Source organism: Pipra filicauda, unplaced genomic scaffold, assembly GCF_003945595.2.
Source record: "Pipra filicauda isolate LSUMZ 115617 unplaced genomic scaffold, ASM394559v2 scaffold200_size1382263_pilon, whole genome shotgun sequence".
In the NCBI taxonomy this organism is placed as follows: Eukaryota; Metazoa; Chordata; class Aves; order Passeriformes; family Pipridae; genus Pipra; species Pipra filicauda.
In genome coordinates this window covers 299,038-370,805 of record NW_024104311.1, presented here as the reverse complement: position 1 = coordinate 370,805, position 71,768 = coordinate 299,038, and the positions used below count along the sequence as shown (strand labels likewise).

General features: G+C 40.9%; 2 protein-coding genes across 6 annotated transcripts; one reads left to right on the top strand and one right to left on the bottom strand.

The window, feature by feature from the left end:
* Positions 1-18,898: 18,898 nt before the first annotated feature.
* Positions 18,899-36,139, bottom strand: KLHL31 (kelch like family member 31). Of its 5 annotated transcripts, none has more exons than XM_027724935.2 (3): positions 30,213-30,749; positions 26,717-27,920; positions 18,899-24,848 (listed from the first exon to the last, which is right to left on the bottom strand). In XM_027724935.2, exons 2-3 carry the CDS (start codon positions 27,886-27,888, stop codon positions 24,116-24,118), a joined length of 1,905 nt encoding a protein of 634 aa, XP_027580736.1. In that variant the 5' UTR covers positions 27,889-27,920; positions 30,213-30,749; the 3' UTR covers positions 18,899-24,115. The 5 variants fall into 5 exon arrangements, 2 of the variants coding, with proteins under 2 accessions (XP_027580736.1, XP_039236714.1); XM_039380780.1 differs by having other exon boundaries at positions 26,717-27,890; positions 30,213-30,424; XR_005563355.1 differs by lacking the exons at positions 18,899-24,848; positions 26,717-27,920; positions 30,213-30,749 and adding exons at positions 33,050-33,938; positions 34,229-35,530; positions 35,939-36,139.
* Positions 36,053-53,175, top strand: LOC113990102 (elongin-A-like). Its single transcript, XM_027725221.2, has 11 exons — positions 36,053-36,290; positions 42,690-42,746; positions 44,445-44,557; positions 45,652-46,354; positions 47,785-47,884; positions 48,694-48,867; positions 49,491-49,588; positions 50,361-50,541; positions 50,859-50,976; positions 52,732-52,850; positions 52,989-53,175. The coding sequence occupies exons 1-11, from the start codon at positions 36,120-36,122 to the stop codon at positions 53,048-53,050; spliced, it is 1,896 nt and encodes a 631-aa protein (XP_027581022.1). The 5' UTR covers positions 36,053-36,119; the 3' UTR covers positions 53,051-53,175.
* The last annotated feature ends 18,593 nt before the right edge of the window (positions 53,176-71,768 follow it).

Genomic DNA, 71,768 nt, shown 5'->3' with positions numbered 1-71,768 from the left:
AGCTTCCCTCCATGCTGTGGCCTGTTGCTGTGCCCCTCTTCCAGCAGGGACCCCCAGGAAGTGAACTGGGCAGTGGTTCAGCAGACACATATTCTTGTCCTGGTCTCTCTCATCCCTCCGCATGCATCTGTGTAGCTAACAAGAGCCAGGAACTGATTAGTGGCATCCCTGTCCTATGCCAGCCTTTAAGCACTTATGAAACTCTGTGCTTGGTGGGCTGTAACTCAGAAAGGTGTTTAATACAGAAGCAGTGACTCAGAAGTGCAGGGGAGAGCACTGGGTCAAAGAGGACTGTTGTGAAAAGGTCAGACCTACTGAGGGACACATTGGTCCAAGCAGTATCTTCCCTGGCAAAGTCATGATGTCGGACTCAGAGAGGTATGGTGACATACTTATCTCCCTGTACAGAACGTCAGAGGAGAGGTAGATAAAGTGTGTATTGTGTCCTCACCTCTTGTTAAACTTGCTCCCTGCGGAGGGTTGACAAACCATATTCTTCTGGCCATGCAACAGCTGATACTAAAACTATGATGATGAAACAAGAAATATATGCAAAAATCTTTTAAAATAGTGATACACCTTCATATAATTGAGTATGTATTTATAACCTTTCTTTGCATAAGGTTCATGTTTCAGTTGTTTATATTCCCTATTTCTGCTTGGGCTCTGTAATATATATATATATGCCTTTCAGATGACATTCGGGAGGACTTTTACGTCAAGTATGAAGAAATAGTTAAACCTGAGCAGGTGAGGTAAGAGTTGGAACCCAAACCCCGCTTTGCCTCACCAAATCCCCCAAGGCTCCATTGTTCTAGTATTTGAGGTTTATAGAAAATAACTGCCTGGTTTCTCTCCCATGCCTGTAAATGATTATATGCCTCACATTTCTAACCTCTCACAGTACTGCCACTAATAGCAATACAGTCTCCATGTGGTAACCCAGTTGTTCACATCCGTAATTTCTTTAATCTTTGTCCAAATTCCCATTTCTGCCAACGAATGTATCAGGCATGAAGATAAGAACCAAGGAAATGTAACCCTTGCCTCATATAACCTGTAATGTTTTATCACAAGAACTGTACTTTGCACAGTTGTGTAAAAGAGCAACCATCTGCCTGCCAAACCCGCAGCGCTCCCACTCTCCATGGCGCTGACACCAGGATTCCTGTGTTTTGCATGTAGGATTAGCTAGTGCCTGCTGGTTCATTCCAAAGCTACGGCCATTGAGTAGCAGTGCCAAGGCAGCATTGCTGGGTTTGTGCCCTGCATGGATCCATGCATGGTGCAAAGGGGCAGGGAAGGCTGCAAGGTTCCCTTAGTGCAGGCTGTTCTTGACATAAAGCAGCAGAGCTAGAAGGAAGAACAGCAAACACAGCCAGAAGACTCCATGCTTAAAATAATTCAGTCTAATGCTAGCTATTTTTTTCTTGAGCTTTGATACAAGAATTATGGCAGCTTATAACCTCCCTTTTAGTGTATGTATGTGTGCAGGTTTTGGTCATATGAATCACCCCCTAAGAAATCTTTGTTATTCTCAAAGGTCTTATGACTCCAGTTTCACCAGTGTGCTCTAATCTTCCTTTTCATAAGAGCTGTATAATTCTGTGGAACTCCACCAAGGAAAAGGCTTAAACTATATCCTGAAATAGTTGTTCAAAATCCCAAGTAGAAACCTGTTTATTACTATATGTAACAGAAGATTAAATTTATTAATAAGCCTAAACATGCTCCAGGCATCTCAATTGAAACACACTGTTAGCTAGCTCAGCAAATACTAGTGAAGCTGAAATGCCAATTTGCAAGTAGACCAACTATATCAAAAAGGAAAACATTGACTTTCCATTGAGTAGTTCAGGTATTCGAATAATTTTACATCCCACTTGTATCTTTCTTTCTTATCCAGACTGTATTTCTGGATAGACCTTCAGGTCCTGAGAAGTGGGTGGAATATGAGCTCAGTAGCTCTGCTTTCTCCCCATGAGGAACCACGTTATGTGAGGGAACAGCTCCCAGCTGCTGTCTCACTGCCCCAGCTGCTGTCTCACTGCTGCTCCCCCACGCTGTATAAACGCCGCTGTTGGTGGATCATGGGCTGCAGGGTCTTTGGTGGTGTTACCATCCTTGTTTCTCAGTCTGTGCTGTATGAAGCAAAACACAATTCTCAATGACCATGGAGGTCGTCGAGAGGTGAGGGACAGGTTCGCAAAGACACTACAACTAAAGAGACGTGCAGCTCTCAAGGGAGCAGTTTCCAAATGCTTTGGAAACACCTCGGTAGATGCTACTCAACACTTCAGGCCTCTAAACACATTCAATATCTGGTCTCTCAGAGAGTTTCCTCTTGGAGTTCTTTATGTTCACCTTATCACATTATTGCTCAATCCTCTGAGCCAGACTATACAATTACTGAGAGGTTGCAGATGGCTACTAGGACAAGCCTTCAGGACACAAAACAAGAATTAAAATGTCTGCGGCAAAGCTGTACAGGTGAAGTTGCATGTTTGGGCTTGAGACTGTCTAACAGCTCATTTCCACATAAGAGAGGTTCTGTACTCTTCCCCCTGTCCTGGTTCTGCCTTGGCCCTCCTCCACTTAAGTGCACTGGCTTGTGTTTTCTGACCCTGCACCAAGCCAATTCAATTTACTGGAACTGAGAAGAATATTAAACTGGAAAAAAGGTGAATCGTTTGTGATGGCATATGGAGTTGACTCAAAGCATGAATGTATTGAAGACCACCAAAGCTCATGCAAAAGATGGGACAGGATTGTGTGATTGGGTCTGGGAAAGGAAGAGGAGAAGGAAACGAGAAATTTATAGCAGTGTCAAGCTGGTTACTGTGCTTTGTGGTAAAGTGCCACCACCCCTAAATAACAACTGGCCAAATTCTGTTCATGAACAGTTCACCTCCAGCATCATCCTGCATATACATGTTATCTTTGTTTGTCATTATGGATTTGTCTTTCACAGAGTGGGTATAAGTGTATAAAGCTGGGATTGCAATATGACAGATCAGCCAGTGAGACATCAGAGGGCAGATGGTCAATAATATTGGCTTATTTTGTAAGCTTGTCTCTCAACTTCCTCCAGGAGATAACAACAATCTCTCTTGCCATCTCCATGGGACCTAGGTAGGCTTTCTTTCTCCTTTTTTTTTTTTCCCCCAATTTGTTTGTTTAGCGGGTTTTTTTACCTATCATAAATTCTGGAAACAGATCAGCTTTTCATCTTCTTCTCAAAAATCTGTAGAGAAGCAAGATAGCAAATAAATAAATAGCAATGAAATGTACTGCCCTTGAAAGATTTAACATCATTCAGCTGGAGGAAAAGGAGGGAAACTAATGAGTGGCAGCAACTAGTTATCACTCCAGCATTTCAAAGTTTTTGCAGATCAAATGAAGACATCTTCTATTTCTATTGAGGTCAAAGACAATATTTCCATTGGCTGCAGCCAATGGCTTGTTCAAACAAGTTTTGAACAGTCCTGTCTTTCAACCTAAAATAAAAAAGTACGACATTCTTTCAAAATTGGGTCAGTTGTCTGATGTGTGGATTCATCATTCATTTTGACATTTATCTGATTGTATTCTCATTCTTCTGTTGAGGTTAGCTTAAAAGAGAAGGCACCTCCCAAGCTATCCTCCCTTGAAATGTCATCTGAGGCTTTCTTTTCTACTTTTTAAGCTCTGTGGGAAGTACAGATTCATCTCCATTAAAAACAAAACAGAGCAAGAACAACTCATGTTCCTCATACAACAGTGTCTTGGGGTGAACATGGCAATGACTCACTGTTGCCTTTGGCACCCTGCTTTGGCCAGGCAGGTGCAGCAGGCAGCTATGTGGGAGCTTCGGATGTATGACAGCAAAAGGACAATACATGCCAAAACACTGACAGCCCCAGCTGTTGGAGAGCAAGGCAGATTCCTTGGACATAAACTACAGAGGGTAGCCAAGACATCCACACAGGGCTGAAGATACAACACAGGACCTATTGGATTCTCATGCCCTCTGTGTTGGTGGCTAGGGGCTGGTGGGATATGCTAGAGTACTCAAGAGGGCACCTACACATGAAAATCTGTGTCTTGGTTGAAGATCCCTGGAGCTGGTGTGTTAAGAAGTCATGGGTGAAGGAGCTAACCCACACAGAGAGCATACTTGCTGCTTTTCCTGAACAGATTCTCCTCTGAAACCTTTAAATGGATTATGGTTTACACTTAAACTTCTTTTTTTTTTCTTTTTTTAAGAAACAAGCTATTTGTGCTGCTTTTTTTCTTTGGAATAGCATATTGGACCTCTTAGCAGCCTGAAGGTCGATGTTCCCATGTTGTAGTTGCCACTGCCTTACAGGCAGCTCTCAGCCCAGTGCTTCTGGTCTTACAAACGCATCACTCATGTTGCCTCCTGGGAAACTGGAGGAATGGTTTCCACCTTCAAGAGGACAGATTAACCAAAACTCAAGGACAAATCTGTCCTTCAGGTGGACAAATGTCCTTTGAAGAGAGGAGTCCATTCTTCTTTGTGTGTGCATGTGGGCATTGGATACAGTGGTCAATCCTGGGATAGATAGGGAATTTCAGGCTTTCAGCTTCATATTTCCTATCATACCTTCAGGTATTCTCTACATTGTAGTACTCTGTACTGTGCAAACATATCCTACACTCAGTCAGCCTGAGGACATCTGTGTAACTGTGCCCAGCGAGAGTAAAAAGTGTATATTTTCTGTGGTTGACCTGAAACATATTGCTCTATGAAAGGCTCGCTTTTAGGGTTGAGTGAGGAACTTTCAAGGAGGGTAGGAGTACTGCCACAGTAAATGCAGCTGCGCATGGCTCTGTCACACAGCCTGGGGACAAAAGATCAGAAAACTAGATTTTCACAGGTTACTTAGTCTGCAATTTTTAGTTTACTATCTTGGGTTACTGAGTCATGAAACTCAGCTGCAGTTGTGTTGAACTTTAAGAATAATTACATAAAATATTACATTTTTAATTTCCTATTCAGACCTGTACTGGAAATGAGTTCAGTAAACAAAAGAGGGTGCAGAAGATCAGTACTAATAAAAATCCTGCCTACATTCTCATTAAGAAATCTCTCCTGTGTAGTGAACGAAGTAGGGATCTCTTGAAAGGAGCATGATGCAGTTGTATCATTAAAAAAGTGTATCATAGTACGTGCACAACAGGATATCACATTAAAGGCAAGCTTAATTCTGGCATTTCATGGCATTAAAGGGAATTACTTTGCTATAATAATTTTCTTTCAGTGCAGGGCCATTTTTGCCTGGGTGGTGTGTGTGAATAACCTAGCTATACAAAAAAGGGAAGGTGAAAATGTACACACCACGCATGTTGGCATTTTTGCATTCATTAGCAAGTTAAGCTGTTCTTGATTCATAGCACTGTCCTCTGCCCTTTGAACTTCTGCACTCAGAGACAGGCTACCTTCCCCAGGGAATCAGTCCCAAAAGGATGCTAAGACACCTGTGGTCCCACTGCTTTTCACACTTTTTATGCTGATAAAAGACACTTGTTTATTCCCAGCTCCAGAAGAATTTGAGATGAACACAGTACAGAACTGTCTGGCCATTTGCTCTTCATCAGTTTTTTTTGCTAAGTGTGTATCTAGTGCTGATCCATTGGCTCTGTGCTGATCTTTGCCTTGGAGTCTTCATAAGAGCATGAGGCTGGCCCAGCTGCACCACTGCAGTGTGGGGATGGCACATCTGTCAGACCCTGCTTGGTTCAGAAACCTCCACAGACTGGAGGAGGAGGGCCTCCTGAGAACTTCCATCCCATATTTGTTGTCCTTGGAATTTGAGGAGTTTGTTGTTTAGTCCTTCTTTTGCCTCTCCAAATGGGAAATTTTTCATCAAATTCATAGCTGCTGAAGAGCTTCCCGAAGAACCAACTGTATTGTTGCTAACCTAGGAAACATGGCACATTACCCATCCGCTCACGTTCTTGACAGCGACTGAAGCCCCCACATCTCCCCCCCAAAAAGAAGGCGTATTTCCTGTCTTTTCTTATTCTCATCAATGACAACCATTTTTGTCAATATTTTCTAGTGGTGGGCACTCTTAGTGATATCACTGCTGAAAAATTTCAGCTGTATGTCTTGCAAAGCCATATAAGCACTTTAGGTGAGAGCTGCTGGATGCTCTTTCCTGTAGATGCTGCTGCCAGTTATGTATACGGTACCAATCAGAAAACACTAAACAGAACTCAGTCAGAAATTATTTTTTTTCTGTCCTGATTTTATCATTGAAATGCTCTTTTTCCCTACAGAATATAATTTCATTTTCCCCACTATAAAATGAAGACAATAGTGGCTATTCAGTAGCATATTACACTTGTATTTGTGAAGGAAGCAAGTTTCTGCATCTCAGATTTCTGCATTTAATAAGTTGTCCCACTTGCACACCAACTTCTTCAAGACCTACAGAGCCACTCAGTAGCAGAATCCAAAATAGAATTAAACTTGAGAGAGGAATCAGAAGATAGAAATTGTCCTAGTTGATGGGGAAATGTTTGATTGACTGCACTAAGGGTGCATTTTATTTTAAATATTCTAATGCTTTTGAAATACTAAAGGATCTAAAAATATAAACTGCAACTTTGAAAGGGAACATTGTCATTTGTGGAGATGATACCAAAAGTAACTAATTGCCAAAAATCCAGAGAAATATTTCGTTGCTTTTGGTCAGCAAGCACTGAACAAATAGAAGAACTCTCCTGGATCAGGCTGTACATTAATTACTGACCCATCAGTAGGGTCTGTGCTTCTGAAAGTTTAACACCCCTATTTTATAACAAACCCATAAGCTTCTGTATTTTAGCAATTACTGACCACATTCCCTGTTCCTTCTGTCAACCTGACCAATTCCATCTGAACTAAGTAGCTGTTCTCATGCTCCCCTAAAATCTCTGCCTTCTGCCTCAATCTCAGACTACTTGGAGTTGAAAATGGTTGCAATTTGTGGATGTGTTTCTTTGTAGTTGTTGTTTGGCCACACTATGGTTATATATAATCAATATAGTATGTTTATCATGATAAGCTGCATCAATACGTGGCAACAGTGCTATGAAAATCAGGTCTCCAATTCCTTGGTAGTCAGAGGCCCAATGTGATGCTATTTGGAATCATCTAAAAGGATCAAATATTCTTTAAGAAAATAAATAAGCAGATCTTTTTTATCAGTTCATTTTAGTTTTCTGTTGATGTATCACCAAATGAAGCCAGAAAGATAAGGAATTCTTTTTTCAGAGAAAATTCATCCATATCTTATCTTTATAAGACTTTGGCTGGTCTCCATCCTTGAGCAATGCCATGTTATTTCTCTGAGCTAATAAAAAGATCAGTGACTCAGCATCTGTAGCTTGCAATTCAAAATCAGGGGAAAAGTTTGGACAGCATGTCAGCATTTCATCCTAATGTTAATGTGTTATCTTTATGAGAGACCAAAGGGCGGCCTTCTGGAATGCAAATAAATGAATACATTTAGACTTAATTGTTTTTAGGTTCTCTGCTTATTTTCGAGATGGCACCTGTTCTTCCTAAATGACTTTAATTCCTCATTTGGATTGTCAGATCAAATTTGCCACAAACTTTACCACTTTCCAACCAAAACTGGTAGGAAACATTCTAAAACAGAAAAGGGATAATTGTGACAAGCAATATTTTTTCTTTTGGCTGGTGATTTGGTTTATTGTAATCCTCTGCACTATAAATTATTTCCAAAAGCTTCAAGTGGAAGATGCGGATGTAAACAAAACTTTGGTACTCCAGAGAGCACAGCTTGCACGGGAGTTTTATGAAAGTGAAATAGTTTCAGGAGTTAAACTCAGGTGACTTTCTTTTAAGGGCACTTATGTTTGTGGAGAGAAGAGATACATAGCCAGAGGAGGCAGCCTCAAAGTATTTGTGTGGACGAATGCTTTGCATTGTTCCATGTGTTCACTGCACAGGGCCAGACTGGCCCAGGAACCTTCTTGGGGGAAGAGCACCGTGTCTGGGTCTCTCTTGACCATGTCAATGAACAGCACACATGAAGGTGCCTCTTACATTTGTCATGGTCTGATACGACTCAAATCTACTAATTTGTCAAGTTGCTTAGTCACTACCAAGCCAAAGCATAATTGAAATAATGACACAAAAAACTTGACGCATATCTAAAATAATGACACAAAATGCTCTATATACTCTATACACGTTTATCTATGTCACATAATGAAAACAAAAGTTGTTAGTAACCTGTTTCTAGATTTGCTGAATGTCCCTAGTCTCAGCCTTTGCCATGTCTCATGTGTCATGTGTGCTTCTATGATCTGAAAGGTCCCAGTACTTTCTGTCCAGGCATAGAATCATAAAATTCTGGAATATGCTGCGTTGGAAGGCACCCATCAGGATCAGCGAGTCCAACTTGATGCACAGGCCCTGTGCAGGACACTCCAAGAGTCACCCCATGTACCTGAGAGTGTTGTCCAAACACTTCTTGAACTCAGACAGGCTTGGTGCTGTAACCAGCTCCTTGGAGAGTCTGTTCTAGTGCTTGATCACCCTCTGGGTGAAAAACCTTTTCTTGATACCTAACCTAAACCTCCTCTAACTCAGCTTCACTGTCACTGGTCACAAGAGTGAAGAGATCAGTACTTTCCCCTTTGCTTCCCCTCATGAGGATGATCTGTTGGCCCCATTTCACATAAGTAAACTTGCTAGCAAACCAATAACTTTATATTAGCATGATATATTAAGCATGAAACACCTACAGCCACGTGGCACTAGGACAGACTGTCATTGCACAGCTCTTCTATGCTGTCAGCAGAAGAAAGCCAATGCTTCTTGACCAGGCTAACAAGAAACACTATCAAAGACACTGAAGATAGTCTTCATTTTATTAAACTGAATGTCTTACTAACACATTATAAGGAATATATTATTTTTTCTATTTTTTCTTGTGTTTGTAATCTTAATTGCCACAAAATAGTGGTTTTCTGTGACTCTCAGTGGACTCAGCAACTTGGACCTGTGGGCCAGTTCCCTGAGATTTAGAAGATGCTCCTTTGCCCATGTGACTCTCTCATGCCTCTGATCCTGTCCCATTCATCCCTCCCTGTCCCATTCATCCCTCCCGGGCCACTGGGCTGGGGCTCCAAGGAAATTTGCTGAAAGATTGATCTTTCATGAGGAACTGCCAGATTCATTGGAAATGTTTTGTAGGCACACACTGGTTTTGCTCAGTGTGACAAACCAGAGGGGTCTCCCTGGAACTTGTCAGGTCACAGCTGATGGGCTGGGGTGGTGAGCAGGACACAGCCTTGCTGAGCTCTCTGCCCATAAGCTGGCAGCTTGGGCTTTCTGCAGCAGAGCTGGAAGAGTGGTAAGTGTGAGATTCTCAGCTTTGTGTGAAAATTTGGCAGGTCTGTGCTTGGATCCAGAGGGGTGAGACCACGAACCTGGCTGCTCCAGCTCACCCTGCCAGTCCCACCAAAGAACAGGCAGTGTGCCCTGAGGGCTGCCACAAGGCTCCCATGCAATGTGGGCAGCTGACTGCTTAGTTTAGCTTTTCAAAAACCTGGTGACTTTTCTGAAGCAAATACTTTCAGGGCCTCCTCTCCTGGCATTTTCAGTTTACAATCCAGTTCAAAACAATGGCTGCTCTTTGCAGACTCTATGACTTATGCTGCCCAGTTGCAGAAGCGGTCATGTGCTCTCTGCATTCATGGCAAAAAGGCTCAAAAGGATTGCTCTGCTAGGGCTGAGAAGTTGATTCAGGGATAGGAATTGTATTTTTAAGCTGACATTAGTCAGCATTGGTGCTAAAAGATGTAGCACTGCATCCCTCACCCGCACATACTTACCCTCTCCCTTGAGTTTGCACAAGCCTGATCTGAACAACAGATGAATTAATCCAGGTGAAATCTCAGCCAGTGGGAACAAAAACACAAGCTGTAATCTAGCTTGCAGTCATGGTGTGGTCTTCCGTCCAGCCACATGGACATGTGTGCCGACAGGAGGCTGGAGGGGAGGGAGACGACTGTCTCTGCAGGAGACTAGGGAGGAGGATGCAAGGCGGTCTCTGGGAGCTTGTGCTTTCTCACAGGATGAGGTTACATGGGATGGCTGAGCCTGGGGGTAGCTGTTACATGGGGACAATGACACCTACCTCCAGCAGAGCTTTGTGAGCCTTGTGATCCTTACTTCCCCGTGCTGGGATGGTGCACACATGAGCACCAAGCCCCACACCACAGCAGGATGGAAGTGCTGGAGCAGCAATCATGCCACTTCTGAGCAGGAGCCCTAAGATAGGATTCTCTGTGCAGTCACCAAAATTGCAGTAATGAGCATGTGGCAGCCTGGGCTGAGTATGTGAAATGGTGTGTAGGAGATGCTGGAAGGTGCCCCCCTCCCAGCTGTCCCGGGATTTCACTCATGAGGTAAGTCACGAGCATTTATTTTACAACTATATGTTCAGGGCACTTTTTCACAATGAAGTTACATAAAATAGACTTTTTTTGTGTGTTGAGAAATCAATTCTGAGTTATGGACCACGTCTGCATCTGCACAGGAGCCCTTAGTAGGCATTTTGCAGGCTAGCTCCAGGCTTGAGGATACAGAGGCATGTTTCTCAGACTGTCCTCAAAAGAGGGCATGTGAGAAAAAGTTTCAAGGTCCTTTACTAGTTAATGGTTGTTTTCTCTGTTTTGCAATACAGAACAACTAAATATTCTCATCTTGTTGAAACCAATATATCTTGTGTGATTTTCTTTCATCTTCTTTCTTTCATCACCTTCTTTCTTTATCTGTGACTGAAAAAATATACATTAATTCCTGGAAAAGCTTGCAAAACTCAGAAAGGTAAGTGAACTAATTTCACCTTTGTGGAACAGGTCAACTTGTTGGTGCTTGTTCTCAGTGTGCAGTGGTTTTATCCGCTGAGAAGACTGTGGTGAAACCAGCACTGAGGTGCTTTGCTCTAACCACTCACATATGTACAGGGGCTGTTGAGCAGATGGAGAGAGCTCATAAAGTGGCAGAGAATGGCTTGGAGACTAAAAAACCTGCTGTATAGAACCTCAAAATTTTTTAAAGCTATTATGGGAATAAGTGGAATTTTCTGAATTTATTTTTCAAAGAAAAAACGTTGTCTCAATTTGAGACTTGCTGTCTTTTTCCATATATTCTCTACTTTAACGAGCAGCTGTGAATTTTATGTAGGAACTATTCGGTGCAGCTTTATGCAGTTTATTAGGTGGGAGATCAGACTTTAAATATTTAAACCAGATTTACAGGCATGGAAACTAGTGACACAACAAATAATTTATTCTCTGAATGTAGCATCTTCCTTTGTGGAAATATGCACAAATGTATTTTTGTTTTCTCACTCTTCCCATTGGGAAGATTTTTTTGATTTTTCAGCCTAGCATCCAGATGAAGGAGGACTTCAGTGATCACAATGTCCATCGATCTGTCCCACTCTGGAAACTTTTAAACCAACTGCCACACTTTAATATCATGCAGTAGTGTGACACACAGCTCAAAAGCATTAGGATAGGATTCATTAAGTTAAATTTAGACTTGTACAGTATCAATGTCTTCATCTCAGATAGTCACCTTAGGTTGTCCTTACAGTTAGTGTAGACCAGCTGGTATATTTAACCATGATTCAAGTGACCTGATTTAGATGTCTATTTTGGGATGGGATGAATCATGGACTAAGAGCGACTTTCTCTCTTTTCTGCTTAGTTAAGATCGGCTGAGATGAAGAACAGTGTAATAGTGGAATTTTCTGCACAATTTTTGAAGACCGACTCTATTTAAGAAAGGAAATTTAATGAGGAAAAGCTGGAGTGTGTGTTCACCAGCAGTGGTGGGGCCAGTCACTGCGGGTATCAGCTGCCAGCCAGCACACACCCCTTGTCAGGGAGTGGAGGGAGATCATGCTGCCCTTCACCTAGGTGGTATTTAGAGATCATGAGAAGAAAATGAGTGTGCAACCAAGGTGAAGAGAAAGTCATAAAGAGCTTTAGGGTCAGGAGAGGTTATTGTGTTGGGCAGGTAAGAAAATAAGACACTAGTTCAAATAAACAAGGCTTCATCAGGTTTATTGCTCACAGAAGTAAATGCTTATTCCAGAACTCATCACAACTTTGCATGTTGTGACTGCTCAGATAAAACAACTCTTAAATAATCCTTTCAGAATTTAGAGGTCAAGCCCAACCTCTGATCAGCTTATGATGCAACTTAGTAATTTTCCATTTCCAACATGAAACAAATTTTTAAACATGCACTTTTGGTGCTTTTTTTTCCCCAGAAGCACTCTTCTCTGAAAAAGTCATTATAAACACCTCAAAGTTACCTAATTATTTTCTTTGAAAGTCCTCAGGCTGGCTGAAGTCTTAATGATGGTTGAGTGGTTGCTATACTGAAACTGCTGCCTAAGATCAATTTTTTCTGTTTCCTGTTACTTTCTACCTCATGGCTCTCAGTCCAAGTTCCTCGGTTCAGAGCAATTCTTTGCTGTGCACAATAGAATCTTGGTCAACATGAGTCAGTAAAATTTATGGCAATGCAAGTAAATAAATGAGAATACATTAATGTACTGCTTCTGTCCTGAATGTGTGAATGTTAGTGGTGTTCCTTCTTAACTGAAGGGTCTGGGAGTTGTTATGAGCTTAGTCACTCATTTGTGGAAGGAGATTGAGAAGTAGGATGGAGCCATCCCTGCAGAAGGGGCAGTTACGGACAACAAAAGGAGGAAACAAAACTCCAGAAAGGGCCACATCTGCTGACACCATGAAATGAAAAGTGTCACCATCACCTAAGTAACCATGGTAACAATTTGTGCTTTCTCACGGTGACTCTCAGTATTTCATAAGGCAGGGTGTTATTCAAGACCGGCCTCAGTGAAAATGCAGTTGCTCCCACAAGCACATTCTTAGGATCTTAGGATCACTTGTTAATGCATATTTATTTAGTAATTTACTTTCTGGGAACAATTCCATTCACATTCACTTTTTTATTATCAGTAAAGCATAACTTATTACCCTGCTTTTCAGAAGGCATAACTAAGATAGCAAGTGAGCTTGTTGCTTGCTTAAAGACATGGAGTGGGTCAGTGAGTCATCAGCAGAGCAGTTCAAATGGCAGGCAGGTTTTGTTTGTGTTTCATTCCAGGAAAACCAAAACAAGAATGTGGGCTGGGAGAAAAGACTTCAAAACAAATGAACTGGAATAATCATTCCCAAGCTGATGTTGTCCAGAATGTGGTTCAGAGTCCTACATTGAATGATGAACAGTGAATGCCAGATCATCATTTCATCCTCAAAAGCTTCATTCTCCATAATCTCCAGAAAGGTTACTGTCTGTTGTCTATGATACTTCTTTTTGGGTATCATCATCTTCCTCATGAAACAGCAGAAGGAAGCACGACACATGTGACATCCTTGCTGCCATCCTCTTGGTGAGGGAGCACAGGCCTTCTGGTAATGATGAACAACTCACTCCTCAGCATTTTTCAATCTGACTGCTTCCATTGATGCCCTTGGTTAGAAATACTGACCATTTTTTTTGTCCTCACTTTACTGCTTTTGCTGATGCTGTCACATACTTTCATTCCTGTGTCACCCATAACTACCCTTAACTACAGTTTTTTATCCCTGTACTCTGAAGGAGGGTCATAGGGCTGCCTTCCAGGGACTTCCTTGCAAAACACGAGTAATCCAGAGTTAGGAAGGTTCAAATGCGGTCTCTAAATGCTGAGCTACCTGCGTACACATGTATTTGTTCTGCACGAGCCTGTTAAGGCTTAAGAATGCGAACTGTTGATGGACAGTATTTCAGGTGAGTGAAACAAAGTGTGAGAGCGGCTAAAATAAAAAGACATGACAGCCTCAAAATGAAGCTTCAAGACAACAAAATTTTCAAGTGCAGAGAAAAACAGGTAATATCTAGGTGGGATTCAGTTCAAGGTGGAGGCCCTACATGTGCCTACATGTAGGTATGGATAAAAATATGCTTGCTATTTTTTTGACTATGGAGGCTGGTGCCTTGATTCAGTTGCCTAAATATTGGTGCCTTTGTAAGTATTTCAGAAGTCTGAGACACGCCTGACACTTACAACGTAAGGGAAATCCATGTCCTTTTGGGATGGCTGGATGCCAGACAGGACACTTTCCCAGCGCTCAAGCAGTGCTGGACATTTATGTATTAAGCTTGTCTCTAGCCAATACAGTCAACAAAGCCTCGAGGGCAACTCATGTCATTCCAAAGTAGGACTTGTGGGTGACCAAATAAATCACTTCATGTGCCTGAATTGGCTGATTTTGTACTTTCGGCTGTATTGCCTGCAACTGGAGGTTTAACATCTAGTGCATATATAGATGCCTAAATCTCTGCTTTCCGACCTTGGGTTGCCCTGTGTTTTTCAAAGGAGCAGTGGCAGATATGAAAGCATTTAGGTTACACAGAAGGTAATGCCTGCAACTCCTCAGCTGCATGACTTGCATGATTGATCTGGCCTTTTTTTAAGTGGTCTGCCCTTCCAAAGAGATATCATATGGGAATTCTTTGAACACTTACTTCTCATATGAACAGACTCTGCTTCTGGTAGCATGACCCAAAGTGACCTATCCTCCTGCTCTGCTTCCGCTGGGTGAACCAAACTCTTTTCTGTGACTCACTGCAACAATTTTGATCCAGGAGATAGACATATTTTTTGTTTCAAAGGGAGTTTTGAAAAAGAAGAATTCAAGCTGCCGCTAACAGCTTAGGGTGTTATTTAGTACTCATATAACACCATAAGAGAGCTCTGCATTGAGTTTTTATACATGATTTATGATCTTCACTTTCATTTTTTTCAGCTTTGTTAAGATTCCTTTGGAGTCTAAGTGCTTTGCAGTTCACCTGGCCAGCAGTTCATCTGTTTATCCTTCAGAAGAGCTGATCTGTTACTTCTGGCAATGTGGCCCAAGGTATCCTTTTACCAGAACTTGTTTGACATCAGCAATGAAGCAAAGAGACCCTGAAATGTCACTGATGGCCACTTTTGCTGCTTCGGTGCATTTGCTATTGTTCCTCTGAGTGTGATCTAATGGAAAGCAAAATATTCTTATTATAGCAAACCATAATTCACTGGCTGAACTCTCAAGTACATGCAATGACCGGCATAACAGCTTCAGAGCAGCAGCTGGGCCAGGAATCTGTTGGCTGCACCATTCTCGCAGCAACATAGGAAATAACTGTTTTTCCCATCTGCTAAATGTCAGTAATTTAAAAAATGTGTTCGTACTGCACTGGGATGAAAGCAAAATATGTTCTTGCAAGAAGTTTTCCTGAGCTGAGATATCAACATTTAGGGCACCGGTTTGGGAAGCTGAAAAGAAATGTATTCACATACACATCCCTGCAACGGCAGTAAATATTAAATTATGTATTCAAACTGGAACAGCTCTGACAGAGGAGACTGAAAAACTTGATGGAGAGATCATGTATCTGAAACATGCAGACCAAGTTCCTGGTGTGAGCCAAAAAGATGAAAGACATATATGTTCCCCAGTCAAGGCTGTATCCTTTTCCCTGTGAAAGAGGGATGGTACTCTTGAGATAACCAAAAATTCATTCTGAAGCCGAGAAGCCTTTTCCTGGTGCTGTCAAACCTCATGCACCATTGTGCACTTTGATTTTAGCGAATGTGAATTTTTCATCTCATCCTCATTGAATTACGCTGCATTTTTCGAATTCTGGCACCAGCCTGTTGGGATCCACCAGAGGTGCGAATCTTTTCTCCGCATGTTTGCGGAAAATGGATGGACATGCCGCAGCACGGCATCACGCCCACGCCGGCAGGGACGCTTCGGCTCCAGCTGCTGCCGCAGGGGACCGTCTTCGGCTGCCCCAACCCCGACCGCCCCGGGGGCCGCCAGCTCCGGCCCTCTGGTGCCCTCCAGTGTCTCCTTCCCGAAACAACTTAGGGGAACAAAGCCCTTAAGGGGACATCCCGCGTAGAGTGATGCTCCATCGGGATGCTTGAGGATCTGGCGCCGAATTGAAGATGGAATTTAATTTACTGGGCAAGCCGTGTGTCCTTGACTAAAGGCAAGAAGCTGACATTAAGGTAGGCTGAGGAAGGCAAGCTTTGCTACCTTCAGGAAAGCAACAAGGTACGCCTGGTTATCTGAGCAGCTCTTCAGTGTGCTGCTTTATCACAGACATTCCCTGAATAACCATTTGCACCGTGGCATTACTCAGCATAGAATGAGAAGTCATGATTTGTTCTGTGGCCGGTTTCAGTGATAAGAACACAAGCTACAGGCTGCAAGACCTTTAATCTCAATTTATTCTCTTCCTTTAGATAAGTAACTTCAACAAATTTACTGTTTGGCTCAGAATAATCCCATATATAAATAACACCAAAAAAAGCAGTCTGTTCGATTTGTCTGTTTGTAATTAAATTCAGCAGAATTCTGACCCTACTCAGCTATTCTCACATGACTACAGAGTCACAGAGTCACAGAATGGATCAGGTTGGAAGGGACCACAGTGGATCCTCTCGTCCAACCTCCCTGCTTAACCAAGGGCATCCTACAGCATATGGCACAGGATTACATCCAGGCAATTCTGGAATATCTCCAGTGAGGGAGACTCCACAGCTTCTCTGGGCAGTCTGTTCCACTGCGTGGTCACATGTGGAAATAAAGTTCTTTTTCATATTTAGGTGGAACTTCCTGTGCTATATAGGGATTCTACTTAAAGAATGCACGGTGTCCTTCAAATGAAAAAATAACATGTTGCCGTAGGCTTGGGTAACATTTACCTTATAAACATTTCACAGAAAGAAGCAGCATTACCAATTTATACCCTCTACATATTGGGGTTTAGTTGTTACAATGGACACCATAAATCTATGCAAGACCTATAGCTAAATTATGGATAATTTACAGAAAACCAGCTTTTGCTAAGTAAATATTTCACTCATATTATTTCAGTGTTTTTGGAAGGAAAATGATGACATAGTAAGCTCTGAAATATATCTGCAATAAAGATTTCTCAGACCCTTAAGAAACAAGGCAAATATTTTAAGAAAAAAAGGATCCAGGTAGTTTCTACTTTAATCTATGTTTGCATTAGCATTGTCAAGACTTGCTTAAAATATTTTTGCTTTTATATCTTAGTCTAATTTTAAGTTCTGTCTTTCTAGCAGTTTTTACAATACAGACTCATGGCTTGACTGCTCAAAATCACCCCTGAATTTTGAAGCAAAATCATCCCTCTTATTTCCTCAAAATCATCATCACTGAAGGTACCCAAGGCAGCCAGGACCAGTGGACATATTAGCATACACACAGGACAGCCATGCACTTCTGGACTGCTGTGCAGAGACTAAAGGGGCAAATAAATCCCCTTCTCCAGACTTGACTTAACTGCCCACAAGTTGACACCTAGTGCCATTTGAGATGCTCTGCAGCACCTGGGGCATCTGCACAAGGTACATTCAGACAACTGAGTCCTGACCCCCTGACTTGATGCACAGGTGAGCACAGCCACAGGCATGTAGCAGCTTTTCAGGTGCCCTAAGGAGCCCAGCTGCTGCTCCAGATGTGCATGGGTCCTGGTTCATAGCCATCAGGCTCACCCTGCTGCCTTGGCTCACCTGCTGTTAGAAGGTTAGAAGAGGAAAATTGCTGCACAGAAGAAATTGTCTGTTGAAATTCCTGACAGAGAAAGGTCAGCCAGCATGGGACTGTGAGGCTGAAGACTAGGCCTAGGAATCACAAGCATCCTTGAAAAGTGCAGCTGGGGACTTAGAAACCAGAGACATCCCAAGGTAGCACCACTAAACAAAAGACCAAGAGACTGCAAGGACAACTTAACATCTGAGAAAATGGAAAGCAACATAGAAATATAAAATTGCTCTGGAAAAGCAGAAAACAGAATCATCTATTGGCTGTTAGAGATGAAAATCAGAAATTATCATCTATTAACCACTCAAAGTAGGATCTCCTACACATGCTTAAGTCTCTTTGTTATAAAAAGGACTTAATTTTTATCCAAAATGGAGTCTCTTTCTGAGAACTTTCCAGCTGAATCCCACATGAAGTGTCCACAAGCACTTGGACTCTCACTGGGGATGCTGGCTGATTCCAGACTCTGTGTCAGGGATCTGTCTGGAAGGGAGACTCTGTCTTTTCTCTTGCTGCTTGCATCTGTGCTCCCCTCTTTTGGGGTTGGTTGGATGTCCCCTCCAGAATCAGTTTGTTCCTCTCTTTTGAGATGGTTTGGCTTCTTCTTAAGTCTGTCTAATTTTCTTCATGTAAATGTAATATATATGAAGTATATATGCTATTATTGTTGATAAATTTTCTTCACTGGTGATAAGTTATGGTAATTGTAATAGTATATACCTACTTGGTTGTTGTTATCATTGGTTGTACTACACTGCTTGAAGCTAGTATTGTTTGACACCACACTATTAATTGATACTGTATTATTGATAATAATTTTTAGTAGCTTGACATATATTCATTCATATTGACTTTACTAATCATCATATTAACTTTATTAACTACCAGTATATTTGCTAGCAGTGATTTTTGTGGTAATCTGTAATAAAGCAGAATATTTTAGAGGACAAAGCCTCTGCGTCCTTGTGTATTACAGAATCCTAGGAACGCACAGTCATGATCTCTGCACAGCTGCAGGCTGGGTAACAGTCATGATCTCTGCACAACCTGCAGGCAGGTTGTGACATCTGCCAAATCTACAGAATCACACTTTGAACCAAGCCCTTGGTGTTAAAACATGTGGAATGATTTTTGGCATCTCAGATCCTCTCATCTGTGGCTCAACTTATTTGCTCTTCAGAATCTGGACTATTTTTTTCCTTGAAATTTAGATGTTTTTATTTTTTATACTGTTACTCATACAATCCAAATGAAAACATGTTCAGTTACTAATCAGACATCTGATTTATCATCACTTCTTGTTAGGCATTTTGATTACAACAAAAGACTGTGAAATTTATTGTTAAAAAGCAAGTTGTTGTCCTTGTAATGAAATAGAAAAGATAAAAATGGCTCCAGTGTCACACTATACAGCTTATTGTGAAGGTGGTTTGACAGTCCGGGTGTAACAAACATTCCAGTTGGCTGATATGAAAGCAAGGATCAGCCCGGGGCTCAGAAAACAAAGCATATTTCAACTGCAACCAGGCGTTCGTTAGAAATACAGTCTCGCGGTTTCCAACTGATTTTACAATATGAATAATTTGTTTGCACCATGCGTCGCCAGCTTTATTTAAAGCACACAATGAAAAATACCAACATGCTGTTTTCCTCTTAACAACTGCTGCACTACAAATTTTAATTTTTAAGTAGTAACATTCTCACATTACACTTACAGATTTTTTTTCTGTTGAAATATGTTCCCTTGTGTTATCACAGTCCATCTTTAAAGTGTACAGTTAGAAAACCCTTCTGTATAAGCAATATGTCTAGCACTTAACAAACTAGGAAAATGCTTTATACAAATAAGTTAATATTTTTTCTTGTTGACAAAAAAACTGCCAAGGCTGCAACTAGCATAACATCCAGTTTATATAAGTGTGTGTGTTCCCATTCTACCAACAGAAACTGACTATATATTCCTTATAAGTTTATCGATTGCCTATATTGTTATTGAAAACTTTCATTGAGACAAGTATGTCTTTTGCATGGCAAGACTCATCTGGCATTAACCAAATCTCTCATACCAGCTATACAGAATTGCATCTATTTTCCTTTATTCTTTAGGAAATTCCTGGGAACAGAGTTCTGAGCAGTGTCACACTTGCAAATGAGCACCAGTAACTAATTTTTCACCCTTTTCTTTTCAGCAGGCATTTCAGAATGTGTCCTTTTCTTTATTGTGGCCACCAGCAATGAGATTTTTAAAATCAGAGCTTTTATGTGCTGTTGACATCTGTGCATCTCCTTTGGTGCCCTGTTAGTCACTCAGTTATGGATAAGAAAAGAGAAACTAATAGAGACAACAGATCTTCCTCTTGCAAGGAGGAATCAAAGTATAAATCTGTGCATTACAATGTTTTTGAGTACTTATGCAAAAAGATGAGAAGATTAATTGCAAAAAGTCCAAGGAACTATACGAGGACTAACTATGGGCTTTAATCGCATTCTCTGAGTGAATCCAGACTTGGAACAAGATCTCCCAGCTTGGGTAAATGGGTTAAAATGGATTGAAAATTGAGTTCAAATGAGAACTGAAGTTACAGGCAATTGAAAATTGAGCCTTGCTTTTCATTAGAAAAATCTCAGTTATGGAGCCCATCTCAGTCATGCAACATAAGCAAAGCTGCTTATAGAAAGCTATGTGTTGAAGTAGGTGCTTATTTCCAGCACATTTTTCTCAAACATTCTTGAGAATTGCTAACAAAATCTCAGTCTACTGATTGTTATAAGTGGCTCGATCTTCCCGTTTCTACTGACTGGAGCCTCAAGCATCTCCCATCCTGTGTGTTGCAAAAAAATCCTTGGAGCATACATAGGATTTCATTGAGCAACAATTCCCCAGGAAATAATATCCTTATGGGGTAATTGAGTCTCAAAAAAATGTCATGAGCCAGCATGGTAAGTGAATGGTCATGTTGAGGATCAGTCTAATACATTCATGTTGGCTGTCACTAACATTGATGTTTGTCTACTCATGGATTTAGTTCTTGTATTTTAATTTTCCAAATATAAATCCATGAGAATAACTGTATATAGCAGAAGCCCCACTGAATTCAAGAAGGTACGCATGCTCATAAAACTATTTGTGTGACTGTTGGGTTTGCAACTAGAATTACCAAACCCAGCTGCTACTAAGGAAAAACTCCCTCTAAAACCACTATGGTTTGGGAAGAGTTACAATCAAGAGATAAACTAATCTAGGTTTCAGGATAATATAAAGCATGGTCTTACTCAATCATTTCATTTATCACATACTTTTTCCTGCAAAAACTGCCATTTAAAAAATCTCAACACAAAGCACTTTTGAACACCTCATTTGTTTTTGTTGATGTTAATTTTATCTGCTTCCCTCTTTGACCAGCTAGAAGTCGGCATTTAAGTTTACTGGACTCTTGACTGATCCACATATGATCTTGAAGGTTAACTTTAAGAAGAGATTAAACAATCATGATCTCATCTCAATTAAGAACTAAGCGCAACATCTTCCTTTCAGCACAACTTTACAGCAGTAAGTTCCTCCCTCACAACCTTGTAACACACTCTCCCATGCGCCTAAACAATCATGAATAAACAAGAAAACAAACCTTAGCAAACTGCTTCACTCACAGACTGAAGAAAGCTTATTTTTCAGATTTGAATTTGAAGCACAGATGCTGACTATAAAATGCATGGGCATTTTATAAGGAATTCTGAGGATAACGGCTTATATTTTTTTTCCTACTACTACGAGTATATCATTAAAGAAGACCCTTGTAGTGCTTTAACAGTCTACATCTCATACAGTTAGAAGTCCTCTGCTCTACTTAATATTAATGTATACAGTACTTCCGAAACTGTATTTTAAAACTTCTTTTTGGGATATACAATATTTCGAGTTCAACTGACATGTTGCTATTAAACATCAGAAGATTGAAAATGCAGCACTGGACAATGAAAGAACACTGTCCCATAAAACACACCATACAAATAATTTTCACAGTTCTAACAATACAAGATCATACATAAAAATATCACAAATAGCTCAGTACATGGCATGATCAACATAATATTAAGTCCAGCTAATAGTGTCACATATTAAGGGCCAAATTCTGGCTCAATGTGCAGTTGAAGCCTAAACAGATGTTTAGAGAAAATAATATAAAGCCACCCTGAAGTGTTATACTGATAACAATAACATTTCTTAATCTGTGTAAGATTTTTGTCCTAAAGTACATACCTAACTTATGCTACAGAAGGAACACGTGGCCATTGGTATTTGGCTCCTAGGACATGCCTTCGTGGATTTGTTGTGGTGAAGGGCAGTGGAGGCAGAGGACAGTCTTCCTTCTGGGTATGACAGTTTTAGCAAGCATCTTTATCTACTGTTCTGCCAGAATTTGGCCAAGAGTTCAAAATCCTGTACATCTTATTCAGTAGTCCCACTGAAATCAATGGAACCATTTTTGTGAGTAAGATGAAAAGGATTTGGCCCCCAAAGTTTTTAACCCTTTAAGTAGTAGAAATTAGTTTCATTGCACTTAGCCCATCATTCACAAATAACTTTCTACTCAAAATGTTGACAATGGTTGTCAACATACAGGAAGTGTTTGCTCACAAATAGGAAAGCATGGAGCAACATCTGACTATTCATAGCACTTTGAGACTGAGTTCCTAAAAAAAAAAAGAGCCACTTGCATATGACAATTTCATGACAATTTCATCCAACGTGCGTCTGAGGCCAGAATAGTTGTTTTTTAAATTTCTAAATACCATCTCTGGATACCTTAGAAAAAGGTGAGTGACTTGCTGCCCTTTTGGTTATATTAAATCATTTTAATTCCTTGTATTCCCTATTTCTTCCCCAAACAAAAGGACATAGAAATTTTGTGCTGACAGCAGTCTTTTGGTATCAAATCCTCAGGGGACATGATAGACTTTTGGCTATGGGAATAGGATTAGATTTCCTGCTTAACTCTCCCAGTTCACGCTGAAGTCAGGAAGAAAAGTTCTTGGAAGGTAATCCAAGAATCTGGGAAAAATTCACAGACTTCAACACACAGAGCTTTAGTCTAGCCTTTGGAATAACGTGAATAAAATCTCCATAAAAAGGGCTGTAATGAAGGCTTCAGAAGGACATACATAATGGTATGTCCAGGAGAAAGTTACTTTGGGTGTTGTGCCCACACCTGGTAAGAAAGGTGTTAAGGTATCTCTTTGTTCCTATTAAGGAAAGTTTTCCCATGATTCAGTTTTCCACACACATCCTATTCTTAAAGGCAGATCCTGAAGTCTTTATTGTATCCTCCAGTTATTTGCCAGAATAATACTAAGAGAGTTTGCTCTGTGCATCTTCTCCATATTCTGATGCCATGAGCCACCGATGTCTCCTGGTATGAACTCAAATTCCATGTTTTGCCCTTGCAGCAGCTCCCAGCTCCTTGCATTGGTGAGGACCTTCTCAGATGAGAAGATAACCCAGACATACATTTCTACACAGATGGGAAGAGCAGGAACAGGAGCCGTCATACGGACTGGCCTTTGTGCCTCCCACCTGGAATGACAGGGGTGTCTCCCTGGCATGAGGAGGAAGATGGGGTGGTGGTCTGCTCCTTGGTATAAACAGAGGTTGGGAGAGCCATCCGGCACCCAAGGTAGCTCTTGGGGCTGGCCCAAAGTGCTTACAGCAGTTAAGGTATTTTGTGGATTCAGGTCTTGAAAGCCATGTCACAGCATTTGACATAAGAATTAAAGGGTTTCATGGCAGAAGATGAAGTTCTCTTCCTAAATTCTGAAGGAGAAAATGCTTTGAGAATTTTTTTGTGAATACCGCTGCCCCAAAAGGAAAGTATGCACATGCTATATGCTATATTTTTGGTTTCCCTTTTTTCCCTTCTGTTTGTCAAAAAAAAAAAAGCTTAGAAAATAAAAAACTGATGAATTTTATGGCAATTTTATGATGAATTGCCCATTTCTGATCTATGTTGAGATTTATTACTAGCCATATTTGACTTTCCTTTTGGGTTCTGAAAGCGTTTAAAGCTTAGTATTAAAAAGCCTCATAACAATCTTCTACAGCAAGTGTATCTCAATTTTACAGGTAAGCAAACCAAGGCATAAAAAAATGAAATGATATGCCACAGATAGCATAGTAAGTCAATGGCAAAGTCAAGAAGAGAATGAAATCCTGCAGCTATGGGTTAACTCTCTCTTCAGGCTAAGAAAACTGATCTTATCCTTAATGTGCTGTTTCACACCACCTGTACTAAAGTTCATGAAAACCAGCCAGTTTGCACTGTAAAATGTTTGCAAAGCCAATTATTTTTTTTTCCATGTAAGCACAAAAATTCTACTTAAAGGGTTAATTATACTGCTGTGCTGGTAAACATTTTTAACTTATTGCTGGTTAGACCTGTCTTTAAATACTAACTGGGACAGAAGAGACTGAGCTGGCCCTGGACTCTCTTGTCTTCGTGTTGGGCATGGATATTGTACAACAGGATACACCCACAGTGGCCTCAGGCAGCTCATCTTCCTCTGTCCATTCATTGAGATCTGGGTTATAGCACTGAATGCATTTCTTGTACTTTTTCTCTATTTCATTCCAGCCACCCACTAAGTAAATTTTCCCATTAAGGGTGGAGGCACCAGCCGTACTAACTCCGGTTTGAAGTGGTGCCACGTAATTCCATTGCCCTGTGTAAGGACTGTAACACTCCACAGGGAGAACATCAACCCTCTCGGCTCGCCCCCCCAGCTGAGACCCACCCATGACATAGACCCTCTCCAGAAGGGACACTGCACAGTGCCAGCCTCTTGGGGTGCTGAGGCTGGCCTTGTCCTGCCAGCTGTCTTTGCTGGGGTCGTACATGCACACTGAGCGAGAGTAAGCGTTATTGATGTAGCCTCCTGTGACCAGGATCTGACCATCCACCACGGCACTGGCATGGCAGCACCTGGGCACCTCCAGCGGTGCCTTCATCTGCCACTGGTTAGTTGCGGGCACGTAGCATTCGACAGAGGAGAGGCATCCCTCAGAATTGCGACCGCCCACAGCAAAAAGGAGGCCATTGAACACATTCAGGCTAAAATGGGTGCGCCGCTGATTCATGTTTGCCAAGTGAATCCAGCTGTTGAAACGAGGATCATATCTGAAAGCATTAAAAAGAGGGTAACAGTCTCACATAGTGCTCTGCTAAACTGTACAGGATTTCCATGTCACTGCTGCAAGAGCAAAATTGCTAAAATTTTAGTTAGTTATTTAGCCTAGGAAAAGTCAGTGTAATGAAACTGGTATTCTTGGTTAAATTTCCAAATAAATTCAGGTTTTGATTGGAGAAAAATCTGTTTGTGTCATTAAAACCTATTGTTTCAATGAAGCAAATCTAATTCTTATGTAACTTGATTTTGTAAAATAATCTCATTAGAATACTGGGAAGAGATACTTTCAAGATACAATAGAAATTTAAATTTTTTTTTTGCAATTTACACCTACAGCAAAGATGTCTAAATTTACTCAAAGAGTATTAAAAAATGTTAGTTGGTGATTTATACTTGCATCTTCTTAGTACTTTCTAAAGGGTGAGTATGCTTTCCCTGCCACTCATATGGAGTAAAGTTTATGTGAAAAGAGCATCTTTGCTTTCTAATACCATTCCTATCTAAAATAACGTTCCTCGTCCTTGATATTTAAGCAATTTTGAAATAGGAAATGTCAAATTATGACTCTTGAAGATGTTGAGTAAGGTACATTAGTAGACCCACACACTTCTCCTGTTGCATGCTAAGGGGATCAGAAAATCACATGAGAAAAAGACTAAGGGAAAGTAAGCACTGATTTTTAGCTGTTGTTCAGCATTGTCATCTGCAAGTCCACAGACATACTGATGTGACTTGACATGCTCAAGGTTAATGGCACAACAAGGAGCAGAATCCATTCAGCCATGGATAATGAGGATTCCCCCACCTCCTCCTCACAACCTAGGTGTGCACTGGGCACAGCTCCTTTGAGAATGTGAGGCATAGCTTAAAGGCAGCAGGTCAAGAGAGCAACAGCATAATCTCTTTTATGTGATATATTTTTCTGACTAAGTAGATTACACAATAAAATTGATCTAGAGAAGGTTCCTCATTCATTAACTTTGTATGTTGGTTGATGTCCTCAGGAGATGTTGCCTGTTCCTTCTGGGAGCAGAAAAGGAACCATTGGTAGGACTGTGGCTGTGTATTGCCATTGTATATCCATAGTCTGTTAGTAGACAAAAAGCTGAGTTTTTTTACCTCCAGCCTTTCCTTCGAGCTGCTGCGTGCTGTCAGCTTTCAGGTTGAACTATTTAAAAACTAGTACCACCCATCTGACTATTGCATTTTAGCCTATGCACTCTTCTGACCTTGCTACCACCAGTGCAGTCCTACGATGGCTGTAGATCGGGACTGCAATATTTCAGAAGTGAGGTGTTATTTGGAGTACATTGTAGAAGAGAAATACAGCCCTCAAGCAATGGTGCTGTTTCTAAACTCTTGATACTAATAAAAAGCTAAGGGGTATGAAATACAGTGTAAAAGCTGTTGAAAATACAGTAGATGGTGCATAGAAAGTTAAGACTAGAAGTTAACACCTAAAAGGTGTTTTTCAGAACTTTCTGTGAGACATCTAAGGCTTTAAAAATTTGAAAACTCTCATCTTGTCTGATTTGGTGCATTTTAATGGTACCTTAGAACATCCCAGGACTTCCTATTTCTGTTCCTATTTACTTCCTCTACTTGGAGTAAGTTTTCTCAGGTTTTCCTCACTTCTGATTGTGCATGTGCAATCATGGTGAAGTTTTTTGCCATAACTCCAGCTGCATATTTCTGTTCATTCAGACTTTAATTTAGAATAGCATCTATACCTCCCCCACACTGTCCCCTTTCTCTTTATCCGAGTGGTTCATGATACATGACACAAACCAGCGTAGTCTATCTGCCTACCTTCTGTGGAATAGATACCTCCATCTCTTTTAAATAAATAACCAGTTACCTGCAGAAATTGCTGACTGCATGCTTGGCTTGGTTCCTGGCATCATTCTGGTCTTCCCCACCAGCCACATAAAGAAATCCATCCATCACTGTGACGCACTGATTAAAACTTTTAGCAGGCATTTCACTTAGCTTCTTCCATCCGTTTTCAGGATCTCTGTATAAGATGTCTCTGCTGAGAGACTTCTCTGTTAGAGCAGGGCGTCCCCCAACAGTAACTAAGACTCTGAAACCTCCACGGATCCTTGTTCTTCTGGACTGAAGTGTATTCTGGTGATAGGGAAGCAAGTGATAGTTCATGGCATCCACTAGGAGCTTATGGCAGTCTGCATCTTGCATCATTCTTGGCACAGTTTGTACATAATTGACAAGGTCTTGGGCTGAGATGGTACCAAAACGGATGTTACTTAAGAGATTGGCAGCAAACTTTACTCTTTTTTGGTCAAATTCCAGCCATTTTATTGCAATCTGGAATGCAACAATTTCAGAAGGCAACTGCAAGTCATCATCTGCAAGAAGTTCATTAATCTGATCAAAAGTAAGTTTTAGGAACTGATCAGTTTCTGAAAATTCAATGAAGTTGTCTCTAATAAATTTGTGCGCTGCTTCCTTGGTTGTTTTTAGTCCGTACGTTTCTGCAATATTAGCAATGTACATGCAGTTCTCAACACTGATTTCTTGGACTAGAAAATCACAGCACATCTTTACAAGGGTGTGAATCTGTAGATAAATTGCTGTGGAAATAATACTACCTATTGTATAAAGTGAGAGAGTAAGTTTTCCAGAGTAAGCATAGGTGATAACAGTAGCTAGACCCAATGGGGACACATCATTGAGGTCCACTCTTTGAGTGGATGGATCTTTCTTTAAGATGTTGTGGAAGTATTCACTGCTTGAAGCCATCACCACCTTATGAACACTAAAGGATTTGGTTTTGGTACTGATAGTCAAGTCACACAGAAAATTTTCTTGTCTCATTCTACTTAGACCTTCCAAGAGATTTGGGCAATATGATGGGTCTGAAACTTCAGATGAGATGCAGCTGAAACCATTTCCTCCTTCCAAGAGTCCATTCAAGCCATTTAGTTTACTGAGGGGGCCATCTTCCACGATGATAGTAGTTTCATTGACATCTGCTTTGTTCTTTTTCACATTCTTCTTCTTAGGAGCCATGACTGCAATGAAATATCACAGCCAAGAGCTTGCTAAAATTAAATTAAAATGTTTAGAGCTACACCACAGTTGTGAAATTTAATAGCTATGTGATTGTGCAACACATCTAACCTTTGTCAATACATACTAATGCCACAAAACCAAACACACAGGATAATCTATCTTCCTAAGAACTATTATTCTGTTCTAGATTGCAGTGTGGCTGTTTATTATTAACAATCAATACTTACATTGTGAAGAATGCATCTACAAGTAATTCATTAATTTTTTTTTTTTTTAAGTAACAGGGCCACAAATTAACATTCACCTGTTATCGTCATGTTCAAAGAGTTACATTCTCCAAATGAGTTTGCCAGCATGTAAAATTTTGTAAATATGTATTTAAATTAGCCAGGTTCTAGACCTGAATTCATTAGCCAGAAGCACTGGAAAAATATGGGCCCCCAACTTCGTTCATCCTTACTCCAGGGATAGTACAGACTTATAGGTGAGTTCAGAACTGGACTGGGAAATATTAAGACTGGGAGAAATTCTTAAAGACAAAAAAAAAGCAAGATGAGACATAAAGAGAAAGTGGATTTTAGTATGATGTCATATTGATTTTAGATTTAGGATCTGCTCCAAACTGATTCCAGGTTTTTGTAATTTTTGATTTTATAAACTGATATATTCTATTTTCCATGTCAGACATGCAAATACTTTCTAGACATAGCACACTTTGCTTGCTTTTCAGCATCAGTAATTCAAAATCTATAATCCTACTTTTCGGATTTTGTGGAGATTTATGGAGAAGATGTCTAACTTCTATCTGAAAAAAATGTCATGCAAACTCAGTTGGGATGTGTCACTTTAAACAAGTTCTGTATGTGTCAAGGTAAGAATCAGTCCCATACAGTGATATTAGAACACATTTATTTAAATAATATGCATCAACTCTAGGCAAGTTCCAGCTCTTACTGAAATGAAGAGCCACATTTTTGTCAGACAGCCCCAAAGCAGTCTTCAAAGGATTTGCTTCAAACGAATATATGTATGTGCAAATATACTCGAAGGAAAGCACTGATCTTCAGTAACACAGTTTAAACAGAACTGCGGAGATCAGCATTCAAATAGATGCAAATATAGCATTTATCTCTAATATATTCACTGATTTTAAAACAATTTACATGTTAATTTTCTTTGCGATCCTTGCAGTCATAAAACCCAGAACATGAAGAAATGCTAATTAATGATAATTGATTACAGTTTTATTGTAGATAATAAACAGACTTCAGTAATATTTCAGTCTAGAATCTCAGCGCATCAATTCTTCCTTAAGCATGTAACAAAATGATAATTTAATTATAGAAAGGAATGGTTGCTGCCTGTGAGCACCAGGAGTTTTTTGCTGCTGCTGCTGGGTGATGACCATGTGCAGAGCAGGCAAGGGAGAAAGCCATGTGTGCCCAAAGTATCAGTGTCAGCCTGTGCTGACGTGAGCTGCGATCCCTGATATGTCAGTGTGCCAGCGCAGGGGTCAGCTGCTGCCCGGCTCCCCCTGCTCCGGCTGCATTCCAGGAGCTGCATCTGTTGAGACCTATCAGAGTCATGTCCCAGAATAGCAACCTCCCAGCAGCTTGCCATTTTAAGACAGGTTCAGTTGAAGGTATAGCTAGTGTTTTAGAATACTTGGTTGTTTAACACAGCTTTTGTTGCAAAAAACCTGCGATGTTGCAAGTGTCGTGTATATTTGTTCGCATAGAAAAAAAGGAAAACAAAACTTCTGGATGTTTTTGTATGTTCTACATAGAGTTTTAGCTTTGCGTATTAATAGACGCAACTTTAAAGCTGGCAAGGGCATATTCTTTTGGCACTCGTATCTTGTTGTTCTAAGTATTTTTAGAGACTCATAACTTAAAATTTTCAATACATGCAGCACTTAATGTTTATTGCCTCACTGCATCATTGCAGAACTCATTTAAATACATGGCATTTTAAGCTCTGTTCAAAAATGCTTACTACCCAAAGTTTTTTCTTGAAAAACATTTTTTCATCACCATAAATTTCATCAGCCAGTATAGTGTACAAGCACTAAAAGTGACAGGACATGCAAGCCCAGTGAAACAAATAAAGTGATCCTATAATAAAACCAGGTTACTTAATTTTGAAAACCCTGGGTGATTTGGTTTTCTATTTGCTTTCACTTAATTTATTTTAACTTAAGAACAACTCATGCCAAATATTACTTGGGATCCCAAAACAATGCCTTCAACCAACCAACTTCTCCCCCCCTTAAAATGTTACCCTCTAAATACTATCAAACAGAGGAGTTAAAAACTCCTTACCCTCCTCAGAAAAATGTTGTTCCAGAGCTGTCCAAGAAGCTGTCAGTGAAAATGCGTCTTCCTTGGAAAATGCGAACACAAAAAGTGAGGAATTGTGGTAAAAAAGAGAGAGAAAGGTCAGAGGCCACTTGGTAAGTCCCAGCTTGTGGTTTCCAATGAGATACTTTGCTGTCACAGCGAGCAAAGGAGACTGGAGCCTGCGCTCGAGTGCTCTTTAAAATGACCCCTCCTCTCCATGCCTTGCTCCCTGCCTCTGCCCAGACACAGGAGCTCAGCTTTCCTGGACTGCTTGGCCACTGGAAATCCAGAGTACAAGCCTGGACCCTGCAAATGCACAGGTACAGGGGAGGAAAGGGAAGGGAAGGGAAGGTGTTCCACAGCAGGCAGTAATTGTCTCAGGTAAGTGTAGGGTGAGCCACTGGGTTCCCCTACTCAAAGCTGGGAGCCTGGATGAAAGCCAGTATGGTTAGGGAGAGGGACAGGTTTAGATTGGATATAAGGAAGATAGTTTTTATGATGAGGATGGTGAGGCACTGGCACAGGTTGCCTAGAGAAGCTGTGGATGCCCCATCCCTAGAAGTGTTCAAGGCTGGGTTGGATGGGACTTTGAGCAACTTGGTCTGGCAGATGTCAGAGGGTTTGGAGCTAGATAATCTTGGAAGGTCTTTTCAAAAGCCATTATATGATCACATTATTCTATAACCTAAAATAACCACCAGGAAATGCCAAGGAAAACATGGTACTTAAGTTCGACTTTCTTAGGTTTTCTGCGCTTAACTCTGGGCAGAGGAAAGGAGATCAGCTGATGGGGCTCACAGCCATGTCTTGTTTTGTCCTGTTTCAAGGAGTTAGGTTGCTGCTTCCTAAACAATTGCCTTGGCTTTCAAGGATACTGGCTCACATCCCCTGAAACATTTGCAGAGAGATGTGAACTTTGATCTTCTGTCTCTCAACAAGATAACTTGTGGGTTATGCCATACATTGGAATAATTTACCTCTACCTCCTTGGCAGTCAACTTCAGGAATAATAAAAAGCCAAACCTCCACATGTGAGAGATAAAAAGGGTGCAAGTGACTGCATGGGAAGGGAAGGGTATTGGGAGAAGTGGAAGACAGAGAACAGGATGACTTTCTCTTGGCTGTACTTTGTATAATACTTAATCTTACAGATTTATTTGGTTGCCTCCAGGCTTGGATGAGCTTTTACAACAACTGCTGCAAAATAACACTTGTCATCTTGAACAAAACGGCATTACTGTGCTGGTGGAATTACAAAACATTACAAGATAAAAATGAAAAAAACAGAATAGGGAACATAGGCAGTCAAATGTGTGAAATGAGAGTGAAGGAGAGGGACATAAAGCCAAGCCCTCCCAAAAGCAACAACCAGTTTTCCTTTCGAAAAATAGGGCCACAGCTGTGAAAAATTAAGGACAAAGCCGTATTTTCATAGAATCACAGAGTACCAGGTTTGAAGGAACTCCAAGGATCAACCTTTCTTGGCAAAAGCATGGTGTAGACAAGATAGCCCAGCAGACTCTTTAAGTGAATCTTAAAAGTGTCCAGTGTTGGGGAATCCACCACTTACTTCCCTGAGGATATTATTCCAGTGACTGTTCTCATTGTGAAAAATTTTCCTCTTCTGTCAAATCATAATCACTCCAGCAGTAACCTGTACTCATCCCCCCATCTTTTCCTTGTGTTTCCTTGTAAAAAGGGAGTCTCCACTTACTATGTCTTTTTCTCATACGTAGGTTCCTCCTGCCTCAAAAATATAACTAACTGTAACATTAATTTAATATGTATGATGATATTTATCATCATCTTAACACATCTCAATATATTTTAATTTACCAGTTCAATCTAATTATAAAATTCCTTACATGGACAACTACCCTTAAGGTTTTTGAAGCTCTGCCTTAAAGGATCAGCTATAATGATTTTTACACAAAGAATATATTTCGAACTGTACTTCACGAGTTTTAAGACCTTGTAAAAAATTAGTTTTTGTAGGTACAAGGCATATTTCTAAAACAATACTCCCAAATATACATGTACTAGTGAACCTGAGTTATTCAGTGTTCCCTTGTCTAACAGCTCATGCCAAGACTTGTATAAATTTTTATAATTTTAAGATGTCCTAGAAAGCCAGTATTTTTCAGAGAAAGAATATATTTTTTTCTTTTGTTATTTTTCAGTGAGGTTTGTGTGGTTATTTTTTTTTTAATGAAGGGGACACTTCTCCAAAATGAATACACTACCATGCTATGTAGAAAATAAAACATTATTCTAATTTTTATGTGATATCTTTAAAATTACTAGCACATTGTAAAATAAATTCAAGTCTTATTTAGTCTCTACAAATGTGTTTCCAACATCCTTATATGGTTCACTGTTGAATAAACAACAGAAATGACAATGGGGAAGTATCCTCACTGAAAGGACAAAAACAATTTATAATTTCCAGAAAATACCAACCATGCTTTGAGCTGGGCAGTATAGAGATAACCATCTTGTGGGGCATGAGTCAACATCTCAATGTACTAAAACTGACAAAATAAACATCTCACATAGTTCTGAAACTTTGGTTGTATGTTATTTGGTCTTCAGAGGACAACTGATAGGGCAGTTGGATATTATGTGGCATGTAAGCTGGTCTTGGGGTTACTCATTCTTATTTTCCATTAATTAGCACACAATAAAGTCTTTTAAAAATAACTACTACCAGGTTGAGAAATCATTTGCATAATGCAAACCATACATATATATCCATTATACATGTACATAAAATATATTATATATAAAATATATAATACATTATACATATACACATTTACCTAAAAAAATAGTTTTTAAAATCAAACTTTGATTTAATAAGCTTTTTAATTTTCAGATATTCTTAACATTGTTTCCCTTATATCTTGAAGATAATGTTGTCTTTCTGCTTATTTCCTTTCAAGTGGCATAGAAATTAATTACTATAAAATGTTTTTATATTGATTGAAGTCCTTGCAATCAGGTTATTAATTGTCTTCTCACTTAAAAGAGGGGGTACTATATTTTTTGACAATATCTTGAGCCTCTCAAGATGCATACTTTTAGGTATGAGTGAATCTCGGGGAAAAATTTCATTTTTTTCGTAATCAACTGGTCTCTATGAGTGACTAAGGACAATACTATCAATCCATGCAGCAGTAGCAGGTCGTGTAGTAATGTTTTAACATTTTAGGGGTAAAAAGTGGAAACATTTCAAGAGATTTGTTCTCAGCCCAATGAACAAGAATAATTGGTATTATTTGCTCCATGTGCGTGACTCAGAATCAACAATAGGGGAAAGTTCTTGTATCAGCAAAGACAGGCCTTAAGGCAATTATAACCATCTTTTCTAATCCATGCACAAGCAATTTTCTGGAAATGTAAAGCCTTTTCTTTGAAGTCAGCATGCTCTGGTTTGTTGGTGGAACACAAGCATTACAGCCACGACCATTTAGCCAACTAAAGATGTTAATAAAACTCAGGCTTAGCTCTAGATTATGACTGTTCTGTTTGCTCTGAGCAGTTTATGTTTGCTCAGCTAAATACCACATACCCTCAAAGCCCATATTTAGTTCTCTATGATAAATAGTTATGAAAAATATCTTTAGATGCACTAATCTGAAGGTACTGAGTAATCACACCAGTAATGCCTTTAGGATGGGTGAAGCTCCTTATGCAGACTGGAGATAACTGTGAAAGCAGATCGAATTTCAGTGGGCACTGCAGTTTTTTCAAAAAAGAAATAGAAATGTGTTTTGTGTTTTCTTTTTAAGCTGCTAAATAAATGTACAAACTACTACTGCTTAGAAACAAATGCACAGGGCTTGATTTCACAGAAGGTGAAATGAAGTGTTCAGCAAGACATCCACGCCCAGTGGGTCACTCAGACCTTCCCCCGTACTCAATCACTTGCTCCCACTTCATTGCCTAATTTTGCCCTGCCAAGACTATTGCATTGATTTACCCCCTGAAACTCTCACCTGGCTCTTCTCTTTAGCTTGTCCAAAGCCTGTTTCTCTTTCTGGTTTCAATCTTTCCTTGGAAACTCACTAAGCACTGGCAGTAGGGCATGGAGAGGACCTTAGGGATGAGAAGAGAATTTGCAAGCCTTGGAGCAGAGCTGATGGCACAACACAGCTTTTGAGCATGTACTGTCAGAGCAATTTTCGGAGCTATATTTGTGTGTATGGCAACCCCACTTCTTGCTAAAAGGAATCATACACCGATGCCAAACAAACAAATCCTCATAATGATGAGGCTGCAGTTTTGAAAGACTGAGTAAACTTGGAATTCTTTCCTCTGACAGTTATGACAGGTGATATGAAAAATGCCACAGTTAGATCTGGGCTAGAAACATTTTTCTTGTTCTAGAAGGCTTTTAAGATTTTAAATGTCATCTTCACTGTCATGAAATCATGATCTTTCAGAATAATTGGGCAGCAAGGATATTTTCCTCATCCCAGGAAACCCGGTAATTTGATAATTAAGGCTTTCAAACAACATAGGGAAATTCCAGCTTCAATCGCATAATACATACGACAATCTGAGCCTCAACTTCCCTACTCAACAATGACTTTAATCATAATGCTGGTGTGGACTGAATTTCTCTGAAGATTTCTTCTCCATAAATGCCACTTTATATAAATAATTTTATACTATTTGGGCCAGAAAACTGAAGAGTAACTAGTTGTGAATGGCCTAATTTTAGGCCATATTGTGAAGATGAGTTAATTATTTCTGCAAAGTAAAAATATGAGCATGGAAACTGGAGACCTGGTGTGCATCAGGACCTGTATTTATTTTTTCCATGTCCAACTTGAGTTCTCTACCTGTTGAATTGCTGTACCAGCTATTTTGGTTTCTCTACTGATGAATTTACTATACACTGTGCCAAGCTACAATAAGATCTATTTTGCAAGAGCAGTAACCTAACGCAAAATATCAGACTTCTGCCTATTTAAATTCCCCTGTAGTTCAGACTGGATACACTTTTTTAGCACTTTCCCCAAACACCACTTTAAAGAGTGAAAGGTGTTCTATGTATCTATTTTAGTTACATCTTCATTAACTTCCTAGGAAATACTGCAAAGACACAGGTTTTTTTTAGGAAGAACTCATTCAGTTTGGAATCTTTCAAGTACGTGCTCAGCCCCGGGAAGCTCCACCGCGGAGATCCCGTTTCAGATGCGCAGTTCAAACAGCACCAAAGACCGATTCCCTGACACGTGCTTAGTAGGTAATCCACAGGGGAGCCATGCAGGGCCCAAAAGTGATCGGTCCTCCTGGGGAGGGGGAAAAAAGGAAAAAAAAAAAAAGGCAAAAAGCATTAGCCATCAGGCTGTAAATAAGGCAGGACCAAAAGAAAAGGATGTCCTCCTCAGCCGAGTGAGGACTGCAGTGGGTGCCAGTCACGTCTTCATGGCTTGACAATGCTACCCCGTACACGAGGCATCGTGCCACAGAATAGCCTCCCAGCCACGCATGGACACCAGAGTGCCACAGACCTTGTCATCACCTGCAGGTAACAGGACAGGTGTGCACGAACCAGTGACTGACACTGACAGTGAATCCCAGAGACCGCTCCTGGCTGCTCCCGCGGCCGCACGGCCGCACCGATGGACACACCTCGGCAGGGGCACAGTGCGCGCCATGTCGTGCCTTGGGGCAGGCTGGTGATCCCCCCGACTCACCTCCACGGGCTCACCTTAACCACGGTCGTGCTTGCTCAGTACCACTGTGTATTCAAATGGCGCCTAACGAGGCAGAGCAGAGCAACGCACACGCTCATTATCATTACTGCTGAGAGACTGGTAGCGAACAGCCAGGTCGGCCGCAGCTCTCGGCAACCAGCCCGGCTGGGAGGAGCCGCCTATGGCGGAGCAGGCGCGGGTACAAGAAGGGCGAGCGGGAGCGCAGCCGCCCGGGCGGGGTTGGAGCGGTGCCGCTGTCATGGCGGAGGGGCGGAGCGCCCGTCCCGGTTCCATGGCGGGGAGGGTGCTGGAGCTGAAGGAGCGGCTGGGCTGCGCGCGAGAGCCTGCGGAGGTACCCGACCAGGAGAGCAAAACAGAGGAGCTGGGCTGATAATCACTGTGTTCATAAGAGTTTCTGGGGGAAAAAGGTGCTTCTGCTTTGTTTTAACGGTGCACATCAGGAGGAGCGGGGGCTCTCACACCCTGCCTGGTTGTTCTTCTCGGTGCAAGAAGAACAAAGCTGTTCCTATCTCTGGAAGGAATGATACACCCGCGGTAGGGTAGCCAGGCTGCTCAGTAGCTGCGAGGACTGGATAAGGAACACTTAAAGCACGCAGACATCAGTGGGGAGCTGGGTTAGAGCAGCTGCTGAAGCTGTGCTGGACACTGGAGGAACAGAGAGGCGGACGGGGACATTGGAGGCAGAGAGGGACGCTGGAGGAACACAGAGGCGGACAGGGAGATCGGCACAGGGGGACGAAGGCACGGACCATTCTCTGAGCAGCAGCCTGGACTTCGAAGGAACTGGAAACAAAGCAGCATGTGCCAAATTGGCCTCAGTGTTTTACGAATACATCATATTCGACTAAAGAAGGTGTATTAAAAGAGTAGGGTAGTTTTTGTTTGGTTTTTTGAGGGTCACATTTGCTTTGAAAATAAAACACGTTTGCCTTGATGGGTTTCAAAGGCATCAAAACTTGATACAAGTTTGTGCAAGTATTTAGAGACAGAGGGCAGCAGTGGAAATTGCATTGTATTTGGTAGCTAATGAACTTGAAAAGCTTACCTATGAATCATACCTGGAGTGTGTTTTTAAAGTGTGTATTTATGCATATAGAGGAAATACTGATTTTTCTTAGCCAATAAGGTTTATCTACTTGAATGGCAGTGCTGTAGATAATATCTGTCTAAAATGCAAATATCTGTACTGGTGCTTCTTCAGAGGTTTTAATTTGCAGTTCAGTGAACCTACGATTTCTTCCTGTGCGACAGAAATTATCAGATATTATAGTGTTTGAATTTTTTAGTACATTGGATTGGTGTTGATATGCTATTCTGAACACGAGATAGCAAAGCAAAAGAAAGAAGCAATTCTAGAGGTAATTAATTTTTAAGTAATCCCAAAACAATAACTTTCAGAACACATTCAGCTCCAGTGAAAAATGAGAATAGTTCTGGCAGATTTGGTTTTGTTAAGAGAAGAGACGATCTGTTTTTATGCAGCGTGACTGCAAGTAGGTGCTGCATAAAATGTGACTAGTGGTGGTGCTGCAGCACTTCTGCTGTCCCTGGTAAAACTGTGTTTAGTGAAATGGAAATATTTACAATAACAAGGGCCTAAGGAGTGGTAGGAAAAGTGAGAAACTGATAGCAGTCGTGAAATGCACTCCTAACAGAAGCTAAATCTAGTAATAGAAATGTGGTTAGCATCTTTAAAGGCAAAGAGGAAAGTTCTAGGTATGTGTGGAAAGAATAACAAATCAATATTAGGCAAGTGCTGGTGTTGTTAAATATTTCTGTTCCATACTAAGAATAATATTTGTCTTGGGACTTTCTAATAATTGTTGAATAGTCTTTGATATGATAGTAACCAGGGAAGATGCAGAACATCAGTTGTTCATGTCGAAACTTCTTAATGTGTGAGGTTTGATAGCTATTAAGTGAGTTTTCAGAGAATTAACAAAGAATAGGTATTGAGTGATGCTCAAGGTTCTAATGAAGATACAGGAAAAAAATACTATGCTGTTGTTTATACAGGTCAGTGAAATGGTCTTCACTGATGTTGATCATAAAGGAATGTGTTGAGCAGCTGCATGATGTTGTGTGAAAAGTCTTACTAATGTAGAATTGAAGGGTGGTACCATGATCCATGCCACTCAGTGAGCCATTATGTAGATACCTTCTGCCAAATTTATCTCAAATTGTATTCAGCTGACAGTAATTGTCATAAATATATGCAAGTTTCAAGACATTTGACTTGCTTCTGTGCAATGCCGATTACAGTATCAGTGTCATGGACCTGATGTAATACATAAAACTGATTTCAGTTGCACTTACCAAAAATAAGTACCAGACCTCATCAGGAAACAACGTTGATTTGTGGTTTTGGTTGTGGGTTTGTGGTGGGTTTTTTTGGGGGGGGTGAAATGGAGGTTGGTTATCCATCTGTTCCTGACATGATGCTGCTCAACTCTTTCTTAATTTAGAAGACCGCAAGCATTATAGGGAAATGCTACACATACTGAAGTAATTTGTGTCAAATGAAGAGTCCTTTCTAGAAACCAAATTTGATCACGTGCTAGGCTACATTCATTTGAGCAACACATGCTTTACCATGGCTCAGTGGAAAGTCACAGCTAGGAGCTATGAATATAGGTCATTCAAGATAGGAGACTGTATTTTGGAAAGCATTGACTCAGAAAATGATTTGGAGCTCTGATCTATTACCAGTTGAGCATGAAATTGCAGTACAATGCAATGGCTTATGGAGTAAATGCTATCTTTGGGTAGCTTAGCAAGGTTATGTTATTACTGCTATACAGCATTAGAGGGACAGTTACAGGAATATTATGTCCTGTTCTGAGGACTGTTTTTAAAAACAATACTGACCAAGCTGGAAAGATAATAAGACAGCCAGAGAATGACTGGCATAACTTAATGAAACTAAAGAACCAAGGTGAAGTGTGTGATTAATGTTTACGTTTATTTCTATGTTGTATAAGATTATTGAAAGAAGGCTCCTTTAATTATCAGGAAGAGATAACTAGATTTAATAGTTGAAAACCAAAGTAGGCAATTTTTTTTTAGGCAAATGGTTGTGTGCCTTTTCCAGAATTTGTGGACTTGGTGGAATTTCACAGGCTGTATTTTAAAAGAGAATGAGCTAAAGAATCATAGGGATCTCTTTGAAAGAGAGTAGCAGCTACTGAGTGCAGAAGGAAGGACAGAAAATAGGAAAGAGTTACTGTAATGAAATGTTTACTCAGTCCCCTGACTACAGATGGCCTGGGAACCTGTTAATGGGTCCCATCCTTCCTGAGGTTCCAGGCTCAGATAGAAAAAATGAGAAGACTGTATAACACACGTATAAGGGATGATGGAGCAACGCTGGTGCAGTGGGAAGAGACCAAACCCAGTGCACCTGGGATCTGTTGTTGTTATTACTTTGCTTTCAGTTTTGACTCTGGAAAATTTTGTTTGCTCACATGGGTCCTTACCCACTGCTCATTACCACTGCCCTCTGCTTTCCAAGTGCCAGCCTTCTTTCCCTCCTCTTCTGCATCTTTGTTTGCTCTTGCTGCTATTGTCACTTCTGCTTTTGTCTCACACCAGTATGTGTGTGCCAGCTCTGTTTGTCCATAGGGCTCTGCTTTTGTTGTCTGTTTGCATAAAGATTTGTGTCTTGGGTTTGCTTGGAATATCATTAATTGGAAAACCAGCAATCCTAAAGGTTTTTGATCATTCTTTCTGAATCAGTATTTAGAAATTATGTAGAATAGTTCAGGAATTGTATAAACAGGTAACTTCATAATTTTTCTATAAACTTCACAGTCTCAGTAGTTTTACCATGAGATGTAGCTGGTAGTGGTATGCAACGTAAGATAGTCTGAAAACCAGTGGAGGGTTACATATGTGTTGCATGTATGTGGAAGAACTTGGGGGAAGAAGTTACTGGATCCAGTCCAGTGAGACAAGAAGAGCCAGATGGGCCACAAATGCTATGGTGAAAGATGGTTAGAGAAAGGTGCCTCAACAGTCAGTCTCCTTTTTGTTTTTAAAGGCCTGCTTAGAACAGACTTCAGATAGATTACTTTCTTTTTGCCTTATTTTATGCAATAATTGTAATGGTACACTACATACGTATCATGATAGCAATGTTTGTGTTTCTAACAAACTTTGGTTTCAGTGAAAAACTTTTCTGTGTCTGTGCTTCACAGTATACTTTTCTGTGGTCATCACCAAAGCCTGACAGATATCAGAGCTTATGCTTTAAGTCTTTGATAGAGAAATCGGAGCTCTCTAGCAAATAGGATAAATAGAAAGTTTCTCTGCTGCTACGGATGCTTGCCACAAATTAAATTTGCTTATTTTCTGGTCATGTCTGAAAGTAAGTTTGATTCTAAATGCCAAGAGCTTGAAGATGTGATTCCTACTGGCAGGCTGGAAGCTGTCATTTACTTTGTCCAGTTACAGAGCAAGGCAAATGGAGCCTTGTACTAGTCCTATACATGCAGAGTGACTGGTTTCCCTGCAGCCTGAGCTGTTCCCTGCTCTCAAGTGATCAGTATAACTTCTAAAAAGCTTGTCAGAGTGTCTGGTAAATGCTCTTTGTTTTGGTTTGGGTTTTTTTGTTTTAATGAAACAGTGTTGTTTATCTTAATTTTCCAAATGTGATATACATTTCAAGTAACCAAAATGAACAATGTGGTCTTTAGTTTAGGAAACTTTGAAAGTTTTATCTTTTATTAAAATGTGTTGACTGCTTTTAGACATGCTTGTCATCTAGGTACTTTTGTAATATGGCCTGTTGGTTTAAAGTTGTATAAGTAGTAATTGCCTGCTTCCTGAATCTTTTCTTCTGAAATAAACTTGGTTTTAAGAATCAGTCCAAAACCCATCAAGAGGAAATACTCAAAACTCCTATTCTCTTTGTGTCTCAATGTATTCTTCCACACAGAGGTTTGTTTTTGGCCTATGGGATTTATTCCCGGTAGTTTGCAGTGATTGAGTATCTAGTCATGTTATATAGCACAATATAACCTGTCAGCAGTGGGTTACTTCCTTTTTCATTGCAAAATAAATGAAATCAATGGGGATATATATTATTTTCATGAAATTATCAGTGTCAAGTTAGTTCACTTTTTATCACAAGCATTGGAAACTATGTTAACATTGTGAGCAATTATTATTTTTCTTGGGGAGTGTCTTACTCCTAAATGGGAGACAAGCAGAACTTCACATGGCCCTTGTGCTAGTTCTGAAATCTTGGTCAGGAAGCTCTTTTTTTTTTTTTTTTTTCCTTTTTTTAGTAGGTATCCTACTGTTTTGTAGTTAGCTGAACTTTTTGGGAGAGAAATGATTTGTTACCTCTGGTCCTAGGTGCATGTCTTACCGTTACAGCTTTTCTCACGTTTTCTCAGACTGTGGAGCATTTTTCCTGTGCTTCTCTAGTTTCAGAAGCACTGTTGCAGAGTGGATGATTTACAGAAGAACTGCCTGCCAGGCATGTAGATAGAGCCCACTGTACACAGTGAAATTCAGTGTTGTGTGGGGTTCTACTTCTAAGGCATTACAGGAACAATGAAACTTAGAGCAACAGTAGAGAAGTATATCCCTGGAGTGCAATTCGTAAATTGTTTTTTCAAGTTGGCTACTCGTTTTTTTAGTACCTCTTCCACCTCCTGCAATTCCATTTCAGAAGCAAAATCTAATGTGATAAGTGACAGTTATTTAAATTAGTATAGCTGTTAATGTAGTTAAAAGGTTTCTGGGTAGTCTGCTTTGCTGCTGTTACTGCTTTAGAAGTGTCAGTGATCTGAAACACTTAACTAGTATTCCAGGCTTTGTGAAAGCCCCACAAAATGCTGCTACTTCAGTTGTACATTAATTCTGCTGTCTACATAACGTAGCTTCATGCATGCAGTTTGAGGTGTTTCAGTGGGAACACTAAATTGGGGAATACCATTCCTAAACCACAACACAAAGATAAGGTCAACTGCAAGACCCCGGGGTGCTGTATACCCACTGCCAAAAAATTGGATTATGTTGCTGTGGAAATTTATACTCTGCTTATAAATTAGACTTTTTTTATTAAAAAATCCTCATAGGAAGAAGAGCCTTTTGTATCTGAAAAAACCTTTCCTTCTTTTATGGAAATGTTGAGTTTTGTAACTGGTGTACACTTCGTCAGTGCGAAAGAAAACAGCTGTTCTAACTTGAGCTCATTTTGTTAATGTACAGATTGCAGTTATGTTTTCAATACCTTATTTTGTGTAATCTGGGGTCCCACCATCTCTATTGTCCTTTCTTGGCCTGGGCTGATGAAGGAGTAGTGCTGCTGACTGTGACACTTGCTGATTTTTTTAGGTAGTTTTGTCTAGTGCTGCTTTTCTATCGGTTTTTTGGCTAAAGAGGGTCACTGCTACATGAGGAGTGTGGCATATATGTGTATCCCATACTGCTCTATTATTGATATTTATTGTAATCTCTATAATTGTAAATTCAAGCTATCTACTGGATTTTCTGGTGTTACTGAAATTGGGGGGTTGGCAGAACTGTACTGGTTCACAGCACAGACTGCAAGAACAGCCCTGATGTGCAATAAAGGAGTGCTTACATTTTCCTGGAGATACTGGGTGTTCCTTTTAAAACTATTGAGTCTTTTTGGATTAAACAAGTGAATGAGGATGAGAAGAACAGAGTAGAATTTCAAATATTTGTTTAAACCAATAAATCTAATGTTTCCTTCCAGATCATAACAACACTTAAGGTACTACAGGATTTGGATTTATCACTGGATATTCTAGTGGTAAGTGATCAATAATGATATATTAAACTCTTCCATAGTGAATTCCTATGTAAATGTCAGGAGTCTGCAATTGTAGAGGTGGTGAACATGTTAAATTTTTGAATTTTGACTCTATATCATGATTTGGTTAGGTTAATTTCCTTGAAGCTGGGCATCCAACTGGACAAATGCAGTATTATGTCAATGATAGTACTGAACAGGGACTTGGGCATATAAAGGCCAATCAGGGTTGGTTTCTTTTCACTGCAAAACTGCTTTCAGTCAATGCTAAAGACAAAGCAAATAAGGGTGAACCATTCTTTAGGTCAGTTGTCTAACTCTTCTGTCTTTTATTAGCAGCTCAAAGTTAGTTTCTTGCATTTAAAGAGCAGGCATCCCAAGTAAGGATTTTTGTGACTTTTATCCTCACCCAAGCCACATCCTGTCAAATTTTATATTCGATATTATCGCACTGGTCTATGAAGCTTCTAGTTATTATAAGCAATGCATCTGTGTTTTGGGAAGAAGAAAAATATGGGGTTTGTGAGAGAATTTTTTGAAGAGTAGTAGAAAAATATGATTATTAAGACATTTTGTTAACCTATTCAGGCAAAGAGACAAAGGCATTTGCCTTCCTAAACACAGGCAGACTTCTACTGGAATACAGCAATATTTATGTATTTTTATTGGAAAACAAAATAATCTTGTATTGCAATTAGTTATTTAAAATGGCACAGGGTTTCTGCAGACAATTCATGTTCCCAGCAAACTTGCATGTTTTATAATGGGTCAGACTTTGATGGAAGCCTTAAAGTCAAAGAGAAGGAGGAGATGTCTTACAGCTGAGGACTCCACATATTTTCAATGCATTCGAAGGACGTAAATAGCTTTATGAAATAGTCCCACCAGATTTATTCCATCTGTTTGCAGTAACTGACTTACCAAATCAGATTGTTCAATTATGTATAAGCTAAATACACTTGAAGTGAATTTACAGAAGCCCTTTGTAGGGGCTGAGCTGCTTATGTAGGAGTAGCCTGTGTACAACTCTTGCTCAGACCTCACGGCGGTATCACTTCACTAGTTAGCAAGAGCGTTAACAGGTTGCAGCAAACCTACTGAATTCCAGATTTTGTGCACATCTTACAAAGAAGAGTTTGTGAATCAGAGATGCTTGCTGATAATACAAGATTAAAATCACCTGTGATTCTGTAAACACTCAAAGACTGCAAGATAGCTTTGCTTAAACAACATAAAACACACTGGAGTGAGACTTGAAGGCACAAGATATTTTGAAAATAACTTTGCTCCTTTGACTTCTGTACCCCATACTACTGGTTGAGATGCATTTTAGGTTACAGCATGTCCAGCATATATGCTCTCTCATATGCTAGAAGGTACTGCCTGAAGGAAATTTGAATGGATGCATTTTGTGGGCATAAGCATTTGTGATAAGTGACATTCCTGAAAGATGTGTGTTTAATGGAGGAAAATTACTTCTCTTAGTTTTATGAATTAAGGCCACATTTTGTTCCTCATATTTGGTTATAAATAACAACCTTCAGTTCTATTTGCAGTAAAAAAGAGTGTTTATTTCCTTAGCTGCCATAGGACTGCCCTCACTACTAGGCTAATACTGTTTGTAGCAGTTTTAGAGGTTTTGTTTGGGATGAGAGTTGTGATTTATTCTGCCCATCTTTCTTGCATTATCTTCCACAGGAAACTGGCATAGGCAAAACAGTTAACAGTTTGAGGAAACATGCCACTGTTGGGAATATAGCTAAAACTCTGGTAAAACAATGGAAAATACTTGTTTCTACAGAAAAGAAAAGGTAGGTGTGAACATTTTTCCTAAAAATTAATTATACTATAGTGTGACTTTAAAAATAGAGATTGGAAAGCTTAGGAAAGTGTTTGGAAGGACAAATCTGCATTAGGACAAATGCATGAATTGAATGGAAGAAATTAGGATGCCACTATAAAATATGACGAAAAAGATCAAAGTGACCAGTATTGGTCAATTATCCAGTCAGCACTCTGACTTCAGCTGGTTTTTTGACTGGCACAGGTTCTTAGGTCCCAGCTGGTACAAGCAGGACTAAACCAATGATGGCACTGCTGTGCACTTCTTCAGTAAATTGGGGAACTTGCTCTTTCTTCCCAGAGGTAGTGGTTAAATGAGGAAGCTCTCCAGTGATTTCGTTATATACAGTTATATACTACCACAGTCGTATAGAGAGTTTTCTTTTAATGTTCTTGTAGACTGAGAGGGGCTTCTAATACTGGAGGAGTCACACTGAAGAAATGCAGTTGCTTCTCTGAATGAAGCAGCTGCTACTGCCACGACTGGGCTCACTCTGCTTTAGATGCTTTGCAGTCCTCCAACAGTTTGAGACAGTTGAGAAAGCCAAGGGATTAGTTTGACTAAATAATGCATATTAAATCTGAAGTTGTTCAAACAACAGGAAAGCAAAATACCAGAACCTGTGATGAGCAAATCATAAAGGCTGACCTGTTGTAATCTGTACCACCTACAGAACATGTGGTAAATTCTATCTTGTAGTTACTTCAAGCACCATGTCTGTGTTCTAAAGCATGCAGGGAAACTTGTATGAAAAGTGGTATCCAACATGTTTTAAGCAAATAATACTGCCAGGCATGTTTTTCGACTGATGGTTATGTCCCTACTCCCCACTTGTCTTGCTGTCAATTCTTGTTGCAATATTTAGCAGTGCTGGACCCAAGAACGGCTTCTCTGGGGTTCTGTACTGATAATGGAAAAATAAGAGCACAGCAGAGCACAGTTCTGTGTTTTGATATATACTGTGATTTAATGCTTTTAGTTTTACTAATGTAGGAACAAAGATTGTTTAAAAGTTTAGCATCAGATATACAATGGGATGGGTGGTTTTTTTTATTGTTGCAGTGGTCACAGAGGAAAAAAATATACTGAAAAAGAAAAATGTGAGACAAAATCTTCTGTTTCCAAGGAGATTAAGCCTTCAGAGAAGTCCAGAGCATCTGTACTGGCCTTTAGAAGTCCTAACAGCACTCCCATTTCTAAAAAGTTGAATAAGGAGCATATTTGTAGTGAAAAGACCCATAAAAGTACAGATTCTGAGTGTCCAAAACAATGTGATAATGAAGAATGTAGCAGCAGTGGTTCTAAGCATGCTTCCTGTGGTACCAATTCTCAGGCTAAAGACAGTGAGTTCAAAGAGAGCAACTCCACAGAGAGCAAGAAAGTTTCAGAAAAGCAGCATTCCTCTGCAGCTGCTAAAGGCTTATCACCTCTGGAGGAAAAGCCTAGTAAGGATACTTCAGAACAGAGAAGTCCTAAATGTGTGAAGAAACCAAAACAAAAACTTGTCATAAAAAGCAAAGCCAAATTATCTAGTGATGAGGAATTCGAGCCCCCTACTATGTCTTTTGAATCTTATCTTAATTATGATCAAGTTACTAACAAAAGAAAGAGGAAGACTGGTTCTACAGGTGCACGGCCAAAGAAGTGCCATGAACAGAAGAACAGCTCGTTACTACAAAAGACCTCAAAACTTTCTCATGCAGAAGAGAGAGTGGAAGACTTTAAAAAAAGCAAGTGTGACCAATCAGAAACTCCCAGTAAAAAGGTAAACTGCTACATGGTTGACGTAATAGCAGATAAACTGCAGATAAATAAGTGCTTTGCACTCTTAATTTCAGTGAAATTTATCTCTATTTATTTTAAGGAACAGATTGCGTGACTCTCATATATCCATTGCAATTACCAGTAATTACAATAATTGGGGGGAGGGGAAGACTGCTTATTGCATACTGGTGGTTTGCAATTGACTTAGTAGTATTTTTAGGATTATTTCAAATATTGCAATAGTGTTTGATTCATATCAGCTAATATGCTTTTGACCTGCAAAGTGCAAGGGTATTTACCTTTGGAAAGATGTCCCCTTCTTCCATTCTTGACCAGCCTGGTTTGTGGCTGCAGCAGCTGTTTGTGTACAGCACAGTCCTTTTGTCAGATTATGTGGTCCTTTAATAGTGAACTTTAAGGTTTGCAGTGGAGCTGAACCTTCCTTAAATGCATTGAGGTAAACCAAAGTATTGCATATAAAACTAGATTATACATGTTCTTAATCTGAGCTATCCTAGTCCCTTGAAGTGTAGGAAGCTTGAGTAGCTTCTCTGAGCCAAGGTATATCTAAAAATGTATATTAATTAGACATTTTAAATTAAGACCTTTTGCGTGCTGAAAATTAGAGGTATCTTCACTTTGATGTGAAAGCTTCAGGCTTTATTTATTGTGGAAAATCTGCAATTTGAATGTGGTATCTTCTGTTCCAAATGGAGAAGTATTAATGTAGAGGCTTGTGTATGATACTCTTAAACTGTTTGAGGAAAAATCTTGTATATTCAAGCAGTTGTGAAAAGTTATTGAAGATACTGAAATGAAGTTCAGGCAATGCAAGTTTTGGGCTGTAAGTACCTGACTTAAAATTGGAGGACACCTAAGACCCAATTTTGACACTGCACATAGTACGTTTGTAGGGACCCATACTTAACAGAATGCTGCATCTTTAAATCCCTTTTTAAGGGGTTATCTGTGAAAATTTTAGGCATGATATAGGAGACTCGATAGGACCAGGTGTAAAGCTGTTTCTTGTCTTTTAGGATTGTACTTTTGTCATCTTGCAGTTTATCTCGTTCACTGCTTGCCTCTGTAGTGATTTATCTGAAAGCCTGTTAACTGACTACTGTTCTTTAATCTCTTTCTATGCGCTAATTGCAGATGTCACACTAAGTTCCTTTTGTGGTATAGTCTTGCTAAGTAGAGTATGAAAGGGTACACTGAAAAATATCTTATGAGTAAATTTTAGTGCAGAAAAGAAATAATTTTAGTTATCCTAGTTTGGGGTTTGCTTAAGGGTTGTTTGGCTTTGGGTTTTGGTGGATTTTGGTTTTGTTTGGTTTGGTTTGTTGTTTTTTTTTTTTTTTTTAGCTTATTTTAAGTTTCTGTAAACCCAAATTTATAATGTTGAAGTATTGTTGCTTTGACTGTGCACAGGCTAAGGTGGCATCCCTCCAGGAACTTCTTAATACTCCACTACCTAAATTTCTGACAGGCATTTCAAACTCATTTCCCCTGTGTGCTGCAGACTTTACAGGTAAGTAGTATACAAGATTGAAATGCTGTGGGTTTTTACAGCTCTCTGTAGAAATGTTTTATCTCCTTTTCTAATAAACTGTATTAGCTCATCTCTCCATAGCAGAGAAGGGCTTCCCATTCACTTTCTCACCTGTAAAAATCATGTTGAAATTGAAGGGAATTATAAGCCTTCCTTATGGCTGTCTGAGTAAAGAAATACTGTGGAAGGTTATCACAGATGTAGAGAAGGCGTAAATTGTGTAGTAGTTCTACAGCCCCCATTTATCTTTTTGCCTAGTCTAAGGTATAGACAGGAATAGACTTAGTAGAAACTGTCTCAGGTAAAATAAATATATGAAGCACTTGGTCTAGTTTTGGCATAGGAACCACTAGAAGCTTTATAGGTAGGTGACATAACTTGCCAGTGGTTTCTCTATCAGTTTTCCTGAGGTTTCAGTGGTTTCATACCACTGGGGTCTTGAAACGTCGCTGCTATTGTAGCCTCTGGCTTCTCTAGGATGACTTAGGAGAGCCAGTAAGGTGCTATAGATAGGTTATGCTGTTACTCAAGTATGAATACAGCTCATGTAGATTGGAGCTAAATAATACAAGACTGGTTTGAGTGGGTGCAGCTCGCTTGCAGTGTACATGCTGTCTTGGTGTTAGGTGATGGTGAGTGGACTTCTGCGATATGATATGTGCAAGGGCCCCAAAACTGTAATGCAATGACTTTGTACTTCAAGAAAAGGTAACGTGTCCTACCAGCTGTGCTTATCTCAGAGCTGAATGTTTAAAGCATTGTAAAACCTGCTGATGTTTTGCTTGCAGCTTCTGTAGCACCTGTTGTGGAAGCACCTCAGCAAGTCAGTGAGACCGTTCAATTCACAGGACGGAGACTGAACTCTAAAATGCAAGTTTACTCTGGCTCTAAAACAGTCTGTCTTTCAAAGATGCTTACACTGTATGAACAGTGCATCCGCGTGCTTCAGAATAATATTGATTGTGAGTACTTTAAGGGATTTGTAGCAGGCTGTGACTGAAAGTGTATCCGATTTTTTATTTTTTTTTTCCCCCTCCATGCCAACAACAGGCCTACTAAAATACATTGTCCTGCCCTGCAAACAGTGACTCAGAGCAGGTTGAAAGGCACTTAAAAAGGGATTGATGTCTGTGCTAAACTGTAGGGGTTTTCTTTTTGACAGCTTACAATTTTTCCAGTTCCAATTTTACTTAAAATGTAATGTCCTATAAATTTATAAGTCAAAAAGTCTGCTGTTCCCCTCCACCCAAAATGTTTGTTTACATAAATTAGAATGAGTGATCAAGACATTCTTTTATTTCATGCATAGGCAGAGGGGGGGAGTGGTACACATCAGTAAAGATGGGGAAATGACTATTCAAAAAGATGCATTATCCATCCTCAAGTATAACTGCTAGTCAGCGTGGAACTGCTGATTTCTAAATATTTTCATAGCCTGACTTCAAAAAGTGTTAGTGCTTACTTAGTTCTGTTAGTGCTTACTAAAATTAACTTGTATTTTTACTTTTAAACTGTTTGGTGAGTGGTGTTAGCCACTGAGTAAAATAAGTAAGACACTGAAAGTACCTTACCTACTTTTTTGTAGTGCTACAAGAAGTAGGAGGTGTGCCCTTTGAAATTCTTGAACCTGTGCTAACACGTTGCACACCAGAGCAGTTGTTTCGAATAGAAGAATATAATCTGGTAAATTCTGCCTTGCTAAATTCAGGGAGCTACAGAGTTCCACAACTCCACGGGTTGCACTGGCTTTCTGTCTTGCATACTAATTTCTCTGAATTAAGCTATCATTATCAAGACTCCCTTTCTCAAGTGTCAGGATTTAAAACATTTGGGAGAATTATTCCTGATAAGTAAGTGAAAGACTGTGTATAGAAAAGTATTTTTGTTTCCAAAAATAAGAAAGAAAAAAAGATGATCACAGTATTTGCCACTGAAATATCTGGGAAAGTCGTAATAGAACCAACTGTGTTTAAGTTACAAACTGTTAAGGTTGCAAAGCATACCAGTCAGGAAGTAGCTGGGGTGAGATTTCATGTGTGTGGTAGATTTAGTATGTGTGCTGTTGGGACTTCAGCTCCCTGATGCATTTGGACATTGAGGCTCTGAGGGTGTAGCCCTTTGTACTGCAAGTTAGCCTTTTCTCTGCGTGCTTCAAGTGGAGGGCTGGAGTGGCCTGAGCCTGTACTATAAACACAAGTCTAGACTGTAAGCATGGCTTACTGACTCCAGTGTAGGGCTCTGCTGTTTGAAGCTGTGGGATTTTTAGGCTGAAGTCAGTATCTCTGCATGGTATTGCCACACTTCACATTGTGGGTACCTGTGATGGCATGTGTGATGGGGTTTGTTCTGCACCTTTCTCCACCAAGGGTTTGGGCTGCGTCTGCAGGCTCAGCTAGTAGGTACTCTTGAAAATGTTTTTAAATCTTTGATTTAGGATATCTTGTGTTCAAATTAGACGTTTATAAAGGACTCTGACCACTTGTGGAAGAAACACTGCCAGAGAGACTTTAAAAATGAGAGCCTCCTGGAATATGAGTCTTGGCGTGAAATGTACTTGAGGCTGTTTAATCAGAGAGAAGAAAAACTGAAGATGCTCACAAAAAATATTCTTTCAGCTCAGTCTGAGAAACCAAAAGGTAAAATCTGTGGTTAGCTCTTCCACTTACAAAACCCGGTCTCTTCTGTTGTTCTTGACAATATGTAGGGTTTAGTGATTTGTTTGCAGGGAAGACTAATGCTGAACTTCTAGAAGTCATCAAGAACAAACACTGTTCTTAATTTAAAAGTTGCTGAAAAACTAAATGCATGCATTAGCATGTATGCTGCAAGTATTATGCATTAGACAAATCTTACCTTACTGGTTAGACTGAAGATCCTAAGCAACAATGCAAAGACCTTTGGATATAAATGGCATAAAAAGTCACATATCCTCTGCTCCTTGCTTCCGTGTTAGGCAGGCAAGTAAAAATGGCTTACATGACCGGTGCAGCAAAACCACCCAGGGACATTCGCCGACAGCAAGAAATCCATGGGACAGCAGGACCTGTCACCCGGTTTCATCCTGTACAGAAGTACGTGTTACGTACAATGCTTTTAATTTGAGTTTGGGTGGTTTTGTCACTTGAAAAGCTTGCTTGCAAAATAATTTAGAAGTTCTAAATAACTCTCTGTTTACTTTCCTTTTTTTAAGTGGCTAGTGGCTAGAAACTAACTTGTCTTTTAAATCGTGTGCCTCTCTGCTGTGTGTGCCTCTGTGCTGCGTGTGCATTGCCATTCCACATTCCTCCAAAGTGTTAGTTGTGAATTTACCCTCCCAGCTAGAGTGTGAGTGGATGCTGGTTTTTTTGTCCAGATCACACTAAAGCCACTTGACATTCTGGGGAGATTCCTTTGTTGATATTTTGGGTTTATAGACCTTCCTAGTAGCTTCACATGTTCTCTTGCTTTGATAAAATAAATCTCAGTCAGCTGCCTGTAGTAATTCAGCTGACCAGAGTGAACATCAGGAACTTTTAATACTGGGGTTTGTTTGTTTGGTGTGTTTTCTTTCCTTTTTTTTTTTTTTCCCCTCTGAATTTCAGAAACTTAGTTGAACAGCCTTGACTTACTGCTCAAGATGGTGGTGATATGGGGCAGGAATGACAGCCTGCATGTAGCAATTTCTTCAAGTCAGCTTTTTTACCAGATATCTTTTCATAAGTGCACTTTTAGCTGATGAGGTCCAGAAGGTTCTTTCCATACTGTTGTTGTATTCAGCAGAAAGATAATCCCCCACCAAGGCAGTAGCTTAAGGCACTCTGAGTTAGGCTTTTGCTTTCAGTTGCTCTGTGGGAGGTTGATTCTGTGTTGTGACAGACCAGCCTTCCAGTTTAGATGATTCAAGTACAGTAGTGTATATGTCCTTTCTGCTCCAGTAATCGCTGTGCCAGTAGCTGAATGACATACTCTAAGCCCTGCAAGACTTTTTTCCTCAGGCATGATGAATTAGGAAGAACTGGTGTTGTGTGAAAGAAGCCGTAAGAGGGTCATTGCTTTGCCTTCATGAGAAACAAGGGTTTGTTTAGGCACGATGAGTTAAACTTCATTGCTTTGAGCCGTCGGTTTTGTAAGCTGCAAAATTGGTACAGCTGAAATTTTCACGTAAGAAGCTGGTCTTGCAGGAGCTAAGAAGGTCCTGAGGCAGACATGCAGATCCCCAGCAGGCTGCTGTTCTCAGTTCAGTGCACAGTGAATTGTGAGCACTGGCAGCAGATGTCAGGGACTGGCTCTGAGGTGGACAAGGCTGTCCGGATCAGAGACATCATGCTGACACGTGGTTGCTGTGTTGGTTTAACTGTCTTTAGCAGGAGGTATCAGAATTTGCCTCAGGCCTTGTCCTGTTGATTGGATATTTAGGGTTAGTTATTGTGCCTTTTCCTAGTTAGTCATTCTTACACAAGATTTGGTTCTTTTAAGTTTGCCCTCATTTTCTGTCGGAGAGCTAGTTAGCAGTTCAACTGTGTTCAAAGAGGAAAATAAACACAGAGTGCAAACTAGAGCACAGGGTGTTATGAATCGCAGTAGTATTGCTGACCGCTTTGATCTGTCACAAACTGAGAGTTTAATTTTAAATAAAATCTTAACAATCTAAAATTTATGCAAGAATGAAAATGGACAAGATGACCACCTGTGATCCCTTTTAACCTGAATTATCTTATGATTTTGAAATAGAGAAAGTCTCTTAAATGTGTTTGATCAGGGTTTTGGTTTTTTCCCAAAATGAGCCAGAGGAAACAGTAGGTTGATATCAAATACTAGCTTTTTTTCTTATTTCCTTTTTCTAAAAGAACAAGGATTGCAGAAAGCAGAGACAGAAATAACACATCATCAAATCTGATTCCTGCTGGCAACACTGGAAGTTCTTGCTCAGGTGTCATGATTGAAGATGGAAAGAAGCCTATCAAAAGTAAATGGAATTTCCTAAGATTATCAATTTAGTTGTTTTAACCTGCCTATTAATATATGCTTAATATTATGCTAATACCATTTTAAGTCACTCATAGCTGTAATCCTAACTGGTCTCTTCGTTTTGTTGCTATTGAAGAAATTGCACCGATCATGAAGAAAACTTTGAAAGCATTGAAGAGTAGATCTGGATGGCGATAAAATGAGGCTGCGTGTTTGAAGCTTACGTGATGTGACTATTTGTGTATCGTGCTACAGCAAATGAATATAACGTTCATGTAAATGACGTTCAATTTGCCTTAGATAAAATAGTTATGAAACATTGCAGAGGCAAGTGATTAGCAATAAAAATTGAAACATCTGAGTCCTTTCATAGTGCTGCTTTCTTTCTTGAGTTTAAATAAGGTCAGTACACACTAATGAAAAATCAGCTTATATGGGCTCTTATAGGTGGTGTACTTATCAGTTATGATGGTGAAGGGTGTGGAGCACAAATTTTCTGAGGAACAGCTGAGGGAACTGGAGTCATTTAGTCCAGAGAAAAGGAGGCTGCGGGGGAGACCTTATTGTCCTCTACAACTACTTGAAAGGAGGTTGTAGACAGGTAAGGGTTGGTCCCTTTTCCCAAGTTACAGTGAAATGGGAAATGGCCTCAAATTGCACCAGTGAAGGGTTAGATTAGATAAATAGGCAAAATTTCTTCATTCAAGGGCTTGTCAAGTACTGGAAGAGGCTGCCCAGAGAAGTGCTTGTGTTACCATCCCTGGAGTTGCTTAAAACATGTATTTGTGGCACTTGGGGACCAGAGTGCTTGGTTAACAGTTGGACATTAATGATCTTCAAGGTCTTTTTGGACATTAATGATCTTCAAGGTCTTTTCCAACTTAACAATTCTGTGATTCTACGATTCTATATACACATTTGCATAAGTGTGGAGATGAAAGAAAACATGCTATACACTGATCTGCTGCTCTCAGCCTGTCATGAAGAGGCTACAACCTCACAGCCTTTTGTGTTCAAATTTGAAAAGCTATTTGATCTTGAATAGCTGTCCTTTCAAGAGTTAGGGACTGCTGCAACTTGGGATTAATCTATGAATGGGTTTACTTTTAGAAATGAGATACATCTTTGTAGTTTCCTCTAAACCAGTTCACTTGCATGAATTGTAAGCCTGACTTTGCCTTGAAGGCATGGCTTAGAGGAACTCTTTCTATGGAAAGACTGCACTCAGTAGTTGCAAGTAGGTCTTGTGTCTTCCTTTGTACTTCCATAGGATTTGGCATGTTAGAACTCCTCATGAAGCACAGAGTAAGTTTGTCATGAAACCACTTGCAGATTCTTACAACACCTTATGTGTGAGTTTCCTCACCATCCTCTATATGTTGGGCATTACAAGTAGCTCAGAAAATAACAGCTACTAAAAATTACTTTGACAGTCATGTAACATAATCACCTATACGTAACAGCTTGTGCAAATGCCCTATTTATAGAGGATTTGAAGTCAGCAGGTGTGCTACTGTGTTGTGTTTTTATCCATGTGTTATAGTTGTACTAAAAAGAATAAAAGTTGAAAACAGGTGTGTTAATCAGGATACACTGTGTGGAGCTTTCTCTGTTTCTAGGATCAAAAGAAGCATTGACTAGTAGGAGAGGTAATGCAACATCTGTCATACCCATCTGGAGGGTTCATCCCAGAAACATACTTTACAGGACTTAAATCTGGCTGAATGGCCAGTGACCCACTCTCTGGATCCCTTTCCCCCCATGGTGTGGGGTGGCCCAGTTCTAGTTCCATTTCCATCTGAGGAACCATTTCTGACGGCTTGAGGTGGATAGGGAAAGGGAACTCCAGCATCAGGGGTTTCTTCAGGTCCTGAGCCTGGAGGGGAGAGGTGCTCTCCCCTCTTTCCACCCACGTGTTCTCATGGCAGGCACAGAGACAGCACACTGACCTGGAGAGGAGGCAAGAGAGAGTTTATTGCTGGGGGTTTACATTTATAGGGTTAGGAGGACTCACCGAGTAACCAATGAGAAGTCTCAAGGGGCTCACAGGAACACCCAATCACAGGAAGGGGTTAACAAGGTCCAATGAGAAACACCTTAGGACACCTTCTCAGGACATTCTTGCATGGGATAACACTTGTTATGGGGGGTGTTGGGAAGAAGAAGCATATGTTTGCAAAGAGACCACAAAAAGCCATTTTAAGACATGTTTAAACAACAGTTTTCCCATGTAATGCAGGTTTACTGCTACACCACTCCTTGTCCCCCAGACACCTCTGGTCATCATAGAGTTGCTAATCAATTGGTGGCAGAAGCTCAATTCAGCTGGAGGTTTGTATCAAGTTGATACAAACTGTTGTGATGTGAATCGTTCAAGGGGCAGTTTTATTGGTAGTTTTGTTTTTGGAGGTTTTTTGTGGTTAGTTTTTTGTTTTGGTTTTTTTTTTTTTTGCTAAAAAACTCTTTTTTTTTTGACTGTAGTTGTTGATGGTATCCTTTTGTGTAAGAAAAGACAAAGTCTTCTTTTAGGCTCTGGCATTAGAGAACACAGCTGTAGCCATTTGGAACAGATGCAGATGACAGGAGTGTCCCCGTAGGGGCCTGAAGGATAAATAGTTGTTTTAACTAGTAGATTTACATTTGTTGATTGGAGATAACTCTTTTTCTGTCCTCAGCAGTGGTAGCAGAGTTATGTGGAGGGCAAATTTGACTTCAATTTTGACTTGGCTTTCATTTCATCTTCTCTATTTCTCTCACTTCAAAGACTCTAGATACAGCTCTAGTAAGAGATATGTAGAAGGGTACTCATAGGATCAGCTTGATGTCCTGACAATTTCTATATTAGAAAATACTGTAGGCAAGCAAATCTCTTTATTGTAAAGTAGTTGGTGCTACACACACTTTAGGTTAGGGTTTTTCTTTTGCTTCAGGTGTACTGTGGTCTATTCCTATGGACTAATGCCCACTTGAAGCCGCAGTGTGTTAGGGTGCTCTGGGAATGTATCTCCCAGTTAATTTGTGAGCAGTCTTGTTTTTGGGGTTTGACACTGCTTGATGACACAATAGAGATCATATATGGAGGTAAACTCAAAGCTTATTTTAAAAGCATATCCTTTTCATCTGAACTAGAACACTAATGTGCTTCTGCAGTTTCCTGCCTTGCATCCCTATATACACTTACTCCAGTAAAGAGGAATTATTGCTGGATCTCTGTGTTCTTGGCATCTGACATACCTAACAGTACATGGTATCAGTATATTGGCCTGAGGCAGATGACTTTCCTTCTGTTGGATGTGCGAAAGATGTTTGGTTGGTTTTGTTACATACTCTGCAGTCTGGTTGCCATCCCATCAAAGAGACCCAATCCCTCTCAGATTAGGGACTATTTTCAAAGAAAGGCTACATGTCATGAGTGCACGATGGCCTTCTCTTCCTTAAACACATTGCAGCTTGTAATCCAGCAGTATCTCTGGAGCCTTGCATCCCAGCAGCATAATGCTTTTCCCTCCAGGTGTGATAAGCAAGTTCCATATTAATTTCTGGCAAATTAGGTAAGTAATGGGAGAAAAATATGGTCACAAAAGGAAAGCCCTGCTGTTGTGGAAAAGACCACAAATGGATAATATTTCCTTTCTTCTTGAACTGTCCATTTCAAGCACAGAAACCACTTTCCACTTCCTGACAATATTTACTTCATAGCATTCATGAACATTTTTCATCCTGTTAGTGGTTGGGCCCAAGAAAAAAGCTTGGCCTGACTGCTATACCACTTGAAAAAGGAAGATACATGATGCTGCCATCTAAACAGTCCCTGTGGCAAGAGGAAGAAAACAGTTTTGAGGTGAAGCATTTGATCTTATGAGACCCTGCTCAGAAGGCATGTGAGTTCCAGGAGCTAAGCTCTTCTTAGGGACCATGTAGGCATTGAAATGTTAGCTTAAGTCCTGGGCCAAAGCCAAAAAGGGATGTAAGGTTTGGCATGATTATTCTGGAAGAATTCATAGACATCTGTGTACTGCCCTATGCAAACTGTTGTCAGTAGTTGCTGTTCCAGGGATCAGTATTTGAGCTGCTGTCAAAGCAAGGCACAGCTGGGATCCCTGTGAGCAGGGAGGTTGTTGCAGCTCTGACCATGATGCTGTTGGCTGTCTGGTAACTGGGGATTTCTGAGGATTTCTGGTAGTCACAGGAAAACCTCAGCAGAGGGAAAAGAAGTCTTCTCACACAGGCCAGATCTCTGACTTGCCATCTGAAAGCTCAGGAAAATGCCTGTGCCGGGATTTAGTGTGGTGAAAACTGTTGATGGATTGATAAGTAAGAGAATAGTCCTAGATATACTGCTTTGGGGAAAAAACAAACCACCACTCAACAAAACCCCAAAACAACCAGTGAGAGTTGCCTTATTCTTTTATTTGCATTATTTCCTCTCTCTGCCCTTCCTGTAAAAACAGGAGAGGCCTTTGAGTGGGTAATTGAAGGCACTGGTTAGACAGCCTACTGTCTCCCCTTGCAGCCAGCCCAGCCACTGAATAGAGGTCGAATTTATCAAGATTGTTTTGCTGCAGTTGTAACTAGTTATTGCCATTGGAGGAATGTCTAGTTCTCTCCAGATTGACGATGTGTGCTTGTGGGAAGCTTAATTCTACCAGGCAAGGGAGGAAAGAGGAGGAGCTTGAAGGAGTAGCTTACTTTCCTGGTTCACCATCTATGGCAGAAATGGTCTTAGTTTACAGACCAAACATACTATGATTTTTTTTTTTTTTTTTGCTTTGTCAGTAATTCCTATATGAACAATTCTTCCCTACAGCCCCCAAAGCATTTCCCTTCTGGTCAAGATAATGCAGAATGTTGGGTTTTTGTTGTTTTTTCCCTTCAAATTGCAGGACTTTAAAATCCCTGCTTTAAATGTCAAAATACAAAGTCATGAATGTCATCTTTGTAGCTTAAGCCCTAAATGGTGTGTTTGTTGTGGGAAGCGCTGGTGGAAGTCTTTGGCAGCGTATGTTTTGTGAACTCTGTTTACAAAGAGGTTGCCTCTTCTTATCCCTGGTGACAGGCCTAAAAATGGCATTTGCTCAGGGAGAGGGCTGAACAGCTCTGGAAAATCTTCCTTAGCTGTCCTCCTACAGAACTGCAAATGGGTATCCAAGCAGTAGACAAAGCTCTTTACCACACCTCCAGGCCCTATCCCTTAATGTTTATGGAATTGCTGAGGCTGCAAAAGAAGAGATGCTGCTTGCAGAAGTGGGAAAATAAGCTGCTCAGCCAGAACTGAAGAGGATTAAATGGCTCCTGGCCTCTGGAAGAAGGAAGGAGTCTACCCTGCAGGAGGGGGAAAAAGCTACCGAGACCAGACTGGGAAGCAATAGTCGCTCCTGTCAAGATGCTGACCTCTCTGAGGGGAAAAAGTTGAAGCACTTTTCCTTGTGCTACCTAGCTCCGTGTATTATGTAAGTTCCTTTCACCAGACATGGCACTTTTCCTGCTTACAGCTCTTCACAGTGCTCAGAGTTCTCAGCTTTTCTCTCCCACGGATGTGCTGTAGTCAGGTCTCTGCAAAACACATTTTCTCATGGTTACCTGTGTTGATGTGCTTTTCAATGCTTTCAGACCTCTCATTCTGAAAGTTAGATAATTAGTCTTTCTAAAATTTTAGAGAAACACTAAAGTGGTGCATTAAGGTGTGACTTTTCAGAGCATTAGTATCACCCTGGAGCAGAGCTGACAGCTAAGTTCTCGGCTTAGGTATTTAGAAAAGCACGGAGAGAATGAAATGTTGTAGAGAAGTCCCAAAGGCTTATTCACAAAGCAGCTCCTCCAGGTTTCCAGAAAGCCTGAAACCTGAGTTTGCTTCTGCAGCTGAGGGATGAATATCAGAGGCTCTGAGGTGAGGTACCAATCCCTCTACAGGAAAGGAGATAATTACTCTCTGTGGCTTTGAAAAGGCAAAATCAATATAGTGGGCACCTCATTATAACAAAGAGATCTCTGCCCTGTGCCACATGATTTTGTTGTGACCTGGAAGTTGATCACCAGCTGATTAATCAGCTGGCATTGTTTCAAATTCCTTTCTTTGGTAAGGTGCAGAATCCATCACTTTCCCCCGTTGGACTTCACAGGGTTGGTGATTACCTAGCCCTCTAATTTGTCTATGTCTCTCTGCAGGGCCTCTCTGCCTTTGAGGGAGTCAACAGCTCCGTCCGATTTAGTATCACTGGCAAACTTAGTATACCTTCAAGTTCTGCATCCAAGTAATTTATGAAGATGTTGAAGACAACTGGGCTGAGGATGGAGCCCTGTGGAACTCTATTAGTGACCAGTTGCCAGTCTGATCTTACTCCATTCAGTGTAACTCTTCATGCCCAAGCTGTGAACCAGCTGTTTACCCATCATATGATGTGTGCTGGACATTTTGTCCAGAAGGATACTGTGAGAGGCAGTATCAAAAGCTTTACTGAAATCCATGAAGATTGCTTCAACTGGCTTCCCTTGATCATCTAGGTGGGTTACCTTGTTGTAAAAGGAAATCTGGTTTGATAAGCAGGACTTTCCCCCCCATGAAGCCATGCTGGCTGTGACCAATGGCTGTGTTGTCCTTCAAGTGTTTTTCAATACCTCCCAGAATTATCTTCTCTGTAACTTTACCAGGCACTGAAGTGACACTGACAGTCCTGTAGTTTCCAAGGTCACCCTTCCTACTCTTTTTGAAAACTAGGACAATGTTAGCCAACTTCTAGTCAACTGGGACCTCTTGAGGTTCCCAAGACTGTTCAAAAATCTTTGAGAGAGGCCTTGTAATGACATCAGTCGGCTTTTTGAGTATTCTTAGACGAATCCTAGCAGGCTCCAGAGACTTCCAGGGATTCAGCTGGAGCAGCAGATTTCACACAAGTTCAGAGTTGCCTGGGATCATAAAAGTGGTGTTTAACAGATGTTGAAATATAACACTCTTAGCAAGGTACTGGTCCCTACTGTCCCTGGTCTCTATTGAATGCCTTTTCCAGAAATTTCCTGATCTAGAGAGCTGCAGTAAGCTGTGTCTGTGTTTCCTCTGCTGTTTGGCACAGCAACATGTTTTTCATTACTGAGAACTCCAATCTTTGGCTTGCCTAGCAAGAGAGGTTTAAGGAAGATTTTCCTCAAGAAAACCTTAGAGTTTGTTTTACTATGAAGTTATTTAATCATTCAGTGTTATAAAAACTTTCAGCACTCAGATGACAGTGTATCTTGTTTTTCTACAATCTGTATCAAGAGCTTTGCGGAAGAACTTATGCATAATGTATGAAGCATTTTTCTAAATGGTTTGAGTAAGACTGAGCTATATTTTGCGTATAAGTCGATGTAAAACATTGAAAGCACAGTATAGTTTTCTCAAAATTATGGCACTTACGGCACATAAGAAGGATCTTTCTTGACAATTTAGGGAAAAACCAAGGATGTGACAGGCTATGTTTTTGGTGCTGTTCTGATCAGCACAGTGGTTTACATTCTTCTTGGTTCTCAGTGGTTAAAAGCCACTGAGATCTTGAGCTGGTTGGGGACAAGACAACCACTCTTCCTACCAGTATTTTTCTCATTGCTCTGCAACACGAAGCTTCATCTCTCACTCATCATTTATAATAATCTGTTGAATTATATTGAGAATAATGCCTTTCTTCTGGGAATGAATCACTATAATTCTCAAAGAATGGCAATTTCCCATGGCACTACTGTTACCATAAGAGAAAAGATGGTTTTGCTTGGGTGCTGACTCTCCACGTGGATGCCCATCCGTTATTCCCTGCCTTCTCCCAGCAGTGCCTGGCTCCCACCTCCCTGTAGCTACCAGCGTGCTGTTACTGGGGGAAGTTGGGGCTTTTACCTATGGGAAGACAACAGAGAACTGCCTTTTCCTTACTGTACTCTGAGATACATCCTGCTTACCTACATTTAAGGGCTATTGGGCCTTTTAAAGTAGTTGCCAGGCAACAGAATTTGGCAAGAATTTTGACAGCAGAAAGATAACAGTCTCACTACAAGAGCACAGTGATGAGAGTGGTAAAGAGTCAGGCAGGTGCTGTGCATCCCACCTCCTGCCCTTGAGGCACGGCTCCTGTCCCTGCTTGTCCATCCTTCATGGTGACTGCTCTGTGGCCTGGGAAGAGTTGTTACAGAGGGGTTCAAGAGCTGCAAGAAGTGGCTGTGAGACCTAGACCCCTGTGTTCCTCCCAAAGCTGGGTACAGTTTTACTCTGTAATTCTTTCAGGCAAGTTATGGTTTGGGTCATTTCCTCCTTAACAGCCCATTTCCGAGAATGTTGGTGTGCAGCTCAGAGGGTTTATTTCCTCGAGATAGATGCCAAGCCACAAACATGAAAAACCTTAAAAATCAGAGAAGCCTCTGAGAGGACAATAATAATACAAGTTTTTTTCAGTCTGTCATCCAAAATGCTAATGTAGCCGTTTGCCTTGCCAGCTTTCCTAGTAACATCGAGTAAGGCGATTTTTGGTTCTCTTTTTCACCCAGAGCCTGCTGGCATTTCCAGTTAATTAACCTATGCTATGTCCTTACCTGCCTCTCTCCAGAACCTCCTCTGTTCACCCATATCCTACAGCCTGTCTGTCTGCTTCTTCTTTTTATCACAACCCTTCCTCCTTCAGCTCCTGATGCAATACAGCCATGCAACACCGCACAGAGGAAAGTCTCTGCAAGAAGCCCTAGTGTGTATATTCTACCTTCTTTTGTGTTGCATATGCATGCTTTTCTCTTACTTTCAGAGGTGTCACCACAGTCCAACATTGAAACCATTCCCTATTCCCCATCACAGATAACTCCATAAATGTATTTCCAGTGGCATCTTTTATTTTTCATAGAGCTCCAACAGGAAGTTAAGGCTTCCTAGTTACAGAGACACAGCTGTTCCTTGCTAATGTATCCCAAAATAATCAGGATGCTGTCGATGTGCTCAAAAATGAGGATGTGTCTGCTGTCTTCAAGTAAATGTTCATACTTTTCAGTCTGCTAAATTTGTTTTCTTTGCACTTTGACTTGCTGATTTGTCGCTAAGTGTGAAATAGGTGCTTGTGTTCCCCAAAGCAGATGCTTCAAATTCATGTTTAGAAAGTTCAATTTCAGTTCCTGTTTTTGAAAATAGGACTTTAAAAAAAAAAAGATACTTCAGAGCAGCAGTAGCTACATTGATCTCCATACAAGACCATGCATGGCTCTGGTGGCCTTGGTGTAGCAATCTGCAAAGACAGAGATCAGTGTCTGAGCTTGCATCTTTAATCAGGTGTCACTTCTTGTCCTGTTAAAAAAGATAAAGACTTGCTAGAGGGGAGACTTCCTCAAGTGCTTTCCAAGAGCTCCATCATTTTACGTGTGGGCTACATAAAATACGTCCCCTTGTCACATCAGTCCCTGTGGTACAGCCCAGTGACTGGCAGCATGGCTGTGGCAGGCAGCTAACCTCCAGGTTTCATTCTGGATGTGTTAGCAATTCTCATGAGTGTGCTGCTAATGGCCTGCCACTTTCCACTATGGAAAATTAAGCACAAAAAGTTGAAGGAGAGTGACATGAGTTTCAAGATATGCCATAAAGCATTTGTGTACAGACTGTAAGACTCACTGCTTCTCTTCATGGGGAGCCCCTTGGCTCTTTATACTTATCCTCTTTTTATGTGATCTAAATAGAACAGTTTGTTAGATCATCTAAAACGTTAGATCATCTAAAAATCTCTTGCTTGTGTGAGACAAAGCTTATATCAAAATGGGTGTTTCAGAAAGTTAGAGAAACCCAATGCTGCCAGGACAGAGAGGTGGAAATGCTTACTTTATAGGAATGTTATTAGGACTCATCCACTGGAATTCTCTGGACTTTGATTGGAGAATACATCTGAGTGGAGATGTTGACTCTAAACACTGCGGTGGATGGGTGGGGGAGGGCATGCAGATTAAAGTAGAAAAAACTAATTTTCCATTGGTTGGATAATCCCTTCAGAATCTGTTTTCTGAGCATCAGGGCGAGATCCTGTCTTGTTATTAATGTCTGTGTAGTGCCTGTGTTTGAGCAGAATGAGTATCAGCGGACAAGTAGCCCTGGCAAATGTGAAGGCTGTTTCCGTAACTGGTCAGCGCTCAATAGCTGTGAAGATGAACCATTTAAATCTGTGCTAATATGCAGCATTTGGGATTTATTCTAGAAAATTTATGCTGGAACTTGAGAAACAGGAATGGCAATATGCACTCAGACAGTCAGACGAATTGCAATATTCACAGTCCATTAAATCCAATAAAAAAATCCACTATCACCAAACTGCAAACAAAGCTCTGCAATGTACATCTGTTATTTTTCAATACAGTAAACGTAGTTAGTATTCAGTAGGACTTCAAAATTGCAAGCTCCTCTAGTAAAGTATAGATGAATATCTTCAAAACACAGTGTATGTTGCCTTACTATTTTCAAACTTCAGTGGGAAACAGACAGTAATTCTCTGCCTTATATTTTCTGTTTTATTACAGACAGCTGGGTTAGATCCAGATCACTGGCTTAGGCTGACACAGAGAAAATGCTGATGTTGTAGCATCTAGTTTGTATTAGAGGAGAATATGGATTTATTTATTCAAATTTTTATGCTGTAGAGGATGAGGCATGGGTGCTACATAACTTTTTCTGTGTTTTTAACTGAAAAGAATAGTTTTGTACCATACAGCGTGGAGGGAGGGGGAGTGTTTAGTCACCTCTACAGACATCTGAGGTTGCTTCTTATATCAGTAATGGCTCTATAAAGTTTTCACTGTTGGGAAAATCAAAATACATATTTGCTGTTGTTTTTTAACTTACTGTAGAGGGTTGACCGTAGCCAGATGCCAGGTACCCACTAAAGCCACTCTCTCACTCTCCCTCTGCAACTGGATAGAGGAGAGAAAAAAAAACCAGGTAAGGATTCATGAGTTAACAGCTGGGAGAGGTCACTTACTGATTATTTTCATGGACAAAACAGACTCAAAGTGGGGATTTTACTTAAATGTATTACTAACAGGATAAGAGCAAAAGAATGAGAAATAATCCCCACCCCTCCTTCCTTCCATGTTCTCCCTCCTCCCCCCCAGCGGTGCAGGGGGACAGGGAATGGGGGTTATGGCCAGTTGTTGTTTCTGCCACTGCTGGGAGAGAGGAGTCTTTCCCCTGCTCCTGTGGGGTCCCTCCCATGGGAGACAGTCCTTGATGGACCTCTCCAACATTGAGTCCATCCCTCAGGCAACAGTTCTTCCCAAACTGCTGTCCTGTGGATCACTTCTCCATGGGGTGCAGTCCTTCACAAATGAGCTGTACTGACATGGGTCCCCCACAGGGGCCACAAGTCCTACCTGGGAAAAACCTGCTCCAGCGTGGGCTTCCCTCTGCATGGGCTGCAGGTCTGGCAGGACCCTGCTCTGCCTTGGGCCTGCCACGGGGTCACAGCCTCCTTCATGCATCCACCTGCTCCAGCATGGGCTCCTCCATGGGCTGCAGGTGGGTCTCTGCACCCCGATCGTCCTCCATGGGCTGCAGGGGCACAGCTGCTCCACCATGGTCTGCACCACGGGCTGCAGGGCCTCAGCTCTGGCACCTGGAGCATCTCCTCCCCCTCCTTCTGTACTGACCTTGGTGTCTGCCTTGTTGTTCCCATGTTCTCACTCTGCTCTTTCCTGGCTGGAATTCTTTCTGCACAACAATCTTCTGTTCTTAAATATGTTATTACAGAGGCGTTACTATCACTCCTGATTGACTCGGCCTTGGCCAGTGGCAGGAAGCCCGTCCTGGAGCTGGCTGGCATTGGCTCCACGGGACAGGGGACGCTTCTGGCAGCTTCTAACAGAAGCCACCTCTGTAGCCCTCCCCCCACTACCAAAACTGAGCCACAGAAACTCACTACACTTACATACTTACACATTTTTTTTCCTCCCTGAAGTACAAAGGATGAGAATATTTTTGCCCTTACGCCTCTCAGCTGAAAACAGGCATTTTGAAAGCAAATTAAACATGTGAACGGGAACTAATGTTGTTTTGTTGTTCTCAGCCTGTGAGAACAGTGTGCTGTGCGGTTTCTGTCTGGTGGGCTGGTGAAAGGAATGCAAGGATGAGTTACTTGTCACTATATAATCTGTCAATATATAATTTGTCAACATATAATCTAAGGTAGCCTCTGGAGAAATAAGTGCATGCTTTGTGGTTGCATTCATGATGAATTCAATGAAATGCAGATACCTTATAAAAAGCCAGGACAATCTAGCCATAAGACTAAGCTAATGTAAAAGCTCTCTCTAATTTCAGGATGAAGTTCTTGTGTGCTGGTAGGGCTCTATGTCAAAAACATACCACAGTGCTGTTGTAGGAAGAAAAACACTCCAAAGCTCCCAGTATTGATATTCAGTTGCTTTGCCAATTCTCTTATGTTACAGCACAGGTTGCAACACCTCTCAGAGTTCTAAGCCACTATCCCCACCTGTCCCTGCCTGCTGTCTGTAATTTAGGTGCTCTTCAGCTTCTCTGTGAAGTTTATGTAATTAAAATAACCTTTACAGAGGAACAAAGAGGAAAGTCAGATAATTCAGTTTGACTGGGAACCTTGACTTGACTTTGCTTAGTGCACTGGTTTCAGTGTCTGTTCCCAGTACAATGTAATTTTTAACAATAAACAAAATCAGATAAGTAGCTGAGTATGACACTAATGGTCCAGAAAATATATAAGATACTAGAGAACACTAAGAGTCATAGGGAGAAAAATGACCTGAGTTTCTCACTCATGCTCTTTGCTTCCACATTACAATGTATGAAAGCCAGAAGGAGTTTATATGCTGTTAGCCAGCAAGCATGGCCACCCCAAATGCTGCCTATCACACCTTTAATATGAGGGTGCAGAAATCCATGATGGGATTCTCATTCTACTCTTCATAAGCCCCAAGCCAGAGAAGAAAAATGTGTTGTAATCCTGGAAGAGTCGGTCTGTGAACACTACCGCTCTCCTTCAAAGAAAGTAAGTTTCTGGTACTGCTCAGCATGCTTTTTGCTCACGGTTTTATTTTATGAGCTCTAAACATAGTTGCCAAATGATAAAGCTGTTAAATTTTTAAGTCTAAGATATAACAATGTGAGCTGATCAAAACTGGCAAGAATATAGTCTTTCCTCTCTTGCTGTATGTTCCTGGCACCTCCTTTGCACCAAGCTGAGTGTTTTTCTGACTAAACAGTGAGCCAAATTTGTAAAAATAGACTCCCAAACTGCTGACGAAACATTTACACCTCCTTTCTTGAATCAGATCTAATGCTCATGTAGTATATGCTATGTTGATTCAGCATTCAAAACCAATGACATAAAAAACTTGGCTGTCTTTTCATACTGGTTTAATTTCCCACAGGATCAGCAAGCTTGACCTTACCCTGCGGCTGTGACCAATGCACAGGAGAGCTTGGGGAAGGGGAGGTGAAGGAGAATAGCTTTTTCTTTTTTTAGCAGAAGTCTGTAAGTAGAGACATTTAGGCTGAAGAGTGGCTTAGGATGGCCAAGAACAACCTGAAGCCCTCTGACTGGTGGTCTAGGCTGAGCTTGGCTGCAAGAACCCTAGCAAAGTGTGAGAGAATTATCTTGCTGGGGAGTTTCAAGGCTACACCCTCTCTTTTGCTGATCATAAGGGCACTGGGTTCAGTTTCCGACACAGTGGTATAAGCCTAACATAACTCACCGTCTTAGTGGTTTAAGCCTAAACTGAAAGTGTTTAAAACATGCAAAAGTCTAAAAACATGCAACTGATGAAAACTGTATTGAATTGGTACTTGTTCCGTGGAATTGGGAACTGAAGTTGTTCAGAGAGCACATACAGCTACTAGCAATGGCTGGATTGGATTCCACTTGAATTGGCTTGCCTGAACTGGGTATGATGTGCCTGCATGAGCATTACTGCTGGCTGCCACAAGAGAGGGAGAGCAGGGGAGAGTAGGACAAGGTGCAGTAACATCAACTTACACTTAAGAATCAAGGGGCAAACAAATAATGCAGGGCAAACAAATAATGCAAATGTCATCGTGGGAGTCTACTATAGACCTCTCAGCTAGGATGATGATGCCAAAAAATTATTCTTTGAGGAGCTAAGGGACACATCCAAATCAACTGTCCTTGTCCTTATGGAGGACTTCAGCTTGCCAGAAATAAACGGGGAGCATCACACAGCTGGTACAACCTGGGCCAGAAGATGTGTAAAACACCTGTATGACAATTTTATGAAACACGTCCTAAGGGAGCTGACTTGGAAAAATGCACTCCTTGATCTGCTGCTTGTCAACAGAGTGGATCTTGTGAGGGAAGTGGAGATTGGTGGCCGTCTTGGCCATAGTGACCATGAAGTGATTGAGTTTAAAATCTCTGTCTGCAGGAGGAAAAGTGCAAACTCTGAGCATGAGAACAGACTTCAGGCTTCTCAGGGAACTAGTAAGGTCCTAAAGTCCCTTGGGAGAATGCTTTTGCAGATGCTGGGGTCCATCAGTGCTGGTCACTTTTCAAACATCACCTCCATGGGGCACAGGAGCAGGCAATTCCCATATGTCAGAAGTCAAGCAAGTGAGGCAGAAGGCTGGCTTGGCTGAGCAGGGATCTTCTCTTGGAAATAAGACAGAAAAGAAAGGTGTACGCCCAGTGGGAGCAAGGTCAAGTGACATGGGAAGAATACAAAGATTCTGCTTGCCATTGTAGGGTGAAAATCTGCATGGCCAAAACTGAACTGGAGTCAAAGCTGGCCAGAAATGTGGGGGAAAATAAAAAGAGTTTTTCCCAATATATTAGTGGTAATAGGCAGTATAGAGATATCATTGGCCTGTTACAGGATGAGGACGGTCACCTCACAAACAGGGGCAGAGACAAGGCAGAGGTGTTTGATGCTTTCTTTGCCTCTGTCTTCAACATGGATGAGGGACTGGGGGCTCTCAGTGCCCTGAGTTGGAGGACCATAACTGTAAGAATTATCAACTCCCAGTCAACCCTGAAACTGTGCAGGATCTTTTGCTCCAGCTGGATCCCTACATTGGATCCCTGTTATGGGGCCTGATGGGATTCACAGAATCACAGAATATGCTGAGCTGGAAGGCACCCACGAGGATCATCAAGTCCAACCCTTAGCCCTGCACAGAACCATCCTGATTCCTCAAAGAGCTGGCTGATGTAATTGTAAAACCTCTCTTGATTTTTGAGTGGTCTTGGGAATCCAGAGAGTCCCAGCTGACTGCAAGCTGGCGAACATTGTCCTGATTTTCAAGAAGGGCAAGAAGGAGGACCCTGGAAACGACAGGTCTGTCAGTGTCACTTCAGTGCCTGGTAAAATTACAGAGAAGATAATTCTGAGAGGGGAAGAAGATAAGTCTACCTTGAGGGGAAGCTGTATGAAGAGCTGCTCAGTCACTTAGTCTGTTCAGCCTGGAGAAAAGGAGACTGAGGGGAGACCTCATTGCAGTCTACAACTTCCATGTGAGGGGAAGAGGAGGGGCAGGCACTGATTTCTTCTCGGTGCTGACTTGTGACAGGACCCAAGGGAATGGCCTGAAGTTGTGTCAGGGGAGGTTTAAGTTGGATATTAGAAAAAGGTTCTTCACCGAGAGGGTGGTTGGGCACTGGAACAGGCTCCCCAGGGAAGAGTTCACAGCACCAAGGGTGACAGAGTTCAAGAAGCATTTGGAACAATGCTCTCAGGCTTACGATGTGATTCTTGGGGATGGTCCTGTGCAGGGCCAGGAGTTGGACTCCTTGTGAGTCCCTTCCAATTCAGCATGTTCTGTCATTCTGTGATTAGAGTGCACTGAGAAGCAGGTTACATCTATCCAGGTGAGGAGCCTTAATCAGTGCAACTACAGTCAGCCTAGACAGGAAAAAACAGTGGGAGCAGAAGGTGGAGACTACACAAGCTTCTGCCCTCAGACTGCACCATGCACTCCATGTTGAAATGGATTGATGGAGGATGGAAGAAGGTCCAGGGTGCTCTTTTTCTTTTAAGTAATTGATTTTGATGGTTCAGAGATATGAATTGTATGAAGGGCTACCTGACATATCTTCAAGGGATTACTCTGGGGCATGTAGACACAGTTCAGACTGACATTAGTTCAAAATCAATTTTGAAGAAGGTGGGGGTTTTTCTCCTTGCTGGCCTTACCCAGTTCATCCTGGAAACTCAGCACAGTTCTGCAATTCTCAGCTGCCAAATTCAGTGCCCAATGTTGAGTGAGAAGTTGCTTATAGCCAAGTGATATTATATGGCCATTCCCCAGGGGAATTCAGGGCCTGTACATGTACAAAAGCTCCAATGACCCATTTTCTCTAGATGTGACTCTGATTTTTACATATTTTCTTTCTGTTCCTCGTATAGTCCATACAAGGCACAATATTCTTGTCCTGGAGTGATACATTGTTGAGAACGTATATATTATGTTCTGCTGCAATGTTGTGTCAGGAAAGCATGAACTTGATCTATTAATATTTTAGTTCCTTTCCTACGATATGTATTTGGAATTGTGATTAATTACTGCAACTGGCCTTTAAATATTATAGTAATATAGGAGCTAGGTGTAAATATTCAAACCTGTGCATCTAAGGCTGAATTACAAAAAGTGTGATCTGTGACACTTGCTGTACTGATTGGTTCCAGAGGGACTGGCTAGGTGCTAAGGGTTTTGAAAACTCATAGCCATGTTTACTCTCTGTAACTAAATAAGAGACCTAGAGGCCAAACTAGAAATGTGATGGGATTTGGAAGCTTGCACCTTTTTTTTTTCTTTTTAATATAAATGACAGCATAAGCCTATGATCACAGGGAAGCAGAGAAAGAAAGGTGAAGCAATATTCTAGGTATTACAGGGTTATACTCAGCTTGCCTCAAACAGTTGTTACAACATGAGCCCTTTAATTAAGCAGAATTTACCCCAGCACAGAGGACTTCTGTAAAAGCCTTTGCTACACACACGACCTATTTCAGGTCTCTGCAAAGGGCAGAAATTTGACATAACTGGTGAGGTTCTGCCCTAGACATAAATCCTCGATGAAAATCTCAGTTACAACGTTCAGCCACTGGATGTCCTCATTTTCAAAGGTCTACAAAGGTTGTTTAGTTGTAAAGCCACGTGTTGTTGACAGTTTGCAGAGCATTGCTTAAAAATATTCTGTGTGTATTGGGTATTGCCAAACTCCAAGCTTACCACTCATAAAGCAATGGAATAATTTTCACTTATCAAGGTAATTAAACTCTTACTGGATACATAACATGTATTTAACCTGCTCCTTTCTCAATTTCTCTCTCTCTCTTTTTTTTTTTTTACAACCTAAGTGCAATTTATGTAACAGCTTGCTTTGCAGAACTCTTGCATTCCTAAACACTGAGAAGTTCACTACATTTATTCCTTTATCCAGTGCTGCCTTCACTGGAGTTTATTGCAGTTTTTACTGTGGCTTTGGACTACAGCTTGTTTTTTCAAAATTCTTATGAATTCTCAAGGGTGCATTCCTCTGCTTGCAGGAGTCCTGATTGTCTAATCCCATAAAGACTTTGCCAGCATTAGGTAATCACAGCGTGCATGCAGCTACACCTGCCCAGAGAGCTTCACTTTGCTTCTTCTCAGAATCATAGAATGGTTTGGGTTGGAAGGGACCTTAAAGATCAACTCGTTCCAACCCCCCTGCCGTGGAGAGGGGCAGCTTCCACTAGACCAGGTTGCTCAGAGTACCATCCAACCTGGCCTCCTTTCTCCAGCAGCTCATGAGCCATCACCACCCACCTTTCCTTTGCTGCAGGCTCATGGAGGGTGTTTCTCAGCCCAAGCTTCCCCTGCATCTAAGCTCTCGTTCAGCCTCCTCATTCTTGCAGCTCTAATGGCATCATCCTCATTGCCAAACATTCCTGTCTTCTGATTATGATTTGACATTGCTTGTCAGACACACTCCAACATCTTATAAAAACCTGAGCTGGCAGAAAGACTGGCAACTAGCTGTCTGTAACACATGAAATGTAAACCATGGAAATGTTCATAAAAATCTGCATTTTATTTTCAATGTAAAGTTTCAAGAAAAAAAAAATACTACTTCTCTTAGCTTTGTTGCCTTTATTTCTTTAATTTAAGCTGGTTTTAAACCACGTTGTCTTTCCATCCAGCAGGCAGCTTATGCTCTCTAAACACTTGCTTGACACCATGAAAGCAGATTTTACGAGGGGACAAACAGTAGAAAAATTAAGACTAGATTTCTTTCCTTCATAAAGGGAACTCACTTTCTGGTATAAATGGGCACACACTTAAACTAGATACATACCCTTCATGTACCAGCATGGTAGTTTCATTCCTACCAGGCTGGTGCATGAGGCGCATGAACAGGAGGAATCAGCCTCTGTAGCTGCTGAAGTTTTCTAAGGTGGCCAGGTATGCATTTATTTATGTACTCACTCACTGGTTCAGCACTGAGCGAGTGCTTCAGAAAAAGAGATGAGCATGTTATGTTTCCATACACAGCTCTGCAGGACTGGTGCTCAACCCCTGTGCATCCTTTTGTGCCCACTGTGGAAGGGCAGGCATGCCCACAGCTGCTCAGGTAGACAGCAACCTTGGGTGCTCCTGATAGGACTCTGAGTCCTGAGATTTGCTCCCAGTTCAGTGACTGTGCTGGTTTCTGGACTCTGAAACAAGGTGAAACATTCAGGTGAAAGATTTAGGCAGGGAGAAAACCACCATAGCAGATGTGGATGACACGATGCTTGTCACAGTGCTGTTACCTTAACCCCAAGCACATGCTGATGTTTCTGTAACAGGGAGAAGAGCAGAGTGTGGTAGAAGCAGACTGCTCTGCAGGCAGTGAGGAGCTAACAGCAGCTTCTGAAGAGGACATGTGTTACAGGACTTCTCCCATCAGGGAGCTGCTGGCAGCTGAAGAGC

Excerpts from the sequence above, each read along its gene's own strand:
- KLHL31 (XM_027724935.2), bottom strand. The coding sequence starts at position 27,888 with ATGGCTCCTAAGAAGAAGAATGTGAAAAAGAACAAAGCAGATGTCAAT. Across the intron at positions 24,849-26,716 it reads GCAGTCAGCAATTTCTGCAG|ATATGATCCTCGTTTCAACA; the intron begins GTAACTGGTTAT and ends TAATGCTTTCAG.
- LOC113990102 (XM_027725221.2), top strand. The coding sequence starts at position 36,120 with ATGGCGGAGCAGGCGCGGGTACAAGAAGGGCGAGCGGGAGCGCAGCCG. Across the intron at positions 42,747-44,444 it reads TATCACTGGATATTCTAGTG|GAAACTGGCATAGGCAAAAC; the intron begins GTAAGTGATCAA and ends TATCTTCCACAG. Across the intron at positions 47,885-48,693 it reads GTGTGCTGCAGACTTTACAG|CTTCTGTAGCACCTGTTGTG; the intron begins GTAAGTAGTATA and ends TTTTGCTTGCAG.